The sequence below is a fragment of the Rhinopithecus roxellana genome, chromosome 2 (genome assembly GCF_007565055.1).
Source record: "Rhinopithecus roxellana isolate Shanxi Qingling chromosome 2, ASM756505v1, whole genome shotgun sequence".
NCBI lineage: Eukaryota > Metazoa > Chordata > Mammalia > Primates > Cercopithecidae > Rhinopithecus > Rhinopithecus roxellana.
Genome location: NC_044550.1, coordinates 185,017,151 through 185,089,239, shown reverse-complemented (window position 1 = coordinate 185,089,239; position 72,089 = coordinate 185,017,151). Strand labels below are relative to the sequence as shown.

General features: G+C 35.1%; 2 protein-coding genes and 1 non-coding gene across 3 annotated transcripts in view; all 3 read left to right on the top strand.

The window, feature by feature from the left end:
- Positions 1-9,623, top strand: part of ODAM (odontogenic, ameloblast associated) — a 10,249-nt gene extending 626 nt beyond the window's left edge. The window contains exons 3-11 of the mRNA XM_010383836.1: positions 121-168; positions 778-1,011; positions 1,428-1,475; positions 4,473-4,577; positions 5,424-5,471; positions 6,965-7,036; positions 7,473-7,634; positions 7,874-7,932; positions 9,225-9,623. Of these exons, the coding sequence (XP_010382138.1) occupies positions 121-168; positions 778-1,011; positions 1,428-1,475; positions 4,473-4,577; positions 5,424-5,471; positions 6,965-7,036; positions 7,473-7,634; positions 7,874-7,903 (747 nt within the window). The 3' untranslated portion in view covers positions 7,904-7,932; positions 9,225-9,623. The remainder of the gene's footprint in view (positions 1-120; positions 169-777; positions 1,012-1,427; positions 1,476-4,472; positions 4,578-5,423; positions 5,472-6,964; positions 7,037-7,472; positions 7,635-7,873; positions 7,933-9,224) is intronic.
- A 33,464-nt stretch (positions 9,624-43,087) lies between these two features.
- On the top strand, positions 43,088-44,194 carry LOC104678522. Its single transcript, XR_004055255.1, has 2 exons — positions 43,088-43,172; positions 44,052-44,194. It is a non-coding gene; the product is annotated as an uncharacterized LOC104678522 (transcript).
- A 7,167-nt stretch (positions 44,195-51,361) lies between these two features.
- Positions 51,362-63,528, top strand: CSN3 (casein kappa). The gene is made up of 5 exons (XM_010383853.2): positions 51,362-51,433; positions 53,569-53,630; positions 56,587-56,619; positions 60,761-61,256; positions 63,358-63,528. The coding sequence occupies exons 2-4, from the start codon at positions 53,577-53,579 to the stop codon at positions 61,220-61,222; spliced, it is 549 nt and encodes a 182-aa protein (XP_010382155.1). The 5' UTR covers positions 51,362-51,433; positions 53,569-53,576; the 3' UTR covers positions 61,223-61,256; positions 63,358-63,528.
- Positions 63,529-72,089: the final 8,561 nt, after the last annotated feature.

Here is a 72,089-nt window from a genome sequence, read left to right as displayed (position 1 = left end):
CTCACTTCTAACAAGACATTGAGCAATCAGCTGTGACTTGTGCTACATTTACAGTAAACATTGTTCTTACTCATGTTAGTGTGTAGTAATCTTGATTTCATATTGTTTTTCCTTTTCTAGCTACTTCTTAATCTTAATAATGGTCAACTTTTGCCACTACGACTTCAGGTACCTCTATTTCAATAATTACTTTATGGGAAACATTTTTCTCTTGCTCATTTCTTATGTTATTTTTTATGAAAACAAAATGTTTCCTGATCCTATTTCTGAAATCTCAATTTTTAATGTTATGAATTTGTCTCATATATTCTAGTGACCATTTGTTTGAAGGTTAAAGTAAAAACTGTAATTCGATTAACATTTATTTATTGAGAACTTGGTATATTCGAGGCACTAATTCTCACAACTATGAGACAGTTAAAAGTAATTATTTTACACAAAGTCATGCCCAGTTAACCAGTAAGTAACAGCAGGTTGGAGGGTTTAGGGTTACGGTAGTGGAAAATACACAAGGTTTAAAACAAGTCTGGCATATGCAGATGTTGTGTTCTTTTATCAACCTTATCCTGCCCCATATTTCTCATGGCCGTCGGGAATTTAGCATTTGCTTCACATTATTTGCTTGGTTCAAAATGAATCAAGATGCTGTCCTTTTTTATATTGCAACATTGGAGGTATAGAAATTGTTTGTATTTTGTCTCTTTCTTGCTTGGGACTGACCTTTAAATTCTTTTTGGCATGAAGGGAACATGCTTTCTTTCCTTTGTGTCTTTTTAGGGCCCACTTAATTCATGGACTCCACCTTTCTCTGGAGTTTTACAACAGCAGCAACAGGCTCAAATTCCAGGACTCGCCCAATTCTCTTTATCAGCTCTAGACCAGTTTGCTGGACTGTTCCCAAATCAGATACCCTTCCCAGGACAGGCCAGTTTTGGCCAAGGAGCCCAGGCAGGCCAAGTTGACCCCTCACAGGCTCAAACACTGCCTCAGACACGACCAGGCCCCAGTCACGTAAGTCAGGCCTCTTTGATTTTGTTCGGAAGAGAGAGAACTGCATGTTGAATTTGACAATGAATATGAATCAGCTTTGAAATAGGCAGGAGTTTTTGAACAATATTTTTTCTCATAATATGTTTCTACCATCACTGTAAGTTCTTTTTTATCTGATTTCTAAGATGAAAGATTTAAATCAGCTACTCTAGGATACAGCAACAAACCAAAAAAGTTAAAAACAAGTCTAGGATAAGATAGGAAAACTTCAATAAAAGGCAGTTTATGTTGCTGACAGCACATGTAACAGATGACATTTCGTCGTGGAAACTTGCTAACAAATGATAAATTTATATGACTAGCTCTATGAAAAGCAGCTCAGAGATTTTAAATAACAAAGTCAAGCATACATTTTTATATAATTCTTTTCTTGGCAGGCGATGCCCTATGTGTTCTCCTTCAAAATGCCTCAAGAGCAAGGACAGGTAAATGGATGTAACCACACTGCCCATAGAGATGGCTACATACACTCTCCACAACGCTTTCTATTTCTAGCTCTGACTCCTATAGCAGGGGTCTAAAACCTATATAATGATATCACTGTCTAGATAACATCATTGCTGGGCCAGTATCAGTTTGTTGACGTTGGGCTCACTTAACAACTCCTTAAGAACAGGCAGCTAAGAAGAGTCTTCAGGACCCCTGAATTTCCAGGGCATTGCTATGTTGAGAGTAATAGAGCTCAATAAGCCCCAGGTCATGTCCTCTCTGCATCCAAAGTGCTGGAAGTTGGGAAAAAAGCAAGAGAAATACCATGGACTGACTTTATCCAACTTTAAATTTTGCTAATGAAGGAGATGCATTAAGCTGATAATATATGATATGATGTAGAGATAAGAAACACTTGCCTATGTTATTTGGCAGTTACAAAATTCTGCTCAAAATATTTTAGGCTTCTAGTACATTTCCAATTTGAATCCATATTACAATCAAATGGTAATTATTTCCATTAAATAGGATAATCTTTTAAAAGTGAATGCAAACTAGTATAATCATCACATTAATAGGGAAAACCCTATAAATATCAGGATTATTAATTTTATAATATTCTGGGTTCAAAGAAACAGTATTATAAATAAATTATGTTATTCATCAGCAGAATATTGGCCTTTTCATAAAAAGTTACAGTGTTTGGCTCTACTGTAATTATAACTATATAACTTTGTCCCACATCCACTCCCATTACAAAACAAAAGTTACTTCTAGACATTATCTCATTCTATGACATAAGCATTTAGAGAATTAGATGTATAACTAGAATTACTTCATCTTAAGAATCAAGAAACCTAGTCTTAAGGAGATCAATTTCCTGATCCCATTGAAAGTAAATAGCTGAGTTGGAATATAATTTTCCTCCCCTTCTGTCTCCTTCTTTAACCACTAAACCAGTAGCTCTCCACCCTGGCTTTACATTATAATCTCTGCTGGTAATTTTGAAAATTACAAATGTCTGAACCCTATCCCAATGAATCAATACCCCATGAATTGGTCATCTTCTAAAATGCTCAAATGTGATTTTGATTCTTAGCCAGGATTAAGAATGCTTGTACAAAATATAATCCTTCTGAAACCCTAGATATTTTATTTAACTCTCATGTCTAAAACAGTCTCTTACTTTATGCAAATAAACAAAACAGCATAAAAAATTAACATATGTACTAAGATTTTTATTTTCTATGAACATATACACATATAAACAGACACAGACATATAAGTAGAAGGCAATAATATAAATGGAAGCCATAAGGTAATGTAGGTGGTGAAGTTTCAGATGAGATTTGTTTGTTACTTGTCTATGTCTTGATTTACCAAATATCCTAAAATATGTATGGATTATTTCAATAAAGTGGCAATTCTTTGTTTGTTTTTTTTTTTGGGATTTACAATTTTTTTTGATATTCCTAAATATGTACTTTAGTTTAGGGTATGCAAGTAGTTTTAATAAACTTGCCTTTGGGAAAAAACATCAATTCATCATTTATATCATGTATAACTCCCCAATGCAATCCCTCCCTCCTCCCCCCTCCCCATGATAGACCCCAGTGTGTGATGTTCCCCTTCCCGAGTCCAAGTGATCTCATTGTTCAGTTCCCACCTATGAGTGAGAACATGCGGTGTTTGGTTTTCTCTTCTTGTGATAGTTTGCTAAGAATGATGGTTTCCAGCTGCATCCATGTCCCTACAAAGGACGCAAACTCATCCTTTTTTATGGCTGCATAGTATTCCATGGTGTATATGTGCCACATTTTCTTAATCCAGTCTGTCACAGATGGACATTTGGGTTGATTCCAAGTCTTTGCTATTGTGAATAGTGCCGCAATAAACATACGTGTGCATGTGTCTTTGTAGTAGACTAATTTATAATCCTTTGGGTATATACCCAGTAGTGGGATGGCTGGGTCATATGGTACATCTAGTTCTAGATCCTTGAGGAATTGCCATACTGTTTTCCATAATGGTTGAACTAGTTTACAATCCCACCAACAGTGTAAAAGTGTTCCTATTTCTCCACATCCTCTCCAACACCTGTTGTTTCCTGACTTCTTAATGATTGCCATTCTAACTGGTGTGAGATGGTATCTCATTGTGGTTTTGATTTGCATTTCTCTGATGGCCAGTGATGATGAGCATTTTTTCATGTGTCTGTTGGCTGTATGAATATCTTCTTTTGAGAAATGTCTGTTCATATCCTTTCCCCACTTTTTGATGGGGTTGTTTGTTTTTTTCTCGTATATTTGTTTGAGTTCTTTGTAGATTCTGGATATTAGCCCTTTGTCAGATGAGTAGGTTGCAAAAATTTTCTCCCATTCTGTAGGTTGCCTGTTCACTTGATGGTAGTTTCTTTTGCTGTGCAAAAGCTCTTTTTAATTAGATCCCATTTGTCAATTTTGGCTTTTGCTGCTGTTGCTTTTGGTGTTTTAGACATGAAGTCCTTGCCCATGCCTATGTCCTGAATGGTACTACCTTTTAAAGTCAATACATTCATAGCATTTCATTTATTATGGCAGAATGTCTAATACCACATTCTGCAGAATGATGATTCTCAAAAATATAGGGAAAATGCTACATAGGCTATCTTTCACTTAGGTATTTGCAAAGTAGTTTGTATATAAAGTTTCCAAGATGTCCTTTGGGAAAAAAAAAAAAAAAAAAAAAAAAAAAAAAGCTCTTTTGCTTAGTTCAACCCACTATTTCCTAAATGTGTTTGACCAAGCAAACTTAAAAACCAAGTCCAGCATTACCTGGGATACAAGTTGTTTCCAAAGTTTGGAAAGGGATGCTTCAACTATTTGCTTTGTATTTAATCATATAAAGTTGCTAGACATAAAACAGCTTTTGAATAAAATTGACATTAGAAGATAAAAAGTATGTCCTATGCTGATGTAATGGAATCTCTTGTATCCTTCTCTTTTTACAAGTAGACATTTCAATACTATCCAGTTTACATGCTCCTACCCTGGGAACAACCTCAGCAAACAGTTCCGAGGTCACCTCAACAAACAAGACAGCAGCAGTATGAGGAGCAGGTACTGCAAATGTTTTATTTTAATCTTACTAGTTCCACTCGAAAATAGAGCAAATAAGGTATATTACCATAGAAAAAAGTTTCTGAATATATTTAATGCGAACACTCAATAGCATGAAACAGGCATAAGAGGGTAGATACAGTGTTCTCTGCTATAAATCATTTATGTAAACTTACTTGGTAATATTCCAAGGCTGGATTTTTAGCCAATGACGTCAGTAAGTGGACTTCAATAGAATCAAGGCCAAAAAGCTGAATAACCTTGAAAAGTGAAGTTTTCTCACATTTAAAATGTACTAGCATCCACCTTTCCACATATGTGTGAGTGGTTACTATTTAAAAATAATAATTGACAAAAATTTTAGCTACCTTAATGAAAGATATATTTGATTACTGGATTTTGAGATACAATTAGATACCATTATACTGAATTTTGTGAAACTGCAATAAATTTTTTGAATTTTAACATAAATTCAGGTGGCTCATATATAATTAACATCCTTCCTGTTAGAATGAAAGTGTCTTTTATATAGTTTAATCGTAACTCTAAAACCTGGCATTACAAATTACAGAAAATTCAGAATTATGCTTTTAAAAACTGGTAGTATTAATTCTAATTGTCATGTTGCTTTAAAGGGAAAGAGACAGTTTTATCCTAGAAATGATATGGTATTAAAAAGATTCTTGCTAATTTAACAATAATTAATTTTTACTTACTGGAACATATAAACTTTAAAAATGCTTTTAATTTATATAAAAAGATATATAAGTTTAAGTAATCATTTACTGTAAACTTGTGACAAGAATAATCACAGAAAATATGATACTTTTTTGAAAAATCTGACAGATACCATTCTATGATCAATTTGGATACATTCCACAACTAGCAGAATCTGTAAGTAAATGCATATTTTTCATTAAAAAAATTCTTTTGAAACTACTTGCTTCATTGTTTACTAAATATATAAATGTGCTTCAGCCAGTGATGACCAGGAGGGCACCTCTAATTGAACAAAACTGTATATTCACTCAGTACAAGGAGAAGAACACACACATGGGGAGTCTTGGATGTCTTAATAGGAAAGTATTAGAATGACTTCTCACACGATTTGGGCTTCTTTTAGGTAATTTGGGGAAGATTGCAAAGAAGTGGTGATTCACTCTGGAGTAGCTATTTTCAAAAGTACGGTAACTCTGTGATTATTAGAATGGCAATCATTAAAAAGTTAGGAAACAACAGGTGCTGGAGAGGATGTGGAGAAATAGGAACACTTTTACACTGTTGGTGGGATTGTAAACTAGTTCAACCACTATGAAAAACAGTATGGCAATTCCTCAAGGATCTAGAACTAGATGTACCATATGACCCAGCCATCCCACTACTGGGTATATACCCAAAGGATTATAAATTATTCTACTACAAAGACACATGCACACGTATGTTTATTGCAGCACTATTCACAATAGCAAAGACTTCGAATCAACCCAAATGTCCATCTGTGACAGACTGGATTAAGAAAATGTGGCACATATACACCATGGAATACTATGCAGCCATAAAAAAGGATGAGTTTGCGTCCTTTGTAGGGACATGGATGCAGCTGGAAACCATCATTCTTAGCAAACTATCACAAGAAGAGAAAACCAAACACCGCATGTTCTCACTCATAGGTGGGAACTGAACAATGAGATCACTTGGACTCGGGAAGGGGAACATCACACACTGGGGCATATCATGGGGAGGGGGGAGGGGGGAGGGATTGCATCGGGGAGTTATACATGATATAAATGATGAATTGATGGGTGCTGACGAGTTGATGGGTGCAGCACACCAACATGGCACAAATATACATATGTAACAAACCTGCACGTTATGCACATGTACCCTAGAACCCTAGAACTTAAAGTATAATAAAAATAAAAATAAAAAATAAATAAATAAATAAAAGCTCATTCCTCTAAGGCAAGGATAGTGGAGCAAGGCGAAAGCTTTAATGGGTAAAGAAGCATCAGTCGCTCATATTAGCCAAGATGTGAGAACACCTGGTATTTTTGTGACTTGTGTGGTGACCTTACTTTAGACAAAATTTTGAAGTTGTCTTGGTTTTTTCCACCCCGTCTGATGTTGGTGTTCTGTAGAATTGTTTATGCTCAACAGATGAGCACCTGGTCCTAGTAGAGAATGTTAGAAAGTAGCACTTTCAGAACAGACGCAGAGGTGAGATGTCAAGCCGTTTCTCTAATAGCAAGAATTAAACTATTATTTCTGTTTTTAGCAAAATAATTTAAGAAGTTTGGGAGTGTTTTACTACTCTGGTACTCTGGGTGGCCAAAGAGCATATTTTCATAGATCACTGATTTAGACTTTTAAAACTTTTTTGTTTTCAGGCTATACCAGGAGGACAGCAGCAACTAGCTTTTGATCCCCAACTAGGCACAGCTCCTGAAATTGCTGTGATGGTAAGATTCCTTACAACACTTTGCCAGCTACTGGATATCAACAATTGACAACTTACTGCACTAATGCTCATTTTAATATCATCTCTGTTATAATTCCATCAATAATTTTTGCTGCTGCTGCTGCTGCTTCTTACAATATTTCGCAAGTGAAGATTCAGTTTACTCTTACTCAGTTCATCAATATTTTTGAGTATGCTATGCCAGATATTCTTTCATGCACCTTTATTTAAAAGCAGATATTAAGAGACAATTAATGTTTGCTGGTATATATTCATGGTCTTTTATGTAGCTTACAATTTAAAAAACCTAATAATAGAACTTTTTTTTTTAATATAATGCTTGTGCTGCATCTCAGTCCTGTTGCTTTACATTCTTCCCAATTTTGGCCTTCTTGTTGAACTTATGACAACTTTGTTTTCATTCTCATTCTCTATAGTCAACAGGAGAAGAGATACCATATTTACAAAAAGAAGTGATAAACTTTAGACATGACAGTGCAGGAGTTTTCATGCCCTCGACTTCACCAAAACCCAGCACAACCAATGTTTTCACTTCTGCTATAGACCGATCTATTACCGCAAAGTTCCCAGAAGAGAAGGTAGAGTTATGAAAACTTCATTTTATGTAAAAAAAATTGTCTAATGAAAAAATACAGTGATAAAATTAGTGCTTTAATTTATAGGACTTAGTCATGAAATTAAGAAGATAACTAATGAAAAATATGTGGTCTTAACTCTGAATAAGGTGGCCAAAAGTTATTTTTGATAATTGATTAATCAGAATATAATTTAATTTCAATTTAATAAGAGCTTCTTATGAATGTCCTTTTCTCACTAGGCCAAGACTGATAGTCTAAGGGAACCATAAGAAGTTGCCCTAATCATTCAGAGATTTGGGTAGGTATTTGCCAAAGTCACGCATTAGGTGCCATGACAATTCCTACATATGAAGACAAAAGATAAAAGTTGTCAGAGGAGCTAATGGAGTTCTTACCAAAGTAGTTATAAAAATAAGTTAGCTATATATACTTATAAAATTAATAGTGAGTATGGACTTCAACGGTTTTTAAAAACAAAATTAAATTTTGAGAATCGTGTCTGCCTATACTATAAGCTTGGTACACTCTCTGAAAACACGAATACTAGATATGCTAGGTCCATTACAAAAGACATTCTGTAGATACTCCATACAGACTCAATTCTCCCAAATCATCATTTCAATTTGCAAACTAAACATTGTAATAATTCCAATATATGTGTATTAGTTTGAAATAAAATAAAAATCTCAAAATGATAAAGAAATTGTACAATGGAAAGAAAATTTCAAATTCCATGATTTCTATATCAGATATAATCTTTTTTTTTTTTTTTTTTTTTTTTTTTTGAGGCGGAGTCTCGCTCTGTCGCCCAGACTGGAGTGCAGTGGCCGGATCTCAGCTCACTGCAAGCTCCGCCTCCTGGGTTTACGCCATTCTCCTGCCTCAGCCTCCAGAGTAGCTGGGACTACAGGCGCCCGCCACCTGGCCCGGCTAGTTTTTTGTTGTTTTTTTTTTTTGTATTTTTAGTAGAGACGGGGTTTCACTGTGTTAGCCAGGATGGTCTCGATCTCCTGACCTCGTGATCCGCCCGTCTCAGCCTCCCAAAGTGCTGGGATTACAGGCTTGAGCCACTGCGCCCGGCCCAGATATAATCTTGAACTAATTACTTGTTTTAATCAGCTTGGTTGGCTATGAGGCTGCAATAGGAGTTTGATAGAAGGGCAATCTGGGAACAGCACCAAAAAGTAAAAACGTACACTGAAAAGCAAACAATTTAACCTGAAGGGCAAACTAAAAGACAAAGTTTTTGAAATCTCCTCCCTGCTGCCATGAGCCTCTTTTGATCTCTCCTTCCATAAAAATGAGCACTCAGAATTCTTCAGATGAAAAATGTTTATAAAAATACAACTGAGTAAATAGTAATAATACCTCTTTAGGAAAGCCTCCTCACTAATGTACTATATTATACAAGGCAAATCTAGTTATTCAGTAAGAAATACTAAAGAGATTTCAGTATTTTTATGACCTTTTTTCTGTATGTATGAGTCAGTGAAAGAACAGCTTTCTATTTCTTTAATAAACAATTCGTAAGGTATCTAAGACATTTTATGCAAAGCAGTCCACTGATATTAAAATGCTTTTCTTTTTCAGGGTAAAAGACGTGGCCATGCCTTGGATATAATTGTAGGCTATTAGATAATGCTAGTATCAGTTCTTTGGAATACATGAAATATCTTGATTCTTCTCCTAAATTTGTTTTTACTTATAAATGTTATTAAACTCTTTAAATATGTCATAGAAAATAATACAATCATGTAATGAGTCTTGTTTTACAAAATTATATGTATTTTCAAATATCCTATCATTGTATAAACTGGAATATAATAACACTGAGAATAAAGCTAGTATCATTAAATTAACTGGATTATTGCATTAGTAAATGATACCTCTGGAAAATGGTAGTACCCATGAAGATAGGTATATTGTCATCGGATGGATGACGAGAGTTGTGTTTGGAACTGATGAAGTAAAATATGTATCTAGATTTGACATGTCATCTGTTTATTTCCCTAAGGTCCATTCAGTCAGCTTCCTTCTGAGACATTCTCATGACAATCAAAATTATTCGGTGGCAGATATCATAACGTGCTTATTCCTAATATGACACAGTTACATAGAGAGGTGTCTGTCCTTACTCAAAAGGGTAGGAGAGTGTATGATTGCTTGGGGGAGGCAGCATCCTGTAGAGAATAAGTTAGAGATTTTGGGTTTCATCAGATCTGGCTTTCAATCTAGCTTTTAATCTTCAGCAAGTCACTTCACTTGTGTGAGTGTCACCTTTTTTAGGTATAAATTGAAAATAACACCTTTTACAATTTCTGAAAGAACTACATGAACTAACACATGAATGTGCCTCGCTCATAAAAATGTTATTTTTTTCCCTTCACATGTGAATATGAAAGTATTTGTATGTTTAACTTATTTTTTCAACTTTAGACTATCAGCTAAAATTTTTAGAAAATAGGAAAATTGGTATTCGATGTAATATAAATGTGTGTGTTGATGTGTTTGAGTAGGTGCATGTAAAACAAAAAAAAAAAATGAGTTAAGTGAATGAATAAGTGAATGAATGAATATGTATTAGGTGGTTTCCAATAAACTTGGTGAGTATTCCAGACTTTAAAGTAGATCACAATTCCTAGAATCTTACCTGTTTCAGCATTTAGTAATGTTATGACCCTAGAATCTACTACTTGGTTTTTGGAAGAGTAACCCAATACTCATCCATTCTACTTTCATTTTATTCTGCATCCTTTTTCCCTAAATTTATGTACTGAATGAATATAATTCTGGGTAATTGACTGATATCTTAATATTAGAAATGACAGAGAGAGGCAAACAATAATATGTCTGGTAAAAAACTACAAACCTTGTACGCAAAATTCCAATAGTTTACAGGACCAAGGAAAAAATTACATGAGGTAATTCATACTAAAATCTTAGAATAAATCCTGGAACATAGTGAATACTCAGCTTTTCTCTTTAATGAGGAGAATAAAAGGAGTGATCAGAGACTAAAGAGGAAAGATAAGTGCAACATAATAATTCAGTTCAAGAGCGAACAGTGACGAACTCTAAAAAACCTATAAAACTAAATATCAAGTTATAAGAAACTCAAAATTTGGCAGTATGGGGGGTATGATAATAAATACTTTGAAAAAGATGTTGTGATAATTTTACGTGTCTACTTGACTTGGCTAAAGGATGATCAAATAGCTGGTAAAACATTATTTTGGGTGTGTCTATGAGGATGTTTCTGGAAGATAGCATTTCAGTTAGTAGACTGAGAAAAGAAGATCATCTTCATCAATCTGGGTGGGAATCATCTAATCCACTGGGGCCAAAATAGAAGAAAAAGGTGGAGGAAAGGCAAATCTGTTCTCTCTGCTTGAACTGGGACATCCATCTTCTCCTGCCTCAGACGTTGTAGCTCCTGGTCTCTGGCCTTTAGACTGGACCCAGAATTTACTTTGGATTTGGACTGGAACAATTTCACTGGCTTTTCTGGGCCTCCAGCTTGCATATGGCAGATCCTGGGACTTCTCAGCCTCCATACTCATATAAGCAAATCTTTCATAATAGATTTCTTTCTATATATCCACATAAAAGTATACCTCAGTGATATTGTGGATTTGGTTTCAGAACACTACAAAGTGAATATCACAATAAAGCAAGTCATATGAATTTGTTCCCAGTGCTTATAAAAGTTGTGTTTATACTACATTATAGTCTCTTAAGTATGAAATAGCATTATGTATAAAAGCACAGTGTATATACCTTAATGAAAATATTTTGTTACTAAGAATGCTAGTGAAGTGAGCACCTACTTGCCGCAAATATTCAGTAGGTAAAAAACACAAAATCTGCAGCCAGGCATGGTGGTTTACACCCGTAATTCCAGTGACTCGGGAGGATGAGGCAGAATGATTGCTTGAGGCCAAGAATTCAAGACCACCCTGGGCAAGAGAGCAAAAAAATGTCTCTCTCAAACAAACAAAAATGCTCTTGAGTCCAAGATTGCAGTGAACTGTGATCACACCACTACCTTCCAGCCGGAGTGACAGAGTGAGACTCTGTCTTTAAAAAAAAAAAAAAAGATTAAATCATAATAATTTTATATAACACAAAATCTGTGAAACACAAAGCAAAGCATAATAAAATAAGGTACACCTGCATATCTTATTGGTTTTGTTTCTCTGAAGAATACTGATTGATATTATGGAGATTGTATAAATGTAATATTACATATACAAGAGCATAAAGTAGATAAATACTACATAAATAAAGTAATGCAACGATAAACATTAACATGAATGTTGGCTAGGCACAGGGGTGCACGCTTAAAATCCCAGTGCTTTGGGAAGCCAAGGTGGGAGGACTTTGTAAGGCCAGGATTTGGAGACCATCCTGGACAACATAGCAACACCCCATCACTAAAAAAAAAGAAGAAAAAAAAATTAATGTCCAACCAAACATACTAATTTTCTTTCTTTTTTCTAGGCAATATTAATAGGACCTTATTACTCTGTATAGTTTTATATTACTCTGATCCAATTGAATGACTCAAGACTTGAAAATAAATTACCTAATCTTTAACTATTTAGTACCCAATCTGTTACAGAAAGATGTTAACTTTTGTTTAGCTATTCAACTGCAACCACCAGTTTAAATACCTGAATACTGCAATCACCATCAGTGAAACATTCCATTTTCAAAATATTATATAAAGGAACTTTAAATTCTATCATTTTTGTTGACAAAGTTAGAAAGAGTATGAAGTTTAAGGAAACATCATCAGAATACATGCAGAGAACTGTAGTTTTTATTTCTTTTACCTCTGGCGTCCCAATATCCCCTTACTCCCAGCCTCGTAAGAAAAGGGCAAAGCAGGAAAAGCTGTTAGATTTTGAACAGGTTTTGACCAGAAAAGTTTTACATAGAAAATTTCTCTAAAATCAGCTTTGCTTACATTTGGTAATTCTCAAAACTTTCCCTACCAATAATTCTCCACTGGATGTTTCCTATCTAAATGAAACAGCATTAGTTCAAGAATGAAATATAGACGAATAGAGGAACAGAAAACCAAATGCCACATGTTCTCACTTATAAGTGGGAGTTGAATAATGAGAACACATGGACACAGGGAGGGGAACTTCACCTCCTCCATTACATCTATATTCAATCTATTATCATAGCCTAATAGAGTAATACTTTCAAATGAAGATATTTTAAGTGTGTAGTGTGAAAAATGTATATATTTTGTAATCATCACCCCATCAAGATACAGAACATCTCCAACACCCCATAAACTTCTTTCATAGTCTTCTCCAATCAATCAGTCTCCCCACTCTCATGCCAAGCAACTATTTTCGTATTTCAATCAACATATATTAATTTAGCCTATTCTGGGTTTTTATATAAATTAAATCATACATGATGTATTCTTTCATGTCTGGCTTCTTTTACTCAACATTATGCTTTTGTGATTCATTCATGTTATTGCTTAAGTGGTATATTACATTGCATTAATATATGCCATTTTCTTTATCCATTCTCCTATTGTTGAACATTTGAGTTGTTTCCAATTATTGTATATCAGAAATAAAGCTGCGATGAACATTCTTGTACATTTTTTTGTAAACACATGTTTTCATCTCTTAAGTAAATACCAAGACATAGCTCTAACTCAAAGGATATGTATATGTTATGAGAGACTGTTAAATAGTTTCTAAGGTGGCTCTTCCATTTTATACCCTTATTAGGAGTGTATAAGAATTCCAGTTCCTCTAATTTCTGATGCACAATTCTTACAGAATTGTCTTTTCTTAAAATTGTTTTTATAAATTCCTCTTTTGTCACACATCCCTTAAAAGTTAAGCTTCAAAGAGGTTGACTTCAGTCCTCTTTTCTCCTCTCTCTCCAAAAAATGGCTGCATAGATTTTTTAAAAAATTGCTGCATGGCTGGAAACCATCATTCTCAGCAAACTATCAAAAGAACAGAAAACCAAACACCACATGTTCTCACTCATAGGTGGGAACTGAACAATGAGATCACTTGGACACAGGAAGGGGAACATCACACACTGGGGCCTGTTGTGGGGTGGAGGGAGGGGGGAGGGATAGCAATGGGAGATATACCTAATGTAAATGAGGAGTTAATGGGTGCAGCACACCAACATGACACATGTATACATATGTAACAAACCTGCACGTTGTTCACATGTACCCTAGAACATAAAGTATAATTTTTAAAAATAGCTGCATGAACATTTCCATTTTGACTTCAATAGGATTTATAAAAAGTACTGGCTCCTAAATCTGTATCTCAGCATATTTACAGTCTCATATATTAAATAGTTCTGGATTCTGTGTTTTATTTTAAAATGTTCAAAGTGGCATCTCATGGTTTTAATTTGCCTTATCCTGATGACTAATTGTGTTATATTTGTTTCTATGATTATCAGTCATTAGTATAACATGTTTTTTTTGAAGTGTACTACTTCTGCATATAGCTTTTAAATAATTTAAAATATATATATATATTTACTTACATATTTACCAATTTCAGTGCTCTTCCTTCCTATAGGTCTGAGTTTTCATCCACTATAATTTCCCTTTTATATCAAGAAATGTCTCCAAAATTTATTTGGTTTGTATCTGATGGTTATAAATTCCCCCATTTTTTATTTATCAAAAAATGCCTTTATTATGCCCACATTTTGTAGATTTTTTTTTAAAATACAGAATTCTAAGTTGACTGATTTTTTTTTTCTTTCCACACTTTAAAATTGTTCTAACATTATCTTCTGGCCTCTGTTGGTTTGGATAAAAAGTCACCTGCCATTCATATTGATGTTCCCCTCTATGCAGTGTATCTTTTTCTAGAGCTGCTTTTATGACTTTCTATGTCTCTTTGGTGTTCAGCAGTTTGACTCTAGGAGACTTAACTGCGGCTAATTTTGTAGGAATCATATTAGGTGTGCACTTTGGTTTCTGAATCTGTGAATTGGTTTTGATAAAAATTGGAAAAGTTTCATCAGTACTTCTTTGACTATTTTTCTGTTTCGTTTTTTTTTCTCTTCTCTCATTCTTACAACTCCAATTACATGTATATTGGATTAATTGATACTATTTCTTTGGTCATTGAGCCTTTGTTGATCTATATTTTCTGAGCACTTCAGTTTGAAAATTTCCATTTAACTTCAGCTTCACATATTCTTTCTTTTATTAGAGCCAATCTGCTTCTGCTACTGATATCATCTAATAAATACATCCAGTTTTTAAAATTTTTAAGTTTAGGATTTTTTATTTAATTTTTGACACTTTTCTTACAGTTCCAGAAATTTTCTAACTCATCACTCGATATATTCAGCATATTCCTATCAATCTTTTAGCATGTTTATTCTAGTTGAAGTATCTTTTTATTATTATTACAATTTAAGTTCTGGGTACATGTGCACAACTTGCAGGTTTGATACATAGGTATACAAGTGTCACATTCGTTTGCTGCACTCATCAACTCATCATTTACATTAGGAATTACTCCTAATGCTATCCCTCCACCAGCCTCCCACTCCCTGACAGTCCCTGGTGGGTGATGTTCCTCACCCTGTGTCCAAGTGATCTCATTGTTCAATTCCCACCTATGAGTGAGAACACACAGTGTTTGGTTTTCTGTCCTTGCAATAGTTTGCTGAGAAAGATGGTTTCCAGCTTCATCCAAGTCCCTGCAAAGGACATGAAATCATCCTTTTTTATGGCTGCATAGTATTCCATGGTGTCTATGTGCCACATTTTCTTAATCCAGTCTATCACTGATGGACATTTGGGTTGGTTCAAAGTCTTTGCTATTGTGAATAGTGCCGTAATAAACATACGAGTGCATGTGTCTTTATAGTAGCATGATTTATAATCCTTTGGGTATATACCCAGTAATGGGATGACTGGTCAAATGGTATTTCTAGCTCTAGATCCTTGAGGAATTGCCACACTGTCTTCCACAATGCTTGAACTAATTTATAGTCCCACCAACAGTGTAAAAGCGTTCCTGTTTCTCCACATCCTCTCCAGCACGTGCTGTTTCCTGACTTTTTAATGATTACCATTCTAACTGGCGTGAGATGGTATCTCATTGTGGTTTTGATGTGCAATTCTCTGATGATCAAGTGATGACGAGCATTTTTTTATGTGTCCGTTGGCTGTGTAGATATCTTCTTTTGAGAAGCATCTGTTTATATCATTTGCCCACTTTTTGATGGGGTTGTCTTTCTCTTGTAAATTTGTTTGAGTTCTTTGTAGATTCTGGATATTAGCGCTCTGTAGGAAGGGTAGATTGCAAAAATTTTCTTCTGTTCTGTAGGTTGCCTGTTCACTCCGATGGTAGTTTCTTTGGCCATACAGAAGCTCTTTAGTTTAATTAGATCCCATTTGTCTATTTTAGCTGTTGTTGCTATTGCTTTTGGTGTTGTAGTCATGAAGTCCTTGCCCATGCCTATGTCCTGAATGGTATTGCCTAGGTTTTCTTCTAGGGTTCTTATGGTTTTAGGTCTAACACTTACGTCTTTAATCCATCTTGAGTTAATTTTTGTATTAGGTGTAAGGAAGGGATTCAGTTTCAGCTTTCTACATGTGGCTAACCAGTTTTTCCAGTACCATTTATTAAATAGGGAATCCTTTCCCCATTTCTCGTTTTTGTCAGGTTTGTCAAAGATCAGATAGTTGTGTATGTGTTGTATTATTTCTGAGGGCTCTGTTCTGTTCTGTTGGTCTATATATCTGTATGGGTAGGAGTACCATGCTGTTTTGGTTACTGTAACCTTGCAATATAGTTTGAAGTCAGGTAGTGTGATGCCTCCAGCTTTGTTCTTTTGGGTTAGGATTGTCTTGGCCATGAAGGCTCTTTTTTGAGTCCTTATCAACTTTAAAATTGTTTTTTGCAATTCTGTGAAGAAAATCATTGGTAGTTTGATGGGGATGGCATTGAATCTATAAATTACTTTGGGCAGTATGGCCATTTTCACGATATTAGTTCTTCCTATCCGTGAGCATGGGATATTCTTCCATTTGTGTGTGTCCTCTTTTATTTCATTGAGCAGTGTTTTGTAGTTCTCCTTGAAGAGGTCCTTCACATCCCTTGTAATTTGGATTCCTAGATATTTTATTCTCTTTGTAGCAATTGTGAATGGGAGTTCACTCATGATTTGGCTCTCTGTCTGTTCTTAGTGTATAAGAATGCTTGTGATTTTTGCACATTGATTTTGTATCTTGAGACTTTGCTGATGTTGCTTAGCAGCTTAAGGAGATTTGGGGCTGTGACGATGGTGTTTTCTAAATATACAATCATGTCATCTGCAAACAGGGACAATTTAACTTCTTCTTTTCCTAATTGAATACCTTTTATTTCTTTCTCTTGCCTGATTCCCCTGGCCAGAACTTCCAACACTCCTATGTTGAATAGGAGTGGTGAGAGAGGGCATCCTTGTCTTCTGCCAGTTTTCAAAGGGAATGCTTCAGTTTTTCCCATTCAGTATGATATTGGTTGTGGGTTTGTCATAAATAGTTCTTGTAATTTTGAGATACATTCTATCAATACCTAGTTTATTGAGAGTTTTTAGCATGAAAGGGTGTTGAATTTTGTCAAAGGCCTTTTCTGCATCTATTGAGATTATCATGTGGTTTTGGTCATTGGTTCTGTTTATGTGATGTATTATGTTTATTGGTTTGTGTATGTTGAACAAGACTTGCATCCCAGGGACAAAGCCGACTTGATTGTGGTGGATATGCTTTTGGATGTGTTGCTGGATTCAGTTTGCCAGTATTTTATTGAGGATTTTTGCATCAATTTTCATCAGGCATATTGGTCTAAAATTCTCTTTTTTTGTTCTGTCTCTGCTAGGCTTCAGTATCAGGACGATATTGACCTCATAAAATGAGTTAGGGAGGATTCCCTCTTTTTCTATTGATTGGAACAGTTTCAGAAGGAACAGTACCAGTTCCTCTTTGTAACTCTGGTAGAATTCGGCTGTGAATCAGTCTGATCCTGGACTTTTTTTGGTTAGTAGGCTACTAATCATTGCCTCAATTTCAGAGCCTGTTATTGATCTATTCAGAGATTCAACTTCTTCCTGGTTTAGTCTTGGGAGAGTGTATGTGTCCAGGAATTTATCCATTTCTTCTAGATCTTCTAGTTTATTTGCATAGAGATGTTTATAGTATTCTCTGATGGTAGTTTTATATTTCTGCAGTATCAATGGTGATATCCCCTTTATCATTTTTTCTTGTGTCTACCTGATTCTTCTCTCTTTTCTTCTTTACTAGTCTTGCAAGTGGTGTATCAATTTTGTTGATCTTTTAAAAAAAACCAGCTCCCGGATTCATTATTTTTTTGAAGGGTTTTTTGTGTCTCTATCTATTTGATTCTGCTCTGATCTTAGTTATTTCTTGCCTTCTGCTAACTTTTGAATTTGTTTGCTCTTGCTTCTCTACTTCTTTTAATTGTGAGGTTAGGGTGTCGATTTCAGATCTCTCCTGCTTTCTCTTGCAGGCGTTTAGTGCTGTAAATTTCCCTCTACACACTGCTTTAAATGCATCCCATTTGTCTTTGTCTTTGTCATTTGTCATTGTCTTTGTCATTTGTCTTTGTCTTTGTCATTTGTCATTGTCTTTGTCATTTGTCTTTGTCTTTGTCATTTGTCATTGTCTTTGTCATTTGTCTTTGTCTTTGTCTTTGTCATTTGTCATTGTCTTTGTCATTTGTCTTTGTCTTTGTCTTTGTCATTTGTCTTTGTCTTTGTTCTCATTGGTTTCAAAGACCATCCTTATTTCTTCCCTCATTTTGTTATTTACCCAGTAGTCATTCAGGAGCCAGTTGTTCAGTTTCCATGTAATTATGCGGTTTTGAGCCAGTTTCTTAATCCTGAGTTCTAATTTGATTGCACTGTGGTCTGAGGGACATTTTGTTGTGGTTTCTGTTCTTTCACATTTGCTGAGAAGTGTTTTACTTCCAATTATGTGGTCAATTTTAGAATAAGTGCGATGTGGTGCTGAGAAGAATGTATATTCTGTTGATTTGAGGTGGAAAGTTCTGTAGATATCTAATAGGTCCACTGGTCCAGAGCTGAGATCAGGTCCTTGATATCCTTGTTAACCTTCTGTCTCATTGATCTGTCTAATGTTGACAGTGGGGTGTTAAAATCTCCCATTATTATTGTGTGGGAGTCTAAGTCTCTTTGTAGGTCTGTAAGGACTTGCTTTATGAATCTGGGTGCTCCTGTATTGTGTGCATATAAATTTAGGATAGTTAGCTCTTTTTGTTGAATTGATCCCTTTACCATTATGTAACGGCCTTCTTTGTCTTTTTTGATCTTTGTTGGTTTAAAGTCTGTTTTATCAGAGACTAGGATTGCAGCCCCCGCTTTTTTTGTTTTGTTTTGTTTTGTTTTCCATTTGCTTGGTAGATATTTCTCCATCCCTTTATTTTGAGCCTATATGTGTCTTTGCACGTGAGATGGGTCTCCTGAACATAGCACACTGATGTGTCTTGAGTCTTCATCCAATTTGCCAGTCTGTGTCTTTTAATTGGGGCATGTAGCCCATTTACACTTAAGGTTAATATTGTTATGTGTTAATTTTATCCTGTCATTTTGATGTTCGCTGGTTATTTTTCCTGTTAATTGATGCAGTTTCTTCATAGCATCGATGGTCTTTACAATTTTGCAGTGGATGGTACTGCTTGTTTCTTTCCATCTTTAGTGCTACCTTCAGGAACTCTTGTAAGGCAGGCCTGGTGGTGACAAAATCTCACAGTTTTTGCTTGTTTGTAAAGGATTTTATTTCTCCTTCACTATGAAGCTTAGTTTGGCTGGATATGAAATTCTGGGGTGAAAATTCTTTTCTTTAAGAATGTTGAATATTGGCCCCCACTCTCTCTGGCTTGGAGGGTTTCTGTTGAGAGATCTGCTGTTTGTCTGATGAGCTTCCCTTTGTGGGTAACTCGACCTTTCTCTCTGGCTTCTCTTAACACTTTGTCCTTCATTTTAACCATGGAGTATCTGACAATTAGGTCTCTTGGGGTTGCTCTTCTCGAGAAGTATCTTTGTTGTGTTCTCTGTGTTTCCTGAATTTAAACATTGGCCTGCCTTGCTAGATTGGGGAGGTTCTCCTGGATAATAACCTGAAGAGTGTTTTCCAACATGGTTCCATTCTCCCCATCACTTTTAGGTACACCAATCAAATGTAGATTTGGTCTTTTCACATAGTCCCATATTTCTTGGAGACTTTGCTCATTTCTTTTTACTCTTTTTTTCCTCTAACTTTGTCGTCTCACTTTATTTCATTAACTTGATCTTCAATCACTGATATCCTTTCTTTCACTTGATTGAATCAGCTATTGAAGCTTGTGTAGCATCACAAAGTTCTCATGCCATGATTTTAAGCTCCATCAGGTCATTTAAGGTCTTCTCTACACTGTTTATTCTAGTTAGCCATTTGTCTAATCTTTTTTCAAGGTTTTTAGCTTCCTTGCAATGGGTTTGAACATCTTCCTTTAGCTCAGAGAAGTTTGTTAGTACCGAAATTCTGTGGCCTACTTCTGTCAACTCATCAAAGTCATTCTCCATCCAGCTTTGTTCTGCTGCTGGCAAGGAGCTGCAATCCTTTGGAGGAAAATAGGTGCTCTGATTTTTAGAATTTTCACCTTTTCATCTCTGATTTCTCCCCATCTTTGTGGTTTTATCTACCTTTGGTCTTTGATGTTGGTAACCTACAGATGGGGTTTTGGTGTAAATGACCTTTTTGTTGATGTTGATGCTATTCCTTTCTGTTTATTAGTTTTCCTTCTAACAGACAGGTCCCTCTGTTGCAGGTCTGTTGGAGTTTGCTGGAGGTCCACTCCAGACCCTGTTTGCCTGGGTATCACTGGCGGAGGCTGCAGAACAGCAAATATTGCAGAACAGCAAATATTTCTGCCTGGTCCTTCCTCTGGAAGCTTCATCCCAAAGGGGCAGCTGCCGACATGAGGTGTCTGTTGGCTCCTACTGGGCGGTGTCTCCTAGTTAGGCTACATGGGGGTCAGGGATCCACTTGCGGAGGCAGTCTGTCCATTCTCAGAGCTCAAATGTGGTGCTAGGAGAACCACTGCTCTCTTCAGAGCTGTTGGACAGGGATGTTTAAGTCTGCAGAAGTTGTCTGCTGCCTTTTGTTCAACTATGCCCTACCCACAGAGGTGGAGTCTAGAGGCAGTAGGCCTGGTTGAGCTGTGGTGGGCTCCACCCAGTTCGAGCTTCCCAGACATTTGTTTACCTACTCAAGCCTCAACAATGGCAGACACCCCTCCCCCAGGCAGGCTGCAGTCTCACAGATCCATCTCAGACTGCTGCACTAGCAGTGAGCGAGGCTCTGTGGGCATCAGAACCGCCAAGCCAGGCATGGGAGATAATCATCTTGTCTACCGGTTGCTAGGACTTTGGGAAAAGCACAGTATTTGAGCAGGGAGTCCCATTTTTCCAGGTAGTCTGTTACAGCTTTCCTTGACAAGGAAAGGGAAATTCCCAGACCCCTTGCACTTCTGGGTGAGGCAATGACCCACCCTGCTTCAGTTCACCCTCCATGGGCTGCACCCACTGTCCAATCAGTCTGAATGAGATGAACCAGGTACCTCAGTTGGAAATGCAGAAATCACCTGTCTTCTGTGTCAATCATGCTGGGAGCTACAAACCAGAGCTCTTCCTATTCAGCCACCTTGGAATGGTTGGAGCCCGGTTGAAGTTTTTATCTGCTGATTTCAATATGTAGGTTGTCTCTGGATCTATACTGAATGATTTTTGCTCTCAAGAACAGGTCACATTCACTTGCTTCTGTCATATATGTAAGGTTTTTGTTTTGTTTTAGTTTTACTTTGGACTGTATGCTTGACTTTGTAAATGATAAGATAGAAACCCTGTATTCTTTCATCTTCCTCTGAAGAATGTTGCATTGCTCATATTGTTCTTGTGGAGGTTTTTGTTTTGTTTTGTATTACCTTTTAAAAAAAAAATTATTTGCATATTTTTAAGTACCACCAGAGCACTTTTGCTTCATGAATATATTGTGTAGTGATAAGTCTGGACTTTTAGTGTAACTATCAGCCAAATAAAGTATAATGTGACCATTAAGTCAGTTCTCACCCCTCAGCCCTCTCCCACAATCCCACTTTTCTGAGTATTATTCCATACTCTATGTCCTTGTATACACATTATTTAGCTTCCACTAGTAAGTGAAGACATGTGGTATTTCATTTTCTATTTCTGTATCCAACTGAATAATCCATTTAGAAGTTTGATGGTACATCAAACCCAACCTATTCAAAACCTAACTTATTTATCCCTCTTTATATGCTCCTCACTTTTATTTAATCCCTCAGCTGATGATCATCAATCACTCAGTTATCCAAGCAATCAATCTAAGACTCATCCTGTTTTTTTCTTGTGCCTTCTCTTCCACATCGAATGGTCATTTACTTTTTTCTTCTTGTAATGTCCTTGAATAAATCTTTCTACTTCCTTGTCTTTTCCTTAGTTTTGTTTCTCATTGTCCTAGAGTGTTACAGTAACCTCTTACTTAGAGTCCCTATTCCCAGTATTTTTCCTCTTCAAGATATCTCCCTCAGTCACCCTATAATGCTCTTTAAAGTAGCTTTCAAAGTTTTAAAACAAAAGCCACAGTAAAAAGAAAAATGCATTTTGCCATATATGCCATAAATCAGTCTGCACACACACACACACACACACACACACAACTGAAACAAGAGTTTAATAAAATGATTTTTATCTTGTTTACATGAGGAACATACTAAAATTTTCAATTTTATTTCAGGGATGCTATATTTTAACTAGTTTTTTAACGTGTCTTTCATTCTATTCTAATTTATATCTTTAAATTCAAGTAGTGACTGAAAAAATTCATTTCTCAATGAAAAGAGAAAGATTTAAATAGTGGCAGAATACTAACAATCTAGAAAACGAAATGAACTGCTCAGTGTATTATTCTTACTCATTTGAAGGTTTAAAATACTTTAAAATAAAATATTGGGGGAAATTATTTTTCTGAAACATTTTCTTCCTCATTGGCTCCTAAGCTCCATTAGAGCAAGAATGATGCATTTTAAATTCTTAGGTGTTGGACACCTAGCATAATGATTGTCCTATAATAGGTAATCAATAAATACTTGTTTCCCAAAGAATATGCATTTGACTAGTTCCTAATATATTTGGGAAAACAAGAAGGAATTGTGTTTTGAAAGGAATAAGATCAGAGGACTCTAATCTAGAAAAAGAAAGGCTAATTTGTATGAACAATTGAAAGTTGTTATGATGAAGCTCACTGGACAACTGCCCAATACCTTCTGTTGCTACTGTTTATAATAAAATTTTGCACCAATGGATAAAAATATGACTTAATATGAAAATATTTATGCCAGAATTTTGTATGAAAAGCATTATTTTTCAGTTACATAAAAAAATACAGTTTTCAGAAATTAAGGCCAATCCTTATCCATGTGCAAACATGTAGGCAATCCATAAGACTCAGTTTTCATACCTTTGGTGTATAACTAAATATGTTTTAAATATTCAGTTTCATATGTTGACTTCGTAATATTAAATGTTGTGTCGTGCACATTGCAGATAGTAAATAATTGTAAGCTGTATTGAAGGAATATTCCTCTCTTAGCCATGTTTTTATCTTCAAAGAAAATAAAAATTGCTAGTTTTTCAGGACAATCTCCTTCTACAGATTATTTTAACAGTGAATTTGAGTAACTGAGGAAGAGAATAAACAGTTTTCATTGAACATTCTCAAGTTATTAAGATACGTTTGAAATGACCTTTGTAGTTCATTTCAAGGTGAAGCTGTCAACTCTGGATTTGTGGAAGGTTTGTATTATTTTCTTCAGGAAAGTACTTTGATAGAAAAACCCAACAAAAAGAAGCTATATATTTCTTATGTTGATTCGTCTTTCCTGCACAGAACTGCAGTCTAGTGAGTACTTTTTGCTTTCTTGATCTTTGGCTCTCATTTCTGTTGGCTCACAGGTAGTTTTGATCAAGCCAGGAGGTTGCTGCATAAATCTGTGACTATCCTGTTACTAAAATTCTAGCCACCATGAGGCAGTAGGAATAATGAAGTCAAGGATGGATAGCTCCAAGCTAAATGAGTTAGGAAGAGCTATAGATTTCACAGATAAGACTGTGTTTAGATATTTAAATCTTCATCTTTATTAGTTGTAAGTGGACAAATCAGGCTTTCTGAGTCTCAATTTTCATCTCTAAAGGAATTGTCTCTGGAATTGAGAATACAATGAAATGAACGGTATAAAGGCACTAATCATGTGTCTGACATCATTAATGGTGGTTTTGGCAGCATCAGAGGCATTGGCTCAGGATATCCTTTAAGTGTAGCTTTGAGTAGATCAGACTTCTTGCTGCCACCCATTTTCAGGGGATCCTCAGATACATAGGTTCGCTGGCTAATCTGAAGGTGTATGACAGCCACTTAAGTAGTAACTGGAATAAGATAGGGGCTTAATATGTTAATTAAATCTGAATGTAAGTAGGCAAATTCTGAAGCCAAGCAGTGTCAGGTAGGGGATAATTATTCTTTCTGGTTGGCAATCTGGTTATGTGACCTCCACACAACCTCCCAGTATTGTCTAACAAGCTGTAATCCTGGTTGAATTTATGCAGTACAAGCTGGGGTTGCCTTCTTGTGTGAATCTTAATTCAATTGGCAAGAATGCAAAATATAGAAAAGCCTAACAATGTAAAAGTTACAGCTACAAAAATCCCCTCTGCAAATTCTTCAGCACATGATTGTCCTTAAAAGGCAAGGGCAATTGAAGGAACAGTAACCAGGATGTTTTACTGGAAAGAAAAGTTGTGAGTGGCTTCATAGGAAAGAGGTTGGACATGTTATATGAAAAAGTCATACGTTTATTTGGGGGGATTCAGATGGAAGAAGTAAGAACTAATTTATCAAGGTATTAAATTACTCTATAAGAAAAACTTTTTAAAGAACGAAAACATCCATCTATGCAGATATTCAAGGAGTGGATAGATGACCAGAGACTGAATTACAGCAGAGGAGATTTTTGTGTAGTCATTGGAATTTATTAAACGAACTCTTTGTAATTCCCCTTTCAACCATAATATCCTCAGACTGGGTGTTACAGGGATGAGAATTATTTACTGGAAGAGGTTAAGCATCTTACTAAATACAAAGGCACCGTTATCATTAAAGGATTAGACATTAGTACTAGGGAAATGCCCACTATGGGAAGCCTTATCAGTGGAGCTAACTCACTATTACAACAATAAGAGAGCAGAAATATTTTATTTCATGTCTTTTGGCCTATGGATTTTGCAAAAATTCAAAGCATGCATACCTTTTAGGCAATCATCCTTCTCTTCTGTGAATTGGAAACCACGATAAATGATCTGACCTTTACCAGGCTCGCATATATGTCAATACTAAGGAGAAATTTTTAATTTTAAAAAGGGTTTGAGAGACTTTCTAAGAGAATAAACACAAAACAATCCACGAATTCTTATTCCATACTCTATGCCCATATGCACACATTATTTAGCTTCCACTAATAGGTGAGGACATATGGTATTTCATTTTCTGTTTCTGAGTTGCTTCACTTAAGAAAATGGCCTGCAGTTTATTTTACTTATTCATATTCTTATTTAACTTTTACCCTTAGTGCTAGGGCAAAACTCAATTCTATCAACATGGTGTTTGCAGTTACAAGGTTGCTTTTCTGATAAAAAGCCAGGGATGTTTATCAGATTCAATAAAAAGCCAAGGATGCTTATCAGGTTCAATAAAAAGCCAGGAATGCTTATCAGTTTCCTCCAGGTAGGTAGGACTCTAACTGCTTGCTCATCTCCACTGCAAAAGAAACTGCTGAAATGACTGCTCAGTTTTTTTTTTGTTTTTTTTTTTTTTGTTTGTTTGTTTTGTTTTCAGTTTTCCAGCTATTGATTTCCCCCGGGATCCTTAATATCTTGTCTTGCATGTGCATATTTTATGGGTCAGCCAAGGATTTGGGAGAAATACATACACAGATTTCAAGGCTCCTAATTCAGAAGTTCTCACCTTTATGGGACTTTCTCCCTCAGCCATTCCCAAACTCTCTCTTTTGATGCCTCAGGCTAAAAAGACTGTGACTTCCTTCTTGAAGTTTTTGCCCTCAACTCTGAAGTTGGGAAATGCCTACAAACGGAAACACAAATAAATGTTTATCTGACATTTCTCTCAAAAATTAATTTCCTTGAGTTTCTGCCTATATTCCATCACTGTTCAATGCCTTCAAAATGTTGTTTTTCACATTTTGTCCAGAGTTTATCATTATTAGTAACAGAAAGTTTTAGGTCAATATAAGCTTCGTCATTACCAAAGGATGCAAGTCTATATTCTGAAGGTTTTCTCTCATGAGTATCTCTTCAATCTCTTTCTCTTTATCTTCATTGTCACAACTCTCCTAAAGGTCACCCTCCTTGCTGGGGAGGATCAAGATATACAATGCTTTCATATTCAGTCTTCTAACATAGAATGATCCATTCAGAAACGGAAGCCTAACCATGTTCCTCCCTTCATTAAAACCATTCAATACCTTCCAATTGGTCTCTGTTTAAATTTCAAAATGTTTTATTTGGCTTAAAAGGTCCATAATCACTTGGTCCTGGTGATAAATGGTTTGCCATTTACCTTCGTTGATTATTACACTCTAGCCAAAGTAAATTCCTTTATACTCCGTGGAATATGCCTTGTACCTGTGATCTCCAAAATTTCACACTCTGTTTCCTCTGTCTGGAGCATTGCTCTTGATCCTCTTAATTTGGCTGATGTCTTATTGACTTTCACATCTTTACTTTTGTGTATTTCTATGGTACTGAACTTCCTCAGTCATTTCACATGGAAATTCTATTGTTATTTTTGTTCAATTTGTCTAAGAAGCTTTATAGCCTCTTATGGCTCTAGGAAGGCATGGACGATGTCTTCCCTGAATATTGTATTACAGTGCTATGCCTAGTGTCTGGCATATAATTAAAACACGATAAATGTTTAATGAATTAACAAATATAAACTACTTTGGAAACAACCTGATTCTATCCATAATTTCGAAACTTAAATGGCAAAGGTCAACAGCTGGCCAGTCACGAACTAATTTATAAGTCTTACAAATCATAAGACATGAAAAGTCTACCAAAACAATTTCTATATCATATCAAATTTTATTAAGAATTGTGTTGGGAAGCCGAGCCGAGCAGATCATGCGGTCAAGAGATTGAAACCATCCTGGCCAACACGGTGAAACCTGGTATCTACTAAAAATACAAAAATTAGCTGGGGGGCGTGGTGGTGGACACCTCCAGTCCCAGCTATTCGGAAGGCTGAGGCAGGAGAGTCGCTTGAACCCAAGAGGCGGAGGCTGCAGTGAGCCAAGATCGCACCACTGCACTCCAGCCCAGTGACAGAGTGAGACTTCATCTAAAAATTAAAATAAAAAAATAAAAAATTGGTTAGTTTCAAAACTTCACTTGTCTCAATCAAAAAGTACCACGTTTTAAAATATATAGTTATTATTTAAAGCATATAAAACTAAAAAACTATGTTGTCAACTAGTCTTTTGTTTAAGTATATTTGAATGAAACCTCTCTTTCATTATAAAAAATTGTTTTTAAAATAATAGCTAATGAAATTGTTTAAAATTTTTGCCATCCCACTGTGATTCACTGGGTGGACTTTCCCCTAATTCATTTCATGTTCTGTGTTTTGTGGTTAGGAACTGATTAATTCTGAATTCCAGTTACACAGTTTATAGATTTGTAACCTTAAATACCTAACTTTCTAAGCACATTTTCTTCACCTGTAAAATGGGGCAATTTTATAATTTATCCTATGTACATCTATGGTGAATGTGTGTGCATGTACATACACACTTGTTTGTGTGTGGGGGAGGGGTGTGTATATAAAAAAGTGCTTGTCGGTTTCATAAGCATTTTGACAATGTTACCTTAAATAATGTACACCTAGCAGGTCATTATCTAATTATATGAATCTCTTAGGATTTAGTGTAATTAGAATCTTTGTTAAATGCAAAAAAAGACTTCTTATACTTAGATAATTCAAAGATAAAAACAACGGGACAAAAACTTAAAAGTTTGGACAATTAATGTGGTGAAGATCAGATGTATACCCAAAGGAAACTAGCAGTTGAAGTTTGTACTTTTGATGTCAACACACTGCCATATAGAAAGCATCGTTTTTGTTTAAATTATTGCTGCTATGTGGCAAATAGGAAAACATGTTACTGTCATTTTAATATGGAAAAAACTAAATGTTTCGCCAGGCATGGTGGCTCACATCTGTAATTCCAGCACTTTGGGAGGCCGAGGTGGGTGGACCATGAGGTCAAGAGTTCAAGACCAGCCTGGCCAAAATGGTGAAACTCCATCTCTATTAAAAACACAAAAATTAGCTGGGCATGGTGGCAGGTGCTTGTAATCCCAGCTACTCTGGAAGCTGAGACAGAGAATTGCTTAATACCAGGAGGCAAAGGTTGCCGTGAGCTGAGATCATGCCACGACACTCCAGCCTGGGCGACAGAGTGAGACTCCTTCTCAAAAAAAAATAAACTAAATGATTGTAAAAGGTTAAGAGATTTGCCCAAGTTAAATCTAGATGGGCATGATTCAGATCTATATGCATGACTCCTCAGGCCTCTCTCTTAAACTCTTGCAACTGGGAAAAATATCTACTCAGCAGAGTCACAGGAAGACTGTCGACAGAGCTCTGTGTAATACAGACATGGCACCAGTACAATAAAACATGTTTTATATCAAAATACTTATGGTCTAGTCAAACATTATAGAAAATATATATGATAGTGTGTAGAAAGGGGTCTTTAATTTTTGGTGGATTCATATTTAAAGCAATATTAGTTTTAAATGGAGATATTATATATTTTGCAAAGAGAAAGAGAAGTTTAGGAAAAGGTTACATAGGCAATTTGTAATATATACAAAATATAGACCTTTCTACCACTTAAGCCATGAGGTATATAAAATTATTAATAAAACTTGATATACATTCAAATTATACTGGTAAAACCATATGTTATGAGTATGGGGGACAGTTAACAAGCAGGGCTTCTCAGCTGTTGCTCTTCAGGCTTCAAGCTATGATATAAATGACAAAAAAAAAAAAAAGCACTAAGAAATGTCCAAGACAAGTACTGAGGAGCTTAAATCCTTCACTCAATATTTATGAAGCACATAGTTGGTGCCAATGTAAGCCGAGCCCATTTCAGTGAGCAGTATGGTGGACATAGGGCTGTCTGGTAGTGGCTCTGGCAGTGGTTAGTAAGAAATCTGGGCATGAGAACTCTGCAACTACTTCCGTTTTTACAGCTGGGGCCAAGTATGCCCTAGAGATTCAGGAATTGACAGCTCTTCAGATTCTACAACATTGACACACAGGGTTCTAATTATTTTGTAGGAATCCACAGATGCTAAGTTGACTTTTAGTTGAACGCATAATGTTAGGAGAGGTTTTAATGAGAATTCATGGATTAATTTGCATTTATTCTCTTAGAAAGTCTCTCACAGGCTTTTTAAAATTAAGAATTGCTCCTTAGTATTAACATATATGTGAGCCTGGTAAAGGTCAGATCATTTATCACGGTTTCCAATTCACAGCAGAGAAAGATGATTGCCTAAAAGGTATGCATGCTTTGAATTTTTGCAAAATCCATAGGCCAAAAGATATGAAATAAAATATTTCTGCTCTCTTATTGTTGTAATAGTGAGTTAGTCCACTGATAAGGCTTCCCATAGTGGGCATTTCCCTAGTACTAATGTCTAATCCTTTAATGATAATGGTGCCTTTGTATTTAGTAAGTTGCTTAACCTCTTCCAGTAAATAATTCTCATCCCTGTAACACCCAGTCTGAGAATATAATGGTTGAAAGGGGAATTACAGAGAGTTCATTTAATAAATTCCAATGACTACACAAAAATCCCCTCTTTAATTCAGCCTCTGGTCATCTATCCACTCCTTGAATATCTGCATAGATGGATGTTTTCGTTCTTTAAAAAGTTTTTCTTATAGAGTAATTTAATAACTTGACAAATTAGTTTTTACTTCTTCCATCTGAATCCCCCCAAATAAACGTATGACTTTTTCATATAACATGTCCAACCTCTTTCCTGTGAAGCAACTCACAACTTTTCTTTCCAGTAAAACATCCTGGTTACTGTTCCTTCAATTGCCCTTGCCTTTTAAGGACAATCATGTACTAAAGAATTTGCAGAGGGGATTTTTGTAGCTGTAACTTTTACATTGTTAGGCTTTTCTATATTTTGCATTCTTGCCAATTGAATTAAGATTCACACAAGAAAGCAAACCCAGCTTCTACTGCATAAGTTCAGCCAGGATTACAGTTAGTTAGACAATACTGGGAGGTTGTGCGGAGGTCACAAAACCAGATTGCCAACCAGAAAGAATAATTACCCCTACCTGACACTACTTGGTTTCAGAATTTGCCTACTTACATTCAGATTTCATTAACATATTAAGCCCCTATCTTATTCCAGTTACTACTTAAGTGGCTTTCATATACCTTTAGATTAGCCAGTGAACCTATGTATCTGAGGACCCCTGAAAATGGGTGGCAGCAAGAAGTCTGATCTACTCAAAGCTACACTTAAAGGATATCCTGAGCCAATGCCTCTGATGCTGCAGAAACCACCATTAATGGCGTCAGACACATGATTAGTGCTTTTATACCTTTCATTTCATTGTATTCTCAATTCCAGAGACAATTCCCTTTAGAGAATGAAAATTGAGACTCAGAAAGCCTGATTTGTCCACTTACAACTAATAAAGATGAAGATTTAAATATCTAAACACAGTCTTATCTGTGAAATCTGTAGTTCGTCCTAACTCATTTAGCTTAGAGCTATCCATCCTTGACTTCATTATTCCTACTGCCTCATGGTGGCTACAATTTTAGTAACAGGATAGTCACAGATTTAGGCAACAACCTCCCGGCTTGATCAGAACTATTTGTGGGCCAACACAGATGGGAGACAAAGATCAAGAAAGGAAAAAGTGCTCACTGGAATCTAGTTCTATACAGGAAAGATGAATGAACATAAGAAATGTATAGCTTCTTTTTGTTGGATTTTTATATCAAAGTACTTTTCTGAGGAAAATAATACAAACCTTCCACAAATCCAGAGCTGACAGCTTCACCTTGAAAATGAACCACAAAGGTCATTTCAAGTGTAGCTAATAACTAGGGAATGTTCAATGAAAACTGTTTATTCTCTTCCTCAGTTACTCAAATTCACTGTTAAAATAATGTGTAAAGGGAGATTGTCCTAAAAAACTAGCAATTTTTATTTTCTTTGAAGATAAAACATGGCTAAGAGAGGAATATTCCTTCAATACAGCTGACAATTATTTACTATCTGCAATGTGCACGACACAACATTTGATATTATGAAGTCAACATATTAAATTAAATATTTAAAATACCTTTAGCTATACACCAAGGTATGAAAACTGAGTCTCATGGTTTGCCTACATGTTTGCACATGGATAAGGATCGACCTTAATTTCTGAAAACTCTTTTTTTTTTAATGTAACCGAAAAAGTAATGCTTTTTATACAAAATCCTGGGATATTTTCATATTAAGTCATATTTTTATCCATTGGGGCAAAATTATATTACAAACAATAGCAACAGAAAGTATTGGGTAGTTGTCCAGTGAACTCCATTACAACAACTTCAATTGTTCATACAAATTAGCCTTTCTTTTTCTAGAATGGAGTCCTCTGATCTTCTTATTCCTTTCAAAACACAATTCCTTCTTGTTTTTCCAAGTATATTAGGAACTAGTCAAATGCATATTTTTGCACAACAAATGTTTATTAATTACCTGTCATGGGGCAATCATTATGCTAGGTATCCAACACCTAAGAATTTAAAATGCATCATCCTTGCCCTAATGGATCTTAGAAGCCAATGAGGAAGAGAATGTTTCAGTAAAATAATTTTCCCCAATATTGTATTTTTAAAATTTAAACCTTCAAGTGAGTAAGAATACAATGAGCAGTTTATTTCAGTTTTATAGATTGTTAGTATTCTGCCACTATTTAAATCCTTCTCTTTCCATTGAGAAATGAATTTTGTGGGTCACTACTAGAATTTAAGAGATATAAATTAGAATAGAATGAAAGACATGTAAGAAACTAGATTAGAACATACCTGAAAAAATGGAAAATTTCAGTATGTTCCTCATGTAAACAATATAAAATTATTTTATTAAATCCTTGTCCTAGTTGTGTGTGTATGTGTGTTTGTGCAGACTGAGTTATGACGTATAATGCATATTTTACTGTGGCTTTTATTTTTAAAACTTTGAAAGCCACTTTAAGGATCATTATAGCATTGCTGTGGAAGATAGCTTGAAGAGGAAAATACTGGCGACAGGGACTCTATATAAGAGGCTACTATAACACTCTAGGAGAGAATGAGAAACCAAACTAAGGAAAAGACAAAGAAGATGGAAGAGATTTATTCCAGAGCATTATAAGAAGGAAAAAGTTAACGACTATTTGATGTGGAAGAGAAGGCACAAGAAAAAAACAGGATGAGTCTTAGATTGATTGCTTGGATAACTGAGTGATTGATGATCATCAGCTGAGAGATTACATAAAAGTGAGGATCGTATTAAGAGGGAAAAGTAGTAAGCTAGGTTTTGAATAGGTTGGGTTTGATGTTTTGATGCTTATTCAGTTGGATACAAGACTGGGGTAATTAGAGAAGAGTTTTAGCTGAAGGCAGAGCTTAAGGAGTCAGAAGTAGATTATATTATAAGAGAAAGTGAAGAGTAAGAAAATAAACTGTCAAGTATAATAAATCAAAGAAAAAGAATCAGAAAATAAGACCTATGGTTGCTACTAAAAGAAAAAGAACATGAAAAATTGGCTTAAAGAATCCAAGGAAGAGAAAAAGAGATTTCTAGATGGGAATAGTCACAGTTAAATGTCAAAAGAATTGAAGTAACACAAGGACAGAAAATCATTTATGGTTTTCACAATTCAGTAGCAATTGCCAACCTCTATTAGAGCAATTTCAGATAAAAGAAATTGAAGTAAAACACATTGAAAGACAGGTTTTAGGTAAGGAAATGGATAATACACACACAGACACACACACAGACACACACACAGACATACACACACACACATCTGTAATTCCCAGCCCTGGGGAAATGTACTGTGAGCCCCAAATTGATCAAAACAGAAAACAATATACAGTAACATACCAGGTTTAATATGTTAAGTTTCTGATTCAGGTAGTTTTCTTTAAATCATTGAGATAAGATTAAACATTAAGGTAGAGGTAAAGGAAGTTTAATGTTTCTCTGACTTTGTACTGATTTTTCTCACCTTCTGTTACAGTGACAGTATAAGGCACTAGTTATAAATGTGGGTTTTAGAACCAAATGGCTGGTGCTCAATTCAGTATCTGCCAGAGACTAGTTATAATACCCAAACTGATTACTAATATTCTTGCTTCTCAGTCTCAGAATGGGATGGTGTTGATCATAGTACTTTCCTCTTAAGGTGGTTTGGGGGATTTAATTATATTATCTATATAAAGCATTTAAATTTGTGCTTCAGCACTTGAAGTTCTCAAAAAAAAAACTTAGCTGTTATTATTTTTCTGAGTTCCCTTGAGAACTGATTTCTAGAAAAAATAAAAAGAAGAAAAGGGACTTTGATGCACTACTACTACAATCTGAACTATATAACCTCTTTTGAAGTAGAACTTGAACTCAATAATAGAATATTCTTGAAAGCTCTCAAATGAGTTAAAGCTCAAATTTTATGACTCTTGTAAAAGGCATATACAATATGCATGCATATTTAAGGTAATTCTTGAATGTTTTGTGGACTCTAGTTTCTAGTCCAGCACTTAACGATGATACCCTTTCTGTTGCAAGTGAATTTTTAGTTGAGAAACAGAGTATAGTGTTCCATAAGGTAAACAAGATGCTGTGGTGCTCCAAAAATACAATTCACTCATCTATGAAGCTCTAATCCTGATAATAAAATGAAGAAGCTGAAAGCAGAATCATGCAAAAGATTTTAATCCCATCTTTAATGATTTTTAGATTTTCTATTTTCTTAAGATTCCAGCACTATCAAATATGCTTTGCAATAGATTATAATCAATACCAGTAAAATGCTTGGAGGTATTTTAAATTGTGGGAAGTAAAGGAAAAAAATTGTGAGAGTAGACAACGGAGCAACAACATGTAAAGTGATAAGCTTCAAATATACAAGACACAAAATTTGGAGGAAAAAAACACAAAAGATTTTGGTATTTGGTAGTTTCTATGAAACTAAACTTTGGTTATTCCCCAATTTCAACATAGTGTGATAGTTGGTGAGTAATAACTGATCCTATGGGAGAAGCCTTTAAGCCACAGATTTCTCCAATCCATTATACCTTCGAGTATATAAAACAGCTGCAATACTTCAGGGCCAGACACTTGTCATTTCTTATAACAGCGTCGGAGACAGAGAACTGACTGAAACGTTTGAGGTAAGAAAGGTCTTAAATATCATTGTAAACTAAGATTGTATATCTATTTTGTAAATATAAATATATAGCATCTCTCCATATATTTTTCTTTAAATCATAAAAATTTAAATTATTGAGACTGTCATGTAATGGTTGCTTGAATTTGTAGACTTAGTAATTAGAAAATCATTTTTAGTATTCTGTTTGCAAAACTTTTTTTTTTTAAATCACTATCTTGTTGCAGTAAATATTTATTTTAGAGTGACCATAAACAAATATTTGTAGGAGCGGAATCCTGGTTGGGGAGAGTGCGGACAGAGTGAGACAACAGAGCCTCAGGTTTATTTTTAACTTTGTGGCCATCAGGTCAGCAAAGAGAGGGAACGTGCACCGCCAGAGATTCTCTAATGTCTGAGCAAGAGCCAATTTCTTTGGCCTCCTCTTTTATCTTTAAAATATATGCAGTACTTACATTCCATTCCATAATATTTTATGTTGATTTTAATATAAAAGTCATTTGTCTTTCCCATAAATTCTTGAATAAAATTAGTTTTCTAGGAAGATGCATCTAATTTATCTGGGGTATCATTTATTCTATAGCACACAGCAATAAACTGCCATGGGTATCATGACTTGATAAGTATAAAAATAAAAGGAGATATCTGGTAATTATGCCATGTCCTGATTCTAAGATATGATCTGGAAGAGTCTGTGATGTGCTTTATTTACTTCTTTGCTTAATGTAGTTTTCAATAATTCTTGAAACCCGTTGAAAGAAATTGTAAAGGCCCTGCTTGAATTCTATCCTCTCTAAAACTATTTCCTCAACCTGTCTCTTTCTTCTTCTAAATACTCCCAATATTTTGCAATTTCTACATATGGTATATATCACACCATATTGTATTGTATTATAGAAATATCTGTAACTGTCTTCCATGTGGAAGTCTCATATGGAAAAAATTATGCTTTCTCATTGTATCCCTGAAAGCACCCACCACAATGCTTTGCACATAGAAAGTAGACTATGTATATGTATATGTATGTGTGTGTCTGTGAGAATGTGTGAGTGTATGCATGTGAGTGTTTGTATAATTTTTTACTCTTGATTTCCTATATTAACAATCTGCCTGTAGAAGTCTGAACTTGACTGGAATTTTACATTCCTGTCTTCTCAAAATTATTAGATTATCTGGTACTTTTTTGAATTTGAATTCAAATTTTGATTAACATCAGAAAATAAAGACAGAGATCAAAATGTTGCTACATTTTTTACGCTGTGTTCTTTTGTCTTATAGATATATAGGAAACATCAAAAGGTGATAAAATTTCCCTAGAATCTCCACTATCTCAAAGGCACTTCAAAATGATAATGACATTAAAAATTGGCATTTTCCTCAATGTAAAATATTAAATTAAATAATCTTTAGAAAACTTTGTAATGTATTTACCTATGACAATGTAACAGTGAGATTAAAAGATCCATAAATCAGGGACTTTCCAAACTGATATTACAGGCAAACTTCAGAGATACTGCAGATTCAGTTCTTAACCACCACCATAGAATGTGTATCACAGTTAGGCAGGTCAAGTGAATTTCTTGGATTCCCAATGTACATAAAAGTTATGATTACACTATAGCATTATATGTTAAACATAATAGCAGTATGTCTAGAAAAACAACATAAAAATCTTAATTAAAACATACTTTATTGCTCAAAAGTACTAACAATTATCTCAGTCTTCACTGAGTCATAATCTTTTTGCTGGTGGATGGTCTTGCCTTGATGTTGATGGCTGCTGACTGATCAGGGTGATGGTTTCTGAAGGCTAAGGTGGCTGTGGCAATTTCTTAAAATAAGTCAACAACAAAGTTTGACACATGGATTGACTCTTCCTTTCACAAAAGATTTCTCAGTAGCATGCGATGCTGTAGCATTTTGGAGCACGTGAAGCATTTTGCCCACAATATTTCTTTCAAAATTGTACTCAATCCTTGAAAACCCTGCCACTGCTTTATCCATTAAGTTTATGTTTTTAAATCATTTACTGTCATTTGAAAAATATTTCACAGTGTCTCCACCAGGAGTAGATTCCATCTCAAGAAACCACTTCCTTTGCTCATCCATAAGAGGCAATTTTTCATTCACTCAAGTTTTACCATTAGATTGAAGCAATTAAGTCATATGTTCAAGCTTCACTTCTAGTTCTCTTGCTATTTCCACCACATCTGCATGTTACTTCCTTCACTGAAGTCTTGAATTCCTCAAAGTCATCCACAAGAGTTGGAATCAACTTCTCCCAACCTCCTGTAATGTTGATATTTTGGCCTCCTCTTATGAATCACAAATGGTCTTAATGGCATCTGGAGTGGTGAATATTTTACAGAAGGTTTTTAATTTACTTTGCCCAGGTCCATCGAAGAAATCATTGTCTTTGCCAGCTTTGGCCTAACAAAATGTATTTATTCAATAATGAAACCTGAAAGTCAAATTTACTCTTTGATCCATGGGCTGCAGAATGGATGTTGTGTTACCAGGCATGAAAACTAACATTCATCGCTTTGAACATCTGCTTCAGAGTTCTTGGGGGCTCAGGTGCATTTTCAATGAACAGTAATATTTTGAAAAAAATACTTTTTCCTAAGAAGTGAGCTGACAACATTTAGTAAACCATGCTGTGCTAGATGTACTGCCATCCAGGCTTTGTTGTTCCATCCATAGAGCACAGGAAGAGTAGATTTAGTATAATTCTTAATGGCACTAGGATTTTTGAAATGATAAATGAGCATTGGCTTCCATTTAGGAAACCAGCTATATCCCTTAAAAAGAGTCAGCCTGTCCTTTGAAGCTTTGAAGCCAGGCAATGTTTCCTTCTCTTTAGCTATGAAAGTTCTAGATGGCATCTTTTTCCAAAATAAGACTGTTTCATCCACAATAAAAATCTATTACTTATTGTAGACACCTTCATCAGTGTTCTTAGATTTTCTGAATAACGCTGCAGCCTCTATATCAACACTTACTGCTTTATATTGCACTTTTATGTTATAGCCAATCTCTGCTGGCTTCTGACTTTTCTTCTGCAGTTTCTTCACATCTCTCGGGCTTTGTGCAATTAAAGAGCATAGGGGCCTTGTTCTTGATTAGGCTTCTGCTTAAGAAAATGTGCTGGCTAGTTTGATCTATCCAGACAACTAAAACTTTCTCCTTATTGGAAACAAGACTCTCACTTTCTTGTCATTCCTGTGTTCATTGTAGCAGCAGTTTTAACGTCCTTCTAAACTTTTCCTTTGCATTCACAACTTGACTAACTAGTTGCTGCAAGATCTCCCTTTCATCGTATCTTGACTTTTGACATTCCTTCCTCACTAAATCATTTTTACCTTTTGATGTAAAGTAGGAGACATGTGACTCTTCCTTTCATTAGAACACTTATATTGTAGGGTTATTAACTGGCCCAAATTTAATATTCTTATATCTCAGGAAATAGAAAAGCCTGAGGAGAGGAAGAGATACCTGGGAGCATGGCCAGTGAGTGAAGCAATCAAAACATTCACAACATTTGTCAAATAAGTTTGCCACTTATTTTTCTCGTAACAGCCCAAATATGGACAAGCCCCAAAGATCATCATCCAGGACAAGTCTATAAAATTTTGGCGGGCGCGGTGGCTCAACTGTAATCCACCTTTGGGAGGCGAACGGGGATCACGAGGTCAGGCGACAGACATCTGGCACACGGTGAAACCAGTCTTACTAAAATACAAAAAAAACTGCTCGGGCTAATGGCGCGGCCGGGTGGGCTGCAGCTGAGATGTCATATTTATAATGTCTTATAGATATTAAAATATATTATAATACTGAAAACTACAAAATATTGCTAGGATTACCAAAATATGACACAGAGACACGCAGTGAGCATGTGCTGTTGGAAAAAATGGTGCTGATAGACTTGCTAGAGGCCGGATTGCCACAAATTGCCACTCAATTTGTAAAAAACAAGATATGAAGTGCAATAAAATGAGGTGTGCCTATACATACGCAACACCTAGAATAACATCTCATACTTAATCAGTTATCAAGAAAAACTTTATAAACTAATAAATTAACAAATATGAGGCAAACTTCAAGAAAAGTCCCATAGCTAATCCACATTTTAACTTGATTGCCTTTCCCAGAACCCCCAACATGTTCTCTAGCATATACTGCATTCACACCATGACAAAGAAGAGGATTAATGCCTAATGATACCATCCAATACAGAAAATTTCCCATTATTATTTCAAATCCAGTAATATGCACGTTTATTGTATTAATGACAAATATTTGTAAATGCAAGTGTTCTATGTTTCATTGTGTACTCCATTATAAAATTATTGAATAAATCTTTAATTTAGCTCAGTTTTCTCAAATATAATATTAATGATATTGTAATTGATACATTTTAACAGTGTGTGTGATATGATAAGGAATCTACAGTGAGAATTAAAATACAACAAAATGCTTTGGAAAAGTTCTTTATTATTTATTAAATAATAAAACTTGAAAGTCAAAATTACTCTTTGATACATGGACTGCAGGATGGATTTTGTATTAGCAGGCATGAAAACAGATCCTTCTTCACATCATGGACTTTTTGGGGTTGCCTGGAACCAGTGCAAATAAATCTGTCACCTACACTACTTTCATGGACATTAGTATAAGGAATGTTGAACTTTCTGAGATCACTAAATTCAAACTTACTTCTTACTTCCAAACTAACATTCTTACTTCCAAAACTAACATTCTCTGTATAACCCAATGCATTATTTCTTCCAGAAACTATGTACTTTACAAGTACATAGAAGTATTATTCTTTTATTTTTTATTTTACGTTCAGGGATACATGTGTAGGTTTGTTACACAGGAATTATTATTCCTAAATAATATGTGAATGCTTATTTTTAAAGCAACCGGTGTAATATAGTTATGAAATTACAAAGCTCCTTTTATTTGATCTTTAAAAAGTTCTTTATTAACAAATAGATTGATTCCCTACGATTTTAAGTGACTTGCTCAAACTCAAAGAGCTATTTGTCAAATAATTCATACTTTAACTGGATCTTTTGAATTCATAGTCTTTTTGCTGACTTCTAGGATATTTATGAATAAAATGAAAGTTCTTCTTATTTTTTATTTTATTTACTCCATTTTGCAGATGAAGAAAGTTCTCCTTCTGATCACAGCCATCCTGGCAGTGGCTGTTGGTTTCCCAGTAAGTATCGATTTCTACATTCTAAAATATTTATGTATAACCATGTACCGCATATTTCTGTCAACCAGGAACCATATATACAAGGATGGTCCCATAAGATTATAACAGAGCTACCAAGTGCAGTGGCTTATGCCTGTATTCCCTGTAATTTGGGAGGTCAAGGCAGAAGAATCACTTGAGCCCACAAGTTCAAAAGCAGCCTGGGCAACATAGCAATCTTACCTCTCTTAAAAAAAAAAAAAAAATCATGATGAAGTTGAAAACCTCCTACCAGCTAATGATACCGTAGCCATCATTATGTCATAGGGCAATGCATTAGTCATATGTTCATGTGTTTGTGATGATGCTGGTGTAAACAAACCTACCCTCTGTCAGTCATATGAGAGTAGAGCACAAAAAATCATGCACAGTTCATAATACAATAATAAACAACTATGTTACTGGTTTGTGTATTTATTGTACTATGCTTTTATCATTATTTTAGAGTTTACTCCTTCTACTATTTTTTTAACATTAACTATAAAACAGCCTCAGACACGTCCTTCAGGAGGTATTCATAAGAAAGCATTATTATCATAGGAGATGATAGTTCCACGTGTCTAACTGCCCCTGAAGACCTTCCAGTAGGACAAGATGGGGAGGTGGAAGGCAGTGATATTGATGACCCTGACCCTGTGGAAGCCTAGGCAAATGTATATGTTTGTGTCTCAGTTTTATTTTTTTTCTTTTTTTTTTTTAATTTTTTTATTATACTTTAAGTTCTAGGGTACATGTGCATAACGTGCAGGTTTGTTACATATGTATACTTATGCCATGTTGGTGTGCTGCACCCATCAACTCGTCGGCACCCATCAATTCATCATTTATATCATGTATAACTCCCCAATGCAATCCCTCCCTCCTCCCCCCTCACCATGATAGGCCCCAGTGTGTGATGTTCCCCTTCCCGAGTCCAAGTGATCTCATTGTTCAGTTCCCACCTATGAGTGAGAACATGCGGTGTTTGGTTTTCTGTTCTTGTGATAGTTTGCTAAGAATGACGGTTTCCAGCTGCATCCATGTCCGAGTCTTGCTCTGTCGCCCGGGCTGGAGTGCAGTGGCCGGATCTCAGCTCACTGCAAGCTCCGCCTCCCGGGTTTACGCCATTCTCCTGCCTCAGCCTCCCGAGTAGCTGGGACTACAGGCGCCCGCCACCTCGCCCGGCTAGTTTTTTTATTTTTAGTAGAGACGGGGTTTCACCGTGTTAGCCAGGATGGTCTCGATCTCCTGACCTCGTGATCCGCCCGTCTCAGCCTCCCAAAGTGCTGGGATTACAGGCTTGAGCCACCGCGCCCGGCTGTGTCTCAGTTTTAAACAAAATAGTTTAAAAGTAAAAAAGAAAAATCGTATAGAGTAAGGATATAAAGAGTGAAAGCATTTTTGTACAGCTGTAAAATGTGTTTGTTTTAAGCTAAGTGTTATTACAAAAGAGTTAAAGTAAAATAGTTATAGTAAGCTAAGGTTAATTTATTATCAAAGGAAGAAAAATACGTTTTTATAAGGTTAGTGTACTGTAAGTGTACAGTGTTTACAAAGTCCGCAGGAGTAAACAGTAATGTCCTAGGCCTTCATATGCAATAACTCACTTACTAACTCACACAGAGCAACTTCCAGTCCTGAAAGCTTTATTTATGGCACGTAACCTATGTAAGTGTATAGGTATAAAGTGTACCATTTTCCATCTTTTATACTATATTTTTTACTGTACTTTTTCTATGTTAAGATATGTCTTAGATATTTTTAGATACATGAATACTTACCATTGTGTTACAACTGCCTACAGTATTTAGGATAGTAATGTGCCATACAGTTTTGTAGGCTAGGAGCAAGAGACTATACTATCTAGCCTAGGTATGTAGTAGGCTATACCATCTAGTTTTGTGTAAGTACACTCTATGATGTTTGCATGATGAAATCACTGAACTACCCATTTCTCAGAACTTATCTCTGCTGTTAGGCAATGCATGACTGTATATTTTGTCTTGATTCATGAATCTTCAGGGTTTTTTCTCCTTCACATGCTGTATTCTGTAAGAATACCTAACACACATGCTGTATTCTGTAAGAATACCTAACACCTGCCCTTTTATCATTACACTCCAGAAAATATTATAAACCATATACCATTCAGTGCATAATTCAGTTCCACATATCTTTGGTGTAGTGGTGAATTTGAGCCATTTAAGAATACATATTAAGACTTTTCAGGAAAATCATTTCTACATTTTCTAGACAAATTCTGAGTATTTTAAAAAATGGTTATTATGAGACAATATTAGGTAATAGATTGTCAAATTATTTCCCTCATGCATATGTATATATTTATTTGTGTGTTTTCATGAGCATGAGTTTAATTAATGTCACTGTTTGACCGTTAGGTCTCTCAAGACCAGGAACGAGAAAAACGAAGTGTAAGTTACCTTTTCTCTTTTTTACATGTAAGTTTTATGTGTGAACTATTCATAACTGTTGTTAAAGATATTGGTTTACCTAAACCTCCCAAACTGTGGAGAGATTCACAACGAGCTTTTGGTATTAGCACTCAACAGAGGTTTAGACTTCAGGGATTTGAACTCTGCCCATAGGAAGGAAATTATCTCCATATCTCATATCACGGTAAGAATCGGATTGAAATCCAGGATCACTCTGTGATGATTTGGGTTACAATATTTTTTACTAGATTTATCTGGCCTAATAACTCAGGCCTCCACTCTGCCTGAGCTCTATGAAACTCATTTCAAAAAAAGTAGAAAATGAAACCTGAGCATTAAGAGATGTGGGCCAGCTTTGATGATCCTCCCAGTGGCAAATTCGCTCATGGATTATATGAGTCTAAAGAGTTAACTAAAATTGTTTAATAAAAAGAAAATAAAATTTAAGAGGGAAAGCCTTATTTAAAGATTTGTTTTTATTTATGGAAATCCTGTTATCTGGAAGGCATGATTTCATCGCAAAAACTACAAACAGAGAGTTAAGAATACAAAAACTAATAGAGATACCGACAGATAATTGAGAAAGAAAGCAGGAAGAAGGAACTGAAATACTGAAAGAGAGAGGTTGTTTCCTACATGTGGTTTGGGTAAAGAACTTGCATGAAGGCAAAGGGAGAAATTTTATGGTACTGCAATGCCACATTCATCTTGGCCTTGTAGGTAAAGAATTGCCAGAAAAATTTGCCTTGAAGTGGAAAGATACAAGAACATACCTCTCTAAATAATTTTTAAATGATGCAAATTAATAAACTCCCCGTCCATAGTACACACAGAAAGGATAAAGGATTTTAGAGCTTCTAAAGTCTCTTCCTAAAAATAAAGGCCCATTATTTAAAAAGCAAAGCTGTTTAATTTCTCTTCTTTGTAAAAAGTAAAATAAACCCTTTAACTTCTTTCTTTCAACAGGTCAGTGACAGCGATGAATTTTCTTCAGGGTTTTTTGTGTTCCCTTACCCATATCCATTTCGCCCATTTCCACCGATTCCATTTCCAAGATTCCCATGGTTTAGACAAAATTTTCCTGTTCCAATACCCTGAATCTGTCCCTACAACTCCCCTTCCTAGCGAAAAATAGACAAGAATGAAAAGTCACAATAAAATTGAAGATGAAATATGTGGTAAGTACACATAGTTACAATCATAGTTTAAGTTTGCAGATTGGAATCCATAATTTCAAGGAAAAAAATGTTAACTATGTCCCCAGTTGGCCCCTTTAAGTTTCAATTTGTTTTAATGTTTTTCTCTGGTAGATACCGTCACATGTGTCCACTCAGATACACATATGTGCCCTTCCATGATCTAACCAGCACAGCACTTTCAATCCCTCCTTTGTTGTGATGTAACAGAAACAATCCCTATGTTATTAAAATATTGTTTACAAAGTGTTTGTAACTCTTTATACTATTGTCAATAACTGCATTTTGGACTGAATCAGAGTAACCAAGGTGGAGATCATAGTAGATGAATTTATGGGCCTAGAGTGTAAAGTAGACTTCAGCTTAGTCCTTAGAGAACCATGTAATTTTTCTAATACTAAAACTCCAAACGTAGCTTCCGAATGTCACATTATAGTAAAAAATTTTAAAGGCTTCATGCTTCACCTATAACAGTGACCCCTGTCATTTCATCACATCAAAAACAAAGTGGATGATGTGTCAATTACTAGATAAATTGAGGAAATATAGTCTATACCATAGACTATAGATCTAATCTACTATAATAATTTAAAATTTAATATATATAAAATAATCTTATCTAAGATTAAATTAGAACCCAGAGAACTGTTCTAGGAAACAAAATATTTCAGACAATGCTTACCACTAAAGACCTTTGCTTTCTTTTTATATCTACTCAGTGTTCTTGAGCAGATGGTTTCCCAGTCCTTGAACTAGATATATTTTTAAGCCAATAGTTGTCATTAAAATGCAGAAAATGTACATGTTTCCAAGAAAATGACCCATTGCAATTAATAACCATATGTCTGTTATTTATTTCAGGTCACCTAAAATTAAACGTGAACCACTTCTTTGAAGAATCAAAATTCCTGTTAATGAAAGAATAACAAATGTAATTGAAATAGCACATAGCATTCTCTAGTCAATATCTTTAGTGATCTTCTTTAATAAACATGAAAGCAAAGGTCTTGGTTTCTTAATTTCCACAAATTCCATGATAAGTGCTTGATTTGTTTTCAATCTTCAGCAATCCCCTGAAGAAGGAAGAGGTGGCAGATGGTGATAATAACAAACTGTCCTACAGCATGTGACAAAAGTCATCCAACAAGATTCTACTTGCACAATAAGCCTTTCAGTGGGTCACAATGACTACCTTTGTCTCCACAAGTTGATTATCAGGAAATCAGAAAAATTCTCTTTGAATAAAGATTGTGTTTCTTCACCTTAAGTTTAAATTGTTCATAGCTGAGACCCTTAGCATCAACAATGGAAATTCTGCCACCATTCATCCATAACTGGCTACAAATCAAAGTCAGCCTAATGAGCCACTTGGCACATGACTAGGGAAATGGCTAACTCCCTTGGTCACTTTCAGGGATTATAGGTACCTCAAATATTTAAATATTTCTTGGTATTAAAGTCAGTGATCCCAATTAAAATATGGGAAAGACAACAAGAAAACCAAACAGTCGTCAATACAATTTGATAAATTAATTTTATAGGCATTGTTTCCTAACTTTACAGCTGACAGATTGGAGGCAACTGCATGACCAGGGAGAGACAGTCACGGGAAAATAAGATAGAGGGGCAGAGAGAACAAAGGCAATCAGAGCCCTGAAGAGGGGCCAAAGACAAATGGTTGCTCTGACATGTGAAAGAGTCAGCTCTGCAAGTAATCTACTGTGCCACTAATCTACTATCTAATCTAATCTATCCCGCTTTTTTGTTTCATTAAAAGTCTTTGACATCTCTTCTTAATTCTCAGAGCTTTTCTTTTATCTGCCTCATGTTGTGTCATAATGACTTTCTGAAGAAAAACAACCCTGTCATCTACTTTTAACGCTGGATTTGTTTCTATTAAAATTAATTAACTATTTCCCCCACCCAGTGAATTTGGGCATTATTCTCGAATACTGTAGGTAATTATAAAACAACGGGGAATATTTGTATATTTACACATAGAAAAATACAGTAAAATACGGTATAAAAGATTTTAAAAATGGTACAACTAAATAGGGTACTTACCATAAGTGGAACCTAGAGACCTGGAATTTGCTCTGGGTGAGTCAGTAAGTGAGTGGTGATTAAATGTGAAGGCCCAGGACATAAATGTACACTACTGTGAACCTTATAAATACTGCAAACTTAGGCTACACTAAGTTTATGAAAACATATTTTTCTATCTTCAATAATGAATTAAGGTACAAAAATATCTTTAGAATATAAAGATACAACAAAAGATATAAATACATCTTTATTCTTTATATCCTTATTCTATAAGTTTTTTCTATCGTTAAATACCTTTTTTACCTTTAAACTTTTTTGTTTAAAACCAAGACACAAACATACATATTAGCCTATGCCTACACAGGGCCAGGATTATCAAGACACCCCTAGCAACAAGAGTTTTTTGGCTCCATTATAATCTTATGAGATCACCATCATAAATAGGCATTGACCAAAACGTTGTTATATAGCACATGACTATACTTATTTTTTGTCAATTGTTGTGCTAAATACCGGAGATTTGGAGAAAATATTGTTGTGCTAAATACTGGAGATTAGGAAAAAAGATTCTCTTTAATGATCTTACAGGTTAGATAGGGGAGATAAACATATACAAAATTTCAAGAAATGTAATAAATGCTCCAAAAAAGTACAGAGCTTTTTGTTTTAAAGCAGAGGAGAAACTAGCTCTGCCTACACAAATTAGGAAAGGTCCCACAGGTGACTTTGAGTTGAACTTTAATGGATAAATAGGTTACTGACAGGGAAACAGGCACAAATTCGATGCTTAATAGACATTTATTAGATAAGCTCTACACTCAAATTGGTATTTTTGTTTGTTGCTTTTATTTTCTTTTTGTTTTATATTTTATTGAAAAGGGGTATTTTTAATGATGTTTATTTTCATTGGACAAAGATAAAAGAGCAAAAGATGGGAGTAAAATATTTTAAAACATATTTCTAATAAATATATAAAGTTCTATTAATCTTAGGGAACAACCTCTAACCTGAGAAGCAAAAGATAAACATCTTAATAATATTCTTGTTCACTAAATAACATTTCTATCAATTTTTCATACAGATACAAAGTAAAGGGAACCTGATGAGTTATTTCCTATAAAAATAGCTAATATATCTAGGAGACAGTATTTATTTAGAATTCTACGTTAATTCAATAATGCCCGGGCAGAGTTGAAACTCTGGCCAAAGCCATGGGCATCAAACCAAGGTAGCTGAAGGACACTAATAGCAGTACAGCAAGGCAAACAGCAAGGCATGGACCACCTAATGGATCCTCCCCACAATCACTTAAGGAAGAGTCTACCTTCCCCTCAAATATCCAAGACATTAGCACGGGAATGAAATAAGAGCAGAGAGACACATTGAATTCTAATTGTGGTCACTCTAAATGAGAGCCCAGCTAGAGACCAGTCTCCCCAACAGTCAGGGGAAGGTCAGTTCTAATACACTCACAGGAAAACAGAGCCCAGAAAAATCCATCCCTCCTCTACATGTTCAATCTCTTCTATGAAGTTAGAATTCAAGGAGAAAACAGATAATATGCCTATTTTAGACATTCTTCTTGACTAGGTTCTGGCCTCATCTAGAGGAAAGCAGTAATTCCAAAACATTGATCTGCATAAAATATTATTTAGTTTCTTATTTGTTATTCAGATTTCTAGGAACATTCCTGCTCTGAAAATTTTGACTCCATGTTGTGGAGTTAGGCAGGAATTTGCAACTTAAACAAGTAGTACAGATAGCTAATCATTTGCTCAAAAAGTATGTGTCTAATATGTGCCAAGCAAAGGTTTAGAGACTGAGACCATTATTTTCTAGTGGAAAAGGACAGGAAATAGTAAATGAACATATATAAGTTTAAAAAAAAACATTTTATGTCATAATATGAGGAAAATAAAAGGTAAAATAATAGGGTGATGAAGAAGAAGTATTTAGACAAAGTGCCAAGGAAAGCCTCTCTGAAATGAAGATATTTGCGGTGAATCCCAAATAATACAGGGAACATTTCTGAGAATTGAGGTAAGAACATTCAAGGGACCATGAATATAAGTGGAAGTTCCTGATCTAGAAAAGAATTTGGCACATTCTAGGAACAGAAAGGTCATTGAAACCAGCACACAGTGAGAGAAAAAGGGGTAGAAGTTAAGGTAAGACGGATAGAGACCAAATTATTTAGAAAGAGTTCGTGGTAAAAAGTTTGAATGTGTTGTAAGTGCATAGGAATCCACTGAGGATTTAAGCAGAATAATCATCATGTCAGATATATGTTAAAAATAACATTTTTATAACTGTGTAAAAAATGAATATAAGGTGATAAGAGTGAAAGTAAAGAGACCAAAAACGGAAATATTAGGATGGTTCAGGTGTGACACACCAGTGGCCGGGACTAAAGCAACAAAGGTCAGATTAGAAAGTGGTGTCAGATTTGGGGTATACTGTTAAGATAGAATTAATAATTCTTCTAACAAGTTATTGCAGGGAGGAGAGAAAAGATGACCTATAGGGGTCACTAGATGGCCCTTGAGCCACTAGTAGTATCATGACTCTGTTTACTAAAGGAGCAAAGAGACTAGTGGAGAACTAGTTGTGAAACAGGGTATATTTGGAAATAAAAGATTTTGTTTTGTTCATGATAATTTGGAGATGTCTATTTTATATGCAAATAGAGATTTTAAAATAGCTATTGGATACCTGAATCTAGATTTCAGTGACGGCAATAGCCTATTGATGATACTTAAGGTTACAAGACTTGAGTACATCAACTAGAAAGATATTAAAGATGGAGGGAGAAAAGATAGAGTGGTGGTGGATGCTGGAAGAATTTTTAAAAGTTCTCCTAAATTTAGAGTTTGAGGAAAATAAGAGGAACCAAAATGAAAATTAAGAGCAGCTTTAAGTGACTCGAGGGGAAAAAAAAAGAAGGAAAAGTCAAAAAGTTTTACCAGTCAGAAAAATGAATCACCATGCCAAGAGCTGCTAAAATATTGAGTGGGAAGAATATCTAACAGCTACCATTAGATTTGGCTACACAGAGATCACTGATGAGCTGGCTGTTTATTTTGAATGGTAACAAGAATGACAAGAATGAAGTAAACATAGGACAGGATTATAGGGGTCTTGGGATCACGCTGGAGAAATAACACTTTACATAAATTGATTATTCCTTGTATTTTTAAATCTGTATATTTTAATGGCTTCAGAAATCTTTGGACTCTAAAACTTACTGAGGAATAAATTAATGTGTGCGCTAATGCTAAAGTCATAATGACACTCACTCTAGGCTCCAGATGACATCAAATGTCTCCTCACAATCTCAAAATAGTCTTTCTGTAAATGTTCAGGAGAAAGCACTATCTCCTTAGATAATCTCCTCAAACAGAGATTGTGGCTGTCTATTATACTCCCAAAAGTACTTTGTTTCTAATACAAACAGTTTGTATGTGCATTGTTTGTTTAACAGAAGTGGCTACAGGAGAGTAAAATTTTGATATTCCACTTTGCTCTAGTTTGTTGACCATTTTTAAGAGCATTTTATGCTATTTTTTTCCATGGTTTTTACATACATATGACAAACATTTTTGAAGCATACAAATTTCTACACTAAAGTATCAGTTTTCTGATGCCTTACTAATCCTATGAAAAGCTGTGCTTGCCATTTACATTGCAAGTACTGTTACAGACATCATTGTACTTCAAGAACAAAATAGAGTGTTGAGGTCAGCCTGGTACTAATGAAGTGGCCGATAAATAAAATGAGACAGAAAAAATAAAACTACATGGATGTAAATACCATCAAAGGAAGATAAAATAGACATGATGTACATTTCAAATGTAAGAAACATTAACAGAGTAACAAGAAGTTGTTACTAATAAAATAGTGTATATGAGTCAATAATCATTATGTCACTTATTGCAAAATGGTTTTGTTTATAATGTTTAAAATGTGAACTTATGTACCCACAATAGCCTCTTACCCAGTCCTATTGTGTGAATGGTGGTATGAATATGCACTGATTATCAGGACCTAAACAAAGGGAAGTTGCAGTTGGACTGAGAAGCCTATTGGTTCTCCTCCCATAATCCAGGGATATTCCAGAATCAGGCCATGCCCCCTATTGATGGATGCATAACTAGATAAAGACTGGTGGATTCGTTCCAAATTATAAACACTCTCAATTTGGAGGCCTTGTTCAGCACTGTTGCAGCTTCCTTGGAGATTTCAGATCAGGCGAGTTCTGATCCTCCTTTTGCTCCTCTTTGGAAAATACAAAAGCACTGGATAGCTCCATTATAGAATCCACCTAGTTCATCGACTCCAGTCACTCAAAACAAAACACTTTCACTAAGATTGCCTTAGATCAGTAGATATGGGAAATATCCAAAGTTACCAGTATTCAAGTAAATTTTAGACTACGAACTCCGCAAGAACAGAGATGTTTACCTGCTTTGGTTACTAATTTATCCCTACTGCCTGAAACAGTACCTGAAATAAAGTATGTGCTCAAAGAATAATGTTCAGTACCTAAAATAATGTATGTGCTCAAATAATAATGTCCAGTTTTGCAAAGCCCCACAAAAGCTACATCAGTGTTTGAAGTGAATGGATGATACCATGGCAAACATGTGTTTATCTTGGTGGGAGAAAAGATTATTAGCACTCTCAGATGTTCTTAAAATATATTTTCCTGTGAAAACAATGTCTTCAGAAGTGTTCTGAGTGTCTGCTACTTGTAAATTAAATAATTCAATACTCAACTGAAAATCATTATCACTCTTATGATTTTAAATCAATGGCTGAGAAATTACTATGTGAAATAGAACACCTTCAAAATTTGAGGAATGACCAGATCATAGTCTTTCAACCATGGACCCTGAGAATCAAAGGAAAACACTGTGACTAAATAGTTCAGATAGAATGGCTGGTGTTATTACTTTAGCAACTTGGTTTAGCAATTTTAAATTCTGTCATCTCTTTTTGAACTGCAGAAACCAACTATTCTGAGAAACAGAAAATCTCATTTTACTCTGTGTAATCCAAATAAGTATTCTAGGGTTTAGAATATTGTTCCTAACTTTCTAAGACATGCAATAGTTCTAAGAAACAGATAGGAACATAGACATAACTACAATGCTGATATTATTTCCTGTTTGTGTTCTGGCAGTCTTACATTAATTCCTGTAAGTTCCTCAATCTGGTCAGTTCTTCACAGCCAAAATGAAGTCACAGTTAACATTATTTCTTGAGAAAAGCAAGTAAAAGAAAATATTCTTTCCTGAATTATCTAAACAAAATTTTTGTTTAGCTATTTTTTGCCAAAATATTCACAATGTCAGTGGGCTGGTGATTTATGCTCTAAGTCAAAATGACTTTCCTTAAATCAGAACAAATATCTCCAATTCAATAATTTAATAATGTTTTTTCAAAATGGTTCACCTATATTAATGAAATTTAAAATCTTAAAAAAGTTTATTCATAAGAGAATAATAAATCACTAAGTATGTAGTCAATGCATATGGGAGAAAATGTGCTGCAGCTGAAATGCAAATGGTTCCCCACTTTACACCAATTAAAATGTTTCATATACGGGTTTGACTTTTATAAGGAGGTGCTCTTGAGTATGTGTGAGATGGCCAATTATTTAATTTTTAAAAATCAATAATTGTAATTCTGGAAGGAAGAAGACCAACCATAGTCTATACCAGATGTAGTATCACTTGAAATCCAGGTTCTTAAACTAAAAGAAACAATTAAAATGTGAAAGTATTGTGGCTATTTTTCATTTCAACAGCAGTTTTAAGTTCAAATAGATAGGATAAGTTAAATAAGAATACAATTAATATTTTTAAAAATTCTTCTATATTTCTTTATAAAACAAAAAAGATTATTTAAAAAGATATGAATACTCTTTTTTCAAGCTTTATGAGTGATGACTCTACATCCTTCTCTGCATTTCATTAAAAAGGATTGACCCCAAAGGTGACCCTGCTGTCATCAAATCTTTCCTTTCTGTCATCATCTTATTGGGTAAAAAGTAGGAGGGAAACAGAATAGTGTGACTCAAGGTACTAATATCCTTTAATTGGTCTGGTCTTCAGTTATTTATCTTGGGTCTTCTCTGCAGCTGACAAGCCAACTCAACCTACTGCCAACCAAGACCTGACTGGCACGAGGAAAGGTAATGCTGCTGAAACACCTGAGAAAAGAAAGTGATTCTTTTCACAGTAGTTAGTTGGGACATCACCATAGCTATTTGAGCATCACATTTTCTCCTTTTAGTTATTGTTAAGCTTGAATATGACCTAGTATCACTTTAAAATTAATTTCTAACCTAAACCTAAGTTCTGGATGGTGTTATGATCAAATTTATTTTTAACTTTAATCTGGGTTCCAGTCGAATTCTGACACCACCTAAATCATAGTAGACATTGTGAATTCCGAACAAAAAAGGCGTTTAACATATTCCTACAGACAAATATTAAGAGTTAATTCCTCAGGAAGTTGGACTCATGATAATAATCGCAATTGATCCCTTAATAACTTTCAAATTTTATTTCTATAAAAGTCATAATTTTATCTGTTATGGAATAATTATTTTTTTAAAACATGTCTTTCAAATACTCATGAAAGCTGTATAACTCTACCATTTCACAAACTATTTCTTCTTACCAAGTGATGAGGGCAAATGCAAATGTAGCTGATATGCAAAGTATGGTCTTATCTCTGTAATTTTTGTTTGTGCCAAAAACAAATTACTATCATTTTATAGAATATTTTCTTTTGTTTACATATCATTTTACGGTGTGAATTGATAAGGGGTCTGTGATTCATCATGAAAATATTTTCAGTCTATAATCCTAAAAGATCACTAGCAAGTGAAGCATTAATAAGGAGCTTCATCCACTTAAAGAAATACGAGTTTTCTTAGATTGTTCAAATTGATTCCAAATGAGTTCCATCGAATGGAAATTGGATGACATCGTATGGGCAGTTTTGAAGTCACTTCAGTAAACAGCCTTCCTAATCATTATTGCCTGAGAATCAGACGCTAATGGAGTACAATGTGCTTTCCATTCCCTATCTGAGACTTTAATTCTGTGAATCTTTATTGTAAAGTTCAAGTTTGTAGTGATTCAAGTTTATATGAGTATATCAAAAACAATAGCTGCAACAAGATGAAGTTAGTAATTACTTCCTAACCATAATATATACTTAATATAAAAAGTTTGGGGTATCATATATTACTATTGTCTAAAAAGATGATTTATTAAAAATCAAATAAGCAAGTATGACACTGTATATACTCTTTTAGAAAAATAAGGTTAATTTATTTCTTTAAATATTTATCCAAAGCCACTGTATCATCTCTATATTTCTTATTAAAACAATTGAGTTAATCATATCAGTTATGATTACTGGAGAAGCATGTTATAAAGAAAACAGTTACATAACCCTCCACTTCCCATTCCACCCTACATATTTCTGTTGGATTGATCATGGACTTACAGATTTTTAGAAATCTCTAAGTTCAAACCCTAGTTTTACACATAAGAAAATGTAAAGCCCAGGAAAGGGAAATCACTTGATTAAAGTTACAGAGGTAGAGATAAGGCCTGGTCTAGAACTCAGTCCTCCAAGAAATGTATAGTCATATACTTTCTAGTCCGAAAACAATCAATTGTTTTCTGTTGTTTATAAAGCCATGCCTAGCTTTTTCACCCACCATTAACTTAAAGGTGTTTACTTTTTCTGCTCTAAACTTTCCTTCCAATCTTGTATTTCCCTTCTTATACAAGATTCCAATCAAATGTTCGTGGTGATTCTCAAGACTTTCTCCTCTACTTGAAATACTTCTCTCCCTATTAAACCCTGCATAGGCAAGCCTCACCTGTATGTCATTTTCCCACACAAAGACTGCTGCTTCTCTTAACTGAAACTTTTATTAGTAGAAAACCACTTTTGTGGCATTTTCTACTTTTTTCCCTCTTACAGTTATTTGTGTATGTTTCAACACTCATCCTAAAATTGATGCTACTCATTGGCAAGGCCTGCATATTTACCTTGATAATCTCAACATTTGACATAGTAATGATAATTTCATAATTCCATTAATGTTGTCAAAAATTAAATTCAGAAACGTTTTACTCCAAGTTTGAATTTTTACATTCTTTTGTTAAAATAAATTTTTCACATTGGCTAAATCTACCTGTAAATCTGGCTTTTTTTCTTAATCAAAGCAAGCATTGTATTCAAGTCACTCCTAAATTTCTAGTAACAAATTCTTCTAAATTAATTTTTTAAATGTATCATTAGGTGCAATAATGAAGAGTTTTCTTCTAGTCGTGAATGTGCTGGCATTAACCCTGCCTTTTTTGGTAAGTTAATTTCATCTAACCAGTTTGTACTGACTTTAAGAAATTTTTATTTAAGGGCTCTAACTATTCAAATTTCTAAATACAGTTATACTTCATAGACCAAAATATCTACAAACTTGTTATATTTTAAGGTTAATTTTTTAAATATTATTTCTATTATAAAATCAAAGTCATGTTCTTTTGGATATCCATTTAGTTCTGTGAATTAAGAAATCACAGTTAATCATATATCAGGAAACTTTTTAAATTCTCATACTATAGAGAAAATACATTCTGTGGGGAAAACAATACTGAAAACATTTTAAAATTATAAATGCATTAAAGATAATTCAGAAAGAATAACTACAGAAATCATAGTCTGGGAATCAGAAATTATTTCAATTAAGTTCATATCTCACCCAGACTCCAATGTCTTTATGGAAACAAAATCCTTCACAGGTCAACTTTGGTTAAGCTTTTTCACAAGTTTCAAAGACCTTGATACTTCTGCCTTTAATATTCGAATCAGTATCTTTTGTTATATTCTTCTCCATTATGTCAGTTGACTGACCCCTTTCCAGGGAGCCATGGCCATAAACAGCTTGAAGGTTTGCAGGCATTATCTTGAATTATATGCAATGTTTTAAGGCTACTGGACCTAGAAAAAGTTCTGTTTTTGTCTTTTAATTTTTTGATTTGTTTTTATTGTTGTTTTGGCTATTGCCTCTTTTTGTTTTCATGTTCATCTGGGGATTCTAGACACTCACAAAGGAGGCAAGCATAATAATGGTATATGTCCACCTCCTGGATTGTAAAATTTTGGGGAGCACTAGTCCTTGTTCTGTAAATCTCTGTACTATTTATTATTAAGTTTAGACTTGCTTTTAAGTTAACATCTATTAATTAATTCTATTATCTGCATGTTGTGCCTATGTATAACATGTCTATTAATTCTATTAGGTCAATTCTTGGAGTCAAAATTACCTGTTAAAACTTTGAGTTCTACAACTCAGATACTTTGTGGCCACCTGAACATTTGGAACTTAGGTTTTCTCTTTGAGTAATAGGGCTTAAAGTTTAAATCATAAAAGGATCCACAAATCCCTGCTGCATAGCAACCTGTTCCTGAGCTACCTGAGCTGGATTCGTCTTTCAAACATTCCTTCCCATTTTCACAAAGGCTTCAGGCCTCAGGGACATAAACAAATATACAGAAAAAAATAATTTAAGTTTACTGATTTTACCATTCAATCTTATGAGTAGTCAAATTTATACAAATTAAAATATCAATGTGATACCATGTTTTATGTACTATTTTATCCCTTCCCCCAAAATAAAAATAGTTAGATAATATTTTACTAGCAATTATGTACTAAACTGCATAAACACATAGCCTATTGGTGACATTCTAATTTGGCACAAATTTTCTGTACCACAATTTGATAATTTCTACCAAAGAATCGCTGAAAACAAATGTCATTTGTGAAAAATCTTTTTAATGTATTAATGAAAATTATTTAAAAGGCCACTGGTATACAGATGTTAATCATCTGTCTGTTTATAATTAAAATTTTATCTTAATAGATAACAATAAGAAATAAACATTTCATGACATAATCATTGACAACTTAGTTATCAACTATAAAAATGTAGGTATGAAACCTATGATATAAATTTAAAAAATATGAGATACCACATTTCTTATAAAAACGCCGGATACTTTTTAGACAAGCATATACCAGGAATACATAGCATAGGTTGATATTGCCTTAAGGTATCCAGATGGTCAAAATTTTTTAAAGTATACTTTCTATAATATTCATATTACTTCTTTTTTTTTTTTTTTTTTTTTTTTTGAGACAGAGTCTCACTCTGTCACCCAGGCTGGAGTGCAGTGGTGCAATCTTGGCTTACTGCAACCTCTGCCTCCCAGGAGCAAGCAATTCTCCTGCCTCAGCCTCCTGAATAGCTGGGACTACAAGCTCCCGCCACCATGCCCAGTTTATTTTTGTATTTTTAGTAGAGTCAGGGTTTCACCATGTTGGCCAGGCTGGTCTTGAACTCCTGACCTCAGATGATCCACCTACCTCTGCCTCCCAAAGTGCTAGGATTACAGGGTGAGACACCATGCCCAGACTCATATTACTTCTTTACATTTTAAACTAATGATTTAATATATTTAAAGAAAAGCAAGTCTTTGTCTTAAAGCAAGAAAACTTTATTACCTTCTCAAATTTCTGATTTTCTACACTCACACCTTCCAAAAGGTTTCTAGAGTCATTTTATACCCAACGAATACATGTGTAATGTCCTAAACCAGAACTGTTCATTTAAAACTATTTAATATTATACCTCCTTTCAAAAGTTTCTAAAAGCTTTGGAGTTTTTAGTTTTATAAATACATGTCCATAAAATTGTGTTCTCACTCCTGATTCTCTAAATATGTCACAATTCAAAACTAAGAAAGGCACTATAAAAACAAGTGAAAGATGGTATTAAAAACATTATTATTTATATGTTAAGGTTATGCAAGAGGCAATATTTTAAATCTTCTAAGTAAACCCTATGAATCATCTTATGAGAGCAGAGAAAGGAAAAAAGGCTCAATACTCCTCTAATTTTTAACAATGTATATTTAATAAAAACTGAATAGAAATTATTCATACTTTTCATTTAAGTGTATTGTGTATTTGCTGGCACGGCGGTCAGATGACTAGATTTTTCCCACAGTGACTTTTTCATTCTAGGTAGTTATATGTAAAGACAATATAAACATGAATTTTATTATTATTAATCAGTTACACTACTGTTGCTTCTTAAGTAGTCCAACAGGCCTCATAGATCAATCATGAAAAATGTTTTAAAAAACAAAAAGAAAACATATTTTGTCTTTAACACAAAATTTTTTTTAACTGATTTAAGTCTTCCTTTTTTTTTTTTTTTTTTTTTAATTCTTACTTCTTCTGGAACTCCCCAGGCTGCAGAGGTTCAAAACCAGAAACAACCAGCAGTAAGTCTATTTCAGTTATTTCTATTAGAGGCATGAACTGCAAAATATATTCTGTAAAGGTCAGTCATACTACAGATGCCTTCTGTCTAAAACTTAAATATTTCATCTCATTAAATAATCTAATAATATTTCCAAAATTCATTTCAGCAAAAGGTGATATGAATCAACATTGACGTTCTATCTGAAAGTTTTGTTTTCCTATATAACCTGTCATGTATCTTTGGTTTTCATGTATATTTCACAATATAAGAAAACTCTTTCAGCATTTCATATTGGAAAAAAATGAAAACATAAGTAAAGCTTAATATTTCCCCTTTCCACTTTTTAAGACAAGGAAAGTTCCTTCTCTGACCTCTCCTAGAATACTTCTCATACATCTATATTTACTTCTCCTTTTGTTTCCCACACATATCTGAATACATTTAAATATATCTCATTTTAGGAGAAATATTTGCTCTGTAGTATAATTTTGTTGATTTATTTCTGTTCATATGGAAAGGTCTACCAATGAATTTTTATGACAAATTTTTAAACAGAGGCACGTAGATATAGACAATTCTTTTTTTTTAAACATACTTTAAGTTCTAGGGTACATGTGCACAGCATGCAGATTTGTTACATATGTATACATATGCCATGTTGGTGTGCTGCATCCATTAACTCGTCATTTACATTAGGTATATCTCCTAATGCTATCCCTCCTCCCTCCTGCCACCTCACGATAGGCCCCCGGTGTGTGATGTTCCCCTTCTTGTGTCAAGTGTTCTCATTGTTCAATTCCCACCTATGAGTGAGAACATGCGGTGTTTGGTTTTTTGTCCTTGTGATAGTTTGCTGAGAATGATGGTTTCCAGCTGCATCCATGTCCCTACAAAGGATATGAACTCATCCTTTTTATGGCTGCATAGTATTCCATGGTGTATATGTGCTGCATTTTCTTAATCCAGTCTATCATTGATGGATATTTGGGTTGGTTCCAAGTCTTTGCTATTGTGAATAGTGCCGCAATAAACATACGTGTGCATGTGTCTTTATAACAGCATGATTTATAATCCTTTGGGTATATACCCAGTAATGGGATGGCTGGGTCAAATGGTATTTCTAGCTCTAGATCCTGGAGGAATCGCCACACTGTCTTCCACAATGCTTGAACTAGTTTACAGTCCCACCAACAGTGTAAAAGTGTTCCTATTTCTCCACATCCTCTCCAGCACCTGTTGTTTCCTGACTTTTTAATGATCACCATTCTAACTGGTGTGAGATGGTATCTCATTGTGGTTTTGATTTGCATTTCTCTGATAGCCAATGATGATGAGTATTTTTTTCATGTGTCTGTTGGCTGCAAGAATATCTTCTTTTGAGAAGTTCATATCCTTTGCCCACTTTTTGATGGGGTTGTTTTTTTCTTGTAAATTTGAGTTCTTTGTAGATTCTGGATATTAGCCCTTTGTCAGATGAGTAGATTGCAAAAATTTTTATCCCATTCTGTAGGTTGCCTGTTCACTCTGATGGTGGTTCCTTTTGCTGTGCAGAAGCTCTTTAGTTTAATTAGATCCCATTGGTCAATTTTGGTTGTTGTTGCCATTGCTTTTTGTGTTTTAGACATGAAGTCCTTGCCCATGCCTATGTCCTGAATGGTATTGCCTAGATTTTCTTCCGGGGTTTTCATGGTTTTAGGTCTAACATTTAAGTCTTTAATCCATCTTGAATTAATTTTTGTACAAGATGTAAGGAAGGGATCCAGTTTCAGCTTTCTACATATTGTTAGCCAATTTTCCCAGCACCATTTATTAAATAGGGAGTCCTTTCCTCATTTCTTGTTTTTGTCAGGTTTGTCAAAAATCAGATAGTTGTAGATGTGTTGTGTTATTTCTGAGGGCTCTGTTCTGTTCCGCTGGTCTATATCTCTGTTTTGGTACTAGTACCACGCTGTTTTGGTTACTGTAGCCTTGTAGTATAGTTTGAAGTCAGGTAGCATGATGCCTCCAGCTTTGTTCTTTTCACTTAGGTTCTCTTGGCAATGCAGGGTCTTTTTCAAGTCCATATCAACTTTAAAGTAGTGTTTTCCAATTCTGTGAAGAAAGTCATTGGTAGCTTGATGGGGATGGCAGTGAATCTGTAAATTACCTTGGGCAGTATGGCCATTTTCACAATATTGATTCTTCCTATCCATGAACATAGAATGTTCTTCCATTTGTTTGTGTCCTCTTTGATTTCGTTGAGCAGTGGATTTTAGTTCTCCTTGAAGAGGTCCTTCACATCCCTTGTAAGCTGGATTCCTAGGTATTTTATTCTCTTTGAAGCAATTGTGAATGGGAGTTCATTCATGATTTGGCTCTCCGTTTGTCTGCTATTGGTGTATAAGAATGCTTGTGATTTTTGCACTTTGATTTTGTATCCTGAGACTTTGCTGAAGTTTCTTATCAGCTTAAAAAGATTTTGGGCTGTGATCATGGGGTTTTCTAAATATACAATCATGTCATCTGCAAATAGGGACAATTTGACTTCCTCTTCTCCTAACTGAATACCCTTTATTTCTTTCTCCTGCCCGATTGCCCTGGCCCGAACTTCCAACACTATTTTGAACAGGAGTGGTGAGAGAGGACATCCCTTTCTTGTGCCAGTTTTCAAAAGGAATGCTTCCAGTTTTTGCCCATTCAGTATGATATTGGCTGTGGGTCTGTCATAAATAGCTCTTATTATTGTGAGTTACGTCCCATCAATACCTAATTAATATTGAGAGTTTTTAGCATGAAGAGCTGTTGAATTTTGTCAAAGGCCCTTTCTGCATCTATTGAGAAGAGCAACTCCAAGACACATAATTGTCAGATTCACCAAAGTTTAAATGAAGGAAAAATTGTTAAGGGCAGCCAGAGTGAAAAGTCGGGTTACCCACAAAGGGAAGCCCATCAGACTAACAGTGAATCTCTCGCCAGAAACTCTACAAGCCAGAATAGAGCAGGGGCCAATATTCGACATTCTTAAAGAAAAGAATTTTCAATCCAGAATTTCATATCCAGCGAAACTAAGCTTCATAAGTGAAGGAGAAATAAAATCATTTACAGACAAGCAAATGCTGAGAGATTTCGTCACCACCAGGCCTGCCCTACAAGAGCTCCTGAAGGAAGCAGTAAACATGGAAAGGAACTACCTGTACCAGTCACTGCAAAAACATGCCAAATTGTAAAGACCATCCATGCTAAGATATAGACAATCCTTTATCTAATCTTTTGTGAAGAAAATTAAACAACAACAACAACAACAAAAATCCAAAATTTGGCCGGGCGCGGTGGCTCAAGCCTGTAATCCCAGCACTTTGGGAGGCCGAGATGGGCGGATCATGAGGTCAGGAGTTCGAGACCATCCTGGCTAATACGGTGAACCCCCGTATCTACTAAAAAATACAAAAAACTAGCCTGGCGACGAGGCGGGCGCCTGTAGTCCCAGCTACTCGGGAGGCTGAGACAGGAGAATGGCGTGAACCCGGGAGGTGGAGCTTGCAGTGAGCTGAGATCCGGCCACTGCACTCCAGCCTGGGCAGCAGAGCAAGACTCCGTCTCAAAAAAAAAAAAAAAAAAAATCCAAAATTCAAATCCAGGAATCGCTCCACATCACATTATATTACTATTCTGCGATAATTAGTTTAGGAAAAATAAATGTGCTCTTGGGCTAATTTTTAAATGAATAAAATTTGAGATCAATTACAAATATGTGGTGAGAATACATATGTGTGTGTGTGCCTTTTGTGTGTGTCTGCATGTTGTGCTTGCATATAACATGTCAAAGTTCTGAATGAGATTTTTCTCTGTGTTGGACCTATAATAGCTAACATATCAGATCACTTTCTATATATGCCAAACTCTGGGCAATATGGTTTACATTATGAATAAACTCATCTAATTTCTTTGAAACAAATATTATATTGATATTATCAAAATAATATTTATAATATTGAAAATCATGAAGTGGAAAGGCAATGTACAAATCAACATCTTATTAAATAATATTGTTGCTGGGTTCCCTACTTCTAATATCTTACTCAATGGCACATACTATATTATTTCAAAAAATGCAGATTTAAGGTATTTCCACATTTGGGTCTATAATAATAATATTCTGTATAATTTATTCTTTTTTGTAGTGCCGTGAGAACGGTGAAAGACGGTTCTATCAGAAAACAGCTCCATATGTCCCAATGTATTACGTGCCAAATAGCTATCCTTATTATGGAACCAATTTGTACCAACACAGACCAGCTATAGCAATTAATAATCCATATGTGCCTCGCACATACTATGCAAACCTAGCTGTAGTTAGGCCACATGCCCAAATTCCTCAGTGGCAATACCTACCAAATAGCCACCTACCCACTGTGGTACATCGTCCAAACCTACATCCATCATTTATTGCCATCCCCCCAAAGAAAATTCAGGATAAAATAATCGTCCCTACCATCAATACCATCACTACTGTTGAACTTACACCAGCTCCTACCACTGAACCAACGGTTGACAGTGTAGTCACTCCAGAAGTTTTTTCAGAGTCCATCATCACGAGCACCCCTGAGACAACCACAGTCTCAGTTACTACACCTACGGCGTGAAAACACCAAGGAAATATCAAAGAAGACAACACAGGTAAATGAACATATACAAAATGAATAATTCTGACAAGAAGCATGGATTTATGAATACAACCATAAATTCTAAAATAGTACAAATAGATAAACTAAGTGTGTTACAGAAGCAGAAAAAAACAGGGTACTTACAATTTTACCTTGGTAAACCCATAGCATTGATATACCAGATTCTGTTCCAACTGGAAATTTAAAATAATTTTATTTGACAAAGTGAAAATAATTGGCAACTTTATTATCAAACTTTTTTATGACAATTGGGACACTCTTAGAATGTAATAGTTTTATTTCATCCTTATTCACACACAAACTATGACAGTAGAGTAAAACAGCAAGTAACACTTTCATGATTTTTATTTCAAAAATAATTTTAGACAAAGTTATATAGAATATGGGTTTAAGTAAATTTTAATTATGTAACAATTCTCTTGCACTCTCATTGTAGTATAAAGAGTGAAAGGAAATGATATGTTTCCATGCATTTCTTTATTTCAGACATCATTTCCAAAATGACTCATGAAGTTAAGCCTCTCATATTTCTCCTATTCTAAGATAAACCCATGGAAGAATTATAATGCTTAACTTGAAAAGCACATAAATATTAAAAGGATACTTTCAGAACACTGAATGTGATGCAAAATGTTACTATTTATTACTTGGACCAATGGATAATGGTAGACTCTAAAATAATCTGAAACTTATGAGAAGAATTTAAGCAAAGAGAATGATTAACAAAGTGAAAAATATCCAAAGAGTGTAAAATACTTTGGGGAGGCTGGGCGCAGTGGCTCATGCCTGTAATTATAGCACTTTGGGACGCCGAGGCGGGTGGATCACAAGATCAAGAGATCGAGACCATCCTGGCTAACATGGTGAAACCCTTTCTCTACTAAAAATACAAAAAATTAGACGGGCTTGGTGGCGAGCGCCTGTAGTTCCAGCTTCTCAGGAGGTGGAGGCAGGAGAATGGCATGAACCCAGGAGGCGGAGTTTGCAGTGAGCCGAGATCGCCCCACTGCACTCCAGCCTGGGCGACAGAGCGAGACTCCGACTGAAAAAAAATAAAAAACACACTTTGGGGAGAAAATTGCAAAATTTTGAGTTTCTTTGCAACAAATATTTTCAGTCCATCAGATATTTACATGTTTTATGATCTAAAATACCAGACAATGGTCTGTGATATCATGGGACTAGCATTAGCCTAGAAAAGTTTGCTTCTTTCATCTTCTTGCCTAATGACCATAGGCTGGTCATTACTTTCTCTGAATTTTTATTTTCTCATTTCTGGTTGCTATGAGACTCAAGTGAGCATGCACATGTGAAAGGATTTTAAAAACTGATCGATCTGTAAAATGTCATGGATTGGAAAAGATAAAGTAAAATTAATAAATATTAACATTTATTTTTAACCAATATCCTAAGTCTCCACTAAATGATAAAAACTGTACATAATTATGTCTGTTGATTCCCATAGTAACCATACGAAACAGATATTATTCCTATCTCAAATTTAGGGATAAAAACTAGTAGGACTGAGGACATTAAGTAAATTATCACAGCTAGAACATGCAAATAGGAGGCAAACCAAACCTGTTTAATATCAGATAGTGGGGCTTAATTACTATGTCATTTATTTTTATATGGGCTGTCTAACTTGCCAAAAAACAGGGAAAATACACTGTGATTTCCTTAGACTAGCTTATGGGTAAACTGTGTTGTTTAGTTGCTGTTCAACAGGATATCTGTTAAGAAAAAGAGAATAAGAGCTGATTAGACAGCTGCCTTATCCTATTTTTGAGAACCAAATAAGAAAATTTTATTAAAGACAACATGAAAGCAAGTTATTTAATAAGTAGTTACATATTTTACTGATGCAAAATGTAAAGAAACATGTAAAAGACAGTTTTTCTGTAAATATTACATAATGTCTATTATTTTCAGTTTACTATATGCCTATTTTAAATATTTAAATTTAAATATTTAATCTGATTAATTTATGGGATACGACAAAAAAGAAAAATTATGGAAGCTAAATAAATATATATCATGAGAACTATTAACACACTATAAATAAATTTCTAAACTATCTTTATTTTTTATAGGACTTGCTGAAACCAAATGACTACTTCACACTCTCCTTCAGTCATTTGTCTGCCTTCAGTCAACTGAAAATGTGATTTTCACAGATTCAGTTCTTCTCTCCTTATATTTTACATTCATGTCACATTCAATATTTTGATTCTTGCACAATAAAGCCAACTGATTGCAACTGATTCTTTGAGAGGAGTTTGCAAAGGGACCTTAGGGATCTCTGAAACTTTGAAATGCTGACAAATTTAGTGTGAGTTAGAGTACACAAATTTACCTAAAAGCAGAGTTCATAGTTTCATCAGGTTCTCAAAAGTGGTTCATGGTCTGACACTAAGAATTTCTCCTCTAGGATGACACTGGGACCAGAGAAGAGCCAAGCCATAGTGTTCCAATCCAGGGGACCACAGAATGACTCTTGAGAGCCATGGGAACTCTAGAGTTAGCATTAAATTTAAGTGCCCAAACGTATTGCTAACGTTAGTCTAGATTATTCCTAAGAGCAAATTCTGGGCACAGGCAAATTACAAATGTCCACAACTACAAACACAGATATGTTGCAAAATTATAAATGTTGACGAGACTCTAGACATGCATGACCAGATTTCCCCACACTGGAAGCCACAGTCTCACATCTGTTCAAACACTCACACACACACACATCACACATCAGAAAGCTTCTGGAATTCAGGTATTCCAGTTTGGAAAAACATGTGAATATTCAAGGTCCAAGGATATGACATAGCTGTTTTCTTAAACAAATATTGCAAGGAAAATCAGGTCACCTTTGTGCTTGGTCATATTTAACATGCCAGAAAAAATAAAACTCACTCAGCCCTTATAAAATGTTTACTGGTCATTTATCTAATCTTCTGCTGTGACTCCCAATAGATGTGCTATTATTAGGATTGATTTACAGTCTTTTACCTGCTCTCTCACTCAAATGGAGAGTCTGGAACAGAGGCATGGAAGGAATATGACATGGCTAGACCTTATTTGCTGTGACCATTGATGATATTATTAATTTCTTGAAAAACAAAGTAAATATGTGGAAAAGGCAAAATTTATATCATTAAATATCTTATCACCTATTATATACAAGGTATTTCAAAAACACAAACAATAATAATGGCTGATAACAATAAGCAACGAGCAGTTATAAAGTACATAATATTTGCCAATCTTTTTTATATGTATTTACTCATGTAATATGTAGTCATGAACTACATATATTTGTTCTTGTTGTTATTATAAGTGAAAGAGAAATGAAGTAATTTTCCCCATGTGAGGCTGAGATTTGAACTCAAAGTCTTGCTTTAAAGTCCATGCTCTTTAAAAACCGACACATGGAACAGCATAAAGAACCCATACGTAAACCTGAACGTATGCAGTCAACTGATTTTCAGCAAGGATACAAAGAAGACACAATAGCAAAATTATAGTCTTTTTAATAAATGGTGCTGGAAAAACTAGATATCACATGCAAAATAATGATATTGGACCCATATCTTACACCATACACAAAAATCTGCTCAAAATGGATAAAAGGTCAATGTAAGACTCGAAACTTTAAAACTGCTAGAAGAATACATAGGGAGAAAGCTCCTTGACATTGGCCTTGGCAAAAATTGTTTTGGATATCACACTAAAAGCTCTGGCTACAAAATCAAAAATAAGTAAATAAACTACATCAAACTAAAAAGCTTCTGCACAGCAAAGAAAATAATCAACAAAATAAAAAGACAGCCCATACATTGGGAGAAAACATTTGCAAACTATTTGTCTAATAAGGGGTTAATATCCAAAATATATAAAGAACTCACAAAACTCAATAGCAGTAAAACAAATAATCTGATTTTTTAAATGAGCAAAACATTGGCCAGGTGCGGTGGCTCACGCCTGTAATCCCAGCACTTTGGGAGGCCAAGGTGGGCAGATCACGAGGTCAGGAGATCGAGAACATCCTGGCTAACATGGTGAAACTTTACCTCTACTTAAAATACAAAAATTAGCCAGGCGTGGTGACGCGTGCCTGTAGTCCCAGCTACTCGGGAAGCTGAGGCAGAAGAATCGCTTGTACCCAGGAGGTGGAGGTTGCAGTGAGCCATGATCAGGCCATTGCCCTCCAGCCTGGGTGACAGAGCAAGACTCTGTCTAAAATAATTTTTAAAATTAAAAAATAAATAACAAAAATAAAAATAAATGAGCAAAAGACATAAATAGACATTTCTCCAAAGAAAACAAAAAAAAATTGTCAACAAGTATATGAAAGGATGATCAGCATCACTATCAAGAAAATGCAAATCAAAACCACAATAAGATATCACATCACACCCGTTAGGATGACTATTTCAAAAAGTCAAGGGATAACAAGTGTTGACAAGGATGTGGACAAAAGGGAGTCTTTGTGCATTGTTGGTGGGAATGTAGATAGGTGTAGCCACTGTGAAAAGCAGTATGGAGGTGCCTATAGAAGATAAAAATAGAATTAGTGTATGACCCAAAAGACCCTTTTCTGGGTTCTACTCAAAGGAAATGAAATCACCCTTCGAAACGATATTTGCACTCTCTTGTTCATTGCAGCATTAGTCATAATAGCCAGCATGGAAAAAACCTAAGTGTACATCAAGAGACATGGATAAAATATGTTGAAACACACACACACACACACACACACACACACACACACAAACACACAGGGATATTATTCAGCCTTAAAAAAAAAGAAAGAGATTCTGCTGTTTGCCACAACATAAATGAACTTTGAAGTTGTAGGACAGAAAGCTAATTTCACTTACATGTGGAATTAAAAAAAAAAAAAATCAGTCAAATACATAAAAACAGAGAACAAAACGGTAGCTACCAGGGATGGGCCACACTGGAAAGATGTAGGTCAAAGAATACAGAGTTGAATGTAGGAAGAATAAGTCTAGAGATCTAATGTACAACATGAGAACTACAGTTAATAATATTGTATTTTATTTGAGGTTTTTGTTAACAGATTTTTGGTGCTCTTGACACACATAAAAATGGTAACATTGTGAAATGATGAAAGTGTTAATTTGCTTAATCGTAGTAACCATAGCACTATGTATATAAAAAATTATGTTGTATACCTTAAATACGTAAAATAAAAAATAAAAAGTCTATGCTCTTAATCATGTAAAAACTACTATAAAATCATTTTCAATGTAGCAAGTGAAATAAAATGTGAAGCAAAATACTTTGAAACAAGAAAAACATTCTTAATATTGGCTCATATTAATATGATTATGTCTCATTAAATAACATTAATAATGAGTTGCCAAAAGTAATATTTAAGTTAAACACTTACCTCCCAGATATGATGTTACTCCATATTTGCATCTATTGGATTAACTAACTGGAATATGTACTTAATCCCTCAGCTAGTATTTTTACATGTTCACAAAATACATTGTTGAGCTGCTTATCTTTGACTTGGATAAATTACTTTGGATGCAAGGATTCATCCAGGTAGAAGTGGTTTGTTACACATGAGAAATTGGGTTGTTGGCACAGAAGTGATCTGATCTGGAGATGGTCACCCGTAGTCATTTACTTCTGTCGATTACTAGTTGATTGCTCACTACATGTAAATACAGCATGTTTCCCTCCCACCTCTAAGATGTCATAGTCAAATGAGATGTAGAAAAACATTTTATTTCTCAATCCTGCAAAATAGCTATATTTGAAAGTTCCCAGGTACTCAGAATCCAGTGCTACGTTATATAACAAGTGTTTATATGGCACTTTAAAATGTATAAAGCACGTATACATGCCGACCTTTTAATCTTCACCAATAAACTCTTGAACTCTTGAAGTAATTTGTTATTGATCCTCATTTTACATATGTGGAAACAACTCCACATGGACAAACACATGGTAGTGAAAATGTATAGGGCTCATATTTGTATAGAATCTGATCAAAGTTTCAGCTCAGTATTACTTAGCTGTGTAACTTTGGGCAACAAATATAATGGAAAGTACTATTTACTGGTTTATTGATATACTGTCAGACTCTATAACAAGGGTTTTATAGGTATTTATTTTATATTGCATTCTCTTAGGGAAGTACTATTATTATACTTATGTAGATATGAGGAAACTGAGGCTCAGAGGGATTAAGTAATTTGGCTAAGATAAGAAAATAGTGACTAGTAGAACTTAGCTTTGAACTCTAGCAATTCAATCCACCAACCCTCATTATCATAACACTAGGACATATAGCCTTTAATCTGATTAGAGTATTCAAGGTATTAGAGTACCTTATTATCATTGTCATACCCATTATCATATCACTAGAACATATAACCTTTTATCTGATTAAAGTAATTAAGGTATTAGAGTACCTTATATTAGTTGGTCATTCAATAAATGTTCATTCATTTATCCCTTAACTCCCTAAGTGATATTGCCAAGGATATCTGTTGTTCTTAAGATAAAGTCAATTTTCATAGTCCTGTTGTTTACAGTTCATTTCTCTTCATTAGATCATCATGCTATTCACCCCAGTGACTCAAAGACTTCTGTCACTGCTTTAGCTATACCATTACCATCCTCCAGCACTTTTCTGAAGCTGCTCAGATCACCATGATAATTCATAGCATCTAATCAAAATTTGAATCCCTGACTTATATCCTTGAAGGAAATAGTTCCTGAACTTCCAAAATCAAGTGATCCACTAACGTGCCACCCAGCATCCTGCCCCTCCCAGCTCCTCTGTCTCTTAATACTCCTTAAACTCAATGATACTGGCCTCTCCACCTCTCCCATTGGGGCTATAAACCTTAGGGACTGTGTTCTGCTCACCACTGTCTCTCCAAGGTGAGGTCTAATACAGCGTAGCAGCTAAATAAATATTTGTTAAGCAAATAAACAAAGAAAGGAAAAATGGATTGTTGGTGACTAAAGTAGGAATACCGATTTAATTGGATTAAATAGCCTAGGCTTTTCTTACCAAAATCCAGAAAGAAAAGGCAGTGTTGACCTTAACAGTTCACTAGTGATTATGAATCAAAGCTGTCAAAGGCAATGATACACTGTTAGGCCAATTTTAAATACAAAAGAAAATTACTCAAATTATATTATCAATCACAGAAATCTGAAAGTGTAAAGAGAGAATGTTTTTATAATTTAATCTCAGTTTTCAAGGAAAGAAAATTGAATGTCAATAGAATGATAAACAAATTGCTATATCAATATTATATATTATCTTAACTCTAGTTCGATATTTGGAAGAAGATGGTAGCATCTCCTCTTCCTAATCTTCCTAATGTGATGTGCTATCATAGTTGCCAGATGTCCATGATATTGGGATAAAGATTATAAAGCTAATAGTCAAGGCTAATGAGCAAAATTATACTTAAAAGATCAAGTGTATTATGTCTATATTTTATTGGCATATACTAAGAAATCCCAGAAACTTTGGAAGGTAAGATTAAACTCTTAAATGTTCCCCATAAAATAAACATTTTGTATTAATACAGTTATTTTCCATATTAAAAAAATAATTCTTTTGAATCATTCATTACAAAATATCTACAACTATTGTTGGAATGGCTAAGACAAGGACCTTAAATAACAAAATCTTGACATACTTCATGCTATGGAAGCAAAAAATTTTAAACTTAACATTTGAAGTAATCATACAAATAATAAAAATGTAGCCAACAAAAAGAATCAGAAATTTATGTGCACACAAAAACCACACAGATGTTTACAGCAACTCTAATTCCTAATTGCCAAAACTCAGAAGCAACCAAGCTGTCCTATAGTACGTGAATGAATAAATAAACTGTGGTACATCCAGACAATGGAATATTATTCATCATTAAAAAGAAATGAGTTATCCGTCCATGAAACGACATGGAAGATCCATAAGTCAATATTACCAAGTGAAAGAAGCCATTCTAATACAGCTACATACTGTGTGATTCTACTATATGACATTCTGATCGAGGCAAAACGATGGAGACAGTAAAAGGATCAGTCATTGCCATGGATTCAATGAGAGGAAGGAATAAATAGGTGGAACACAGAAGATTTTACAGCAGTGAAAACTATTCTGTAAGGTATTATCATGGATATATGTCATTATACATTTGCAAAAACCCACAGAATGTAACACACCACAAATGAATCTTAATATAAGTTATAAACTTTGGGTGATCATGATGTGTCAATTTAAGTTAATCCACTGTAATGAATGTGCCACTCTAGTACAGGATATTGATAATAAAGGAGGCTGGGATAGGGGGCTGAGATAAGGGGTATATGGGAACTCTATGTACTTCCCACTCAACTTTTCTGTGAACCTAAAACTGCTTTTGAAAAGTAGTTTTTAAGAAAAAGAAAGAAATGAAAATCAAAATGTGAATAACATCAAAATGGCTATTTCCTATTTTTATCAATTAATATTTTTAAATACACTCAATGTAGCTTGATGCCACACGTATTTAGTCTTTACTTATACGTGTATTTTTAATTTAGATGATCTATCGAGACAAATGCCATCAAGGTTAAGTTCACCTTTCAAAACCAGAAAAACAACGTCCTCACATAGCCAGGTTGCGCTAAGACAAGCCTACATCCAGACATCAAAGCAATCATCGAGCCAGGCTTCACTTACTGTTACTCAACCAAAATCACCTGTATCAGTTTTACCAAACCAATCTCTAACAACCAATTCTTTTAAATCTTCAACATCCAAGTCTACATCCGAACATTCATTATCCTCTCAAAATCCAGCAAAGGAGTCTAACTCTGCCAAAAAGCAATTTCTAGCTAAAAAGACTGTAAAAAATCAGCCTCAACTGAAACAACTTCAAAAAACAACAGAAATTAATCCACAGGTTTACATACAAAGTGACCTTACCTGACAAGTCTATGCCCAATCAGGCATCTCTCACCAAAACTGCTATAAAAATACAGCTGCTAAGCCTAAACAGAAACAGTCAAAAGTCACCAAATCTATAACCAAGAGGACATCATCTTCTCACAAAACAAACAAAAGGTCATCAGTTGTCAATGCCACACAGAAATCACTTGTAAAGGGAGCAAGAAGAAAGACTACAGCTGCCAAAGCTGCACTTTGGCAGACATCATTTTTCCAGGGTGCAATGAGGAGCCATCTAGTTCCTACACCTAAAGTTTCCACAGGTAAAACAAGGAGAGTTTCTTCTAAGAGGCATCCACCAAGCAATTTCCCAGGCTCCAGATCTACTTAAAAACAGTGGCAAAGTTCACAGCCAAAAAGTCTCAAAGATGCAATTCTGCTGGAAGCCAGTGTCCAGCTTCCAAAAACAAACCAGAGAAGATGGGCCCTTTATGTCCTGGTCTCCAACTTACTTGACTTTACTAAATGTTCCCAAGCACCATGTGCACAAACTTCATCCACCATCCTCATGTTCAATAAAAATGCATCCATCCCAATTTCAAACTCACAAATCTAAACCTCATAAGCCCATACCTTGTCCACATCAACCAAAAAAGTATCCATCTCAGAATTCTGGAGAAGCAGTTACTTCATCACACACAACACCAACTCCTATCCTTGCAGAGATCACCATGGCAGCCATTGGAGATAATAATGATATCACTACTAGCATGTCTTAAATTACACCTACCTCAAAGGCCTTTTCTACTACCCTCTTACCTACTACAACTATCTCTGTATCTCAAATCATCACCCACTCTGCAGATTACACTACCACCAGGCAAGGTACCGCTATGTTTGAAAGTGGTACTGTTGTGGTAACTAACACTACTGCTGCTGCAGTAGGTAAAACCATGTTTGAAGTTGAAGCCACTACTCCTAAAACTGACACAACTATTAAAGAGACTGCTGTAACTGCTTCTATGACCAACCTCACAGCCACTATAGATAGCACTTAACAGTGCAACTGACACTGAAACCACTATGGAGGCTCTAGAAACCATGACAGCTGCTCTAAGAGTGACTGCTTCTACCCTCGGCATGACTCTGCCTGAGACCAACAACACTTCCACTACTGCCTCTAATTCCACCACTGCCCTGGATGATGCTACCAGTGCCACTAATACTACTGTTGACACTAATCCTGAAAGAAATGTCACTGTCCCTGAAGAATACACCCACGACATTGAAGATTATAATCCAGCCTCTGAGTACGAGTATGACCCAGAGCTTGCTGAAAGTTCCACCATAATTACAGAATCTAATGCCACAAGTGCTGTTATTCCTTCATCTCCAGGGGCCACTGTGCCTATACAAAATGCCTGAGAACCTACAACTGATAACACTACTCAGAATCTACAGGTGATAGCCACTCCACATAGCCCTTGAATGTTCATTGGATACCCCAACCAACGATCAAATATTTGAGAAAAGGCCAGGCGCGGTGGCTCAAGCCTGTAATCCCAGCACTTTGGGAGGCAGAGACGGGCGGATCACGAGGTCAGGAGATCGAGACCATCCTGGCTAACACGGTGAAACCCGGTCTCTACTAAAAAAATACAAAAAATTAGCCGGGCGAGATGGCAGGCGCCCATAGTCCCAGCTACTCGGGAGGCTGAGGCAGGAGAATGGCATAAACCCGGGAGGCGGAGCTTGCGGTGAGCCGAGATCGCGCCACTGCACTCCAGCCTGGGTGACAGAGCGAGACTCCGTCTCAAAAAAAAAAAAAAAAATTGAGAAAATACTGAAAAGGTTTAGCAGTGAAAACATAGCAATGCTGTAAGCATATAC

Excerpts from the sequence above, each read along its gene's own strand:
- CSN3 (XM_010383853.2), top strand. The coding sequence starts at position 53,577 with ATGAAGAGTTTTCTTCTAGTCGTGAATGTGCTGGCATTAACCCTGCCT. Across the intron at positions 53,631-56,586 it reads CATTAACCCTGCCTTTTTTG|GCTGCAGAGGTTCAAAACCA; the intron begins GTAAGTTAATTT and ends GGAACTCCCCAG. Across the intron at positions 56,620-60,760 it reads AAAACCAGAAACAACCAGCA|TGCCGTGAGAACGGTGAAAG; the intron begins GTAAGTCTATTT and ends TCTTTTTTGTAG.